This window comes from Portunus trituberculatus, chromosome 48, assembly GCF_017591435.1.
Source record: "Portunus trituberculatus isolate SZX2019 chromosome 48, ASM1759143v1, whole genome shotgun sequence".
Classification (NCBI taxonomy): domain Eukaryota; kingdom Metazoa; phylum Arthropoda; class Malacostraca; order Decapoda; family Portunidae; genus Portunus; species Portunus trituberculatus.
In genome coordinates, this window is record NC_059302.1 from 17,921,580 (window position 1) to 17,980,694 (window position 59,115).

General features: G+C 38.7%; 1 protein-coding gene across 2 annotated transcripts; it reads right to left on the minus strand.

Moving 5' to 3' along the window:
- Nucleotides 1-3,239: 3,239 nt before the first annotated feature.
- Nucleotides 3,240-52,047, minus strand: LOC123498682 (tudor domain-containing protein 3-like). 2 transcript variants are annotated; one of them, XM_045246022.1, is made up of 12 exons: nt 51,899-52,047; nt 50,670-50,751; nt 50,492-50,557; nt 48,654-48,814; nt 48,214-48,355; nt 29,169-29,381; nt 28,212-28,349; nt 27,800-28,034; nt 24,293-24,446; nt 20,980-21,784; nt 10,008-10,059; nt 3,240-4,371 (listed from the first exon to the last, which is right to left on the minus strand). In XM_045246022.1, exons 1-12 carry the CDS (start codon nt 51,943-51,945, stop codon nt 4,307-4,309), a joined length of 2,160 nt encoding a protein of 719 aa, XP_045101957.1. In that variant the 5' UTR covers nt 51,946-52,047; the 3' UTR covers nt 3,240-4,306. The 2 variants fall into 2 exon arrangements, with proteins under 2 accessions (XP_045101957.1, XP_045101956.1); XM_045246021.1 differs by lacking the exon at nt 10,008-10,059.
- Nucleotides 52,048-59,115: the final 7,068 nt, after the last annotated feature.

Consider the following 59,115-nt stretch of genomic DNA (forward strand, 5'->3'; position numbering starts at 1 on the left):
CTATCTGCAAAATCATTTCAGGAGATGAGTGCCTTATTTGTACCTGTAATACATTAGACAGTAAAGTGTGTGTGTGTGTGTGTGTGTGTGTGTGTGTGTGTAATTCACTGTTTGATCTGCTGCAGTCTCTGATGAGACAGCCAGACGTTACCCTACGGAACGAGCTCAGAGCTCATTATTTCCGATCCTGGGATAGGCCTGAGACCAGGCACACACCACACACCGGGACAACAACAACTCGATTTACATCCCGTACCTACTCACTGCTAGGTGAACAGGGCTACGTGAAAGGAGACACACCCAAATATCTCCACCCGGCCGGGGAATCGAACCCTGGTCATCTGGCTTGTGAAGCCAGCGCTCTAACCACTGAGCTACTGGGCCGTGTGTGTGTGTGTGTGTGTGTGTGTGATTACAGCTGAACAGTCCAGTCTACTTCTCATAGCTGTACAGTAAGTCCTCGTTATACGGTACATATGTGTTCCTGAAAACATTACCACAAATAAAAATTACCCATTATAACATGTAATAATAGGGAATGCATTCCAGCACGTCAAGTCACCCCTACAGAAATGAAAATACATGAAAATAGTCAATAAAAAAGAAATGTAAAGTACTGCACAAAAGAAATAAGCAAAATGTTTCTATTTACCTTTCACTCGCTGTGTATTATATCAGATGATGTCCTCCTGAGGCTAAGGGACAGTAGGCATTTCAGCACTTACTCATCTTCCGCTAAGTGGGCAGACGAGGATAAGACGACGTCGTCTGCACTGTCGGAAGCATATATAGAAGGGCCAGCTGTAGCAAGGTCGGCACATTTCACTGGTTTGAAGAAAGAGGATATGGAGGAAGGGCCAGCTGTAGAACCGTCAGCAGCGGATATGGAAGGGCCGGCTGTAGCAGGGTCAGCAGGTGTGATCGAGATGGTATGTCTGACTGGCTTGAAGAATGAGTAGATGGAGGACTGTTTGGTTTTTCTTGTTTTTTCACCATAGATTTCTTGATAAATCTTGACACTTTTCTCTACGTCATGAGCCACTTTGCTACTCCTGGCAGAATTTGGGTCACGTTCCTTCAGGGTTTCCAGAGCTTTTTCAATACTACCGAGACATTCTCCAAGAGTTTTGATGTCCAGGCTACGCACAGGTTGTTCTTCCTCATCTCCCTCTTTTTCTGCCTCCTGTGATGCCTTGTCTAGCTCTATAAGTTCATCATTTGAGAGAGGTTCAGCATGGCTTTCCAAAAGATATTGAACATCATCATCAACTTCATCGAAGCCACCCCTATGGCACAGATTTACTATGTCATTTCTGATCGTACTGATGTCATCTTCAGCGAAGTGAAGCCGTGCTACAGTGGAACTATGCGTGCTTTGGGGTCCGAGGGGTTTCCAAGCGCACGGGTTCGAATCCTGTCCACGGTCCGAATGTAGGTTGGGCTTCCTCACTTGGGGCAATGGTTTCCTAGCGGGTGGGCTTTGAGATAGGAGGTACCCCATAAAGTATCTCCTTTAGCCCATAAATTCCCAAGAAAAGCCCACATGGTATAAAAAAAAAAAAAAAGTCACGAATTTTGGCCATACTTTATTCCACGCCAAGTTCATGGTAGATGTCTTCACTTCGTCCTAAGAAGACTTGATGTTATCTAAGGCGTGCTTGATGTTATACGACTACCACCATTCTCTGAGAGTGGGTTTGCCAGGCCCATCTGTGCCCTTTATCAGTGGCTGCATGGTTCACCGCTGGTAGTAGGCTTTAAATGTTTGCCATAATTACAGCAATACTCCACTAAACGAACAGGATAGGGGGTGTCAAAGCTGTTCGTAGAGCGAAAATTTGTTAAACGGACATAATTTTCCCATAGGAAATAATGGAAATAGGGGGGATGCGTTCTGGGCTGTTCCCCAACATACCACATGGGTTAAAAGAAAAATTATATATACGTACTAGTACCATTAATAACCAAGTATCCCCAAGTTTTTAGTGAAGAAAATGACAATACAATGGAAATTTAAGAATTCATGTAAAGTCCCTACCTAGTGTCTGGGTCTTCTAATATATGATATCTACTGTAAACAACACTGTAACACTGGGACACTGGACAATGGACACTGCGGCTCCAGCTGACACTATAGCAGCCACACTGACTTATCTACCCCAGCTGAACCGCAGATTGGAATAATACACTTGTTCAAACATTTGCAGTTCCACTTCAAATAAGGATTTGCACCCTTAAAAGCGCAAACATAGAGCACACCGTATTTCCGGTATAAATTCAACTAAGTTACAGTGAATGAGGGGTTTACAGCTTTGAGCCAATGTCAGATAAAAGTTTTGGCATGGAACACCACTATTTATCAAGTACGACACAATTTATTCACTAGTGGAATAATTCTCATTAACAATTTGCACACAATATCAAGTGGTGTAAAATGCTAAATGAATAATATATTGCACTTTATAATATAATATATGGTGATTTGGGCCACGGGTGGTACAAGAGTTTAGTGGCTACGCTAGAGACAGAGGCGGGGAGCCAGCCAATCACAGCAAAGCTGCCACGTTCGGTCCCTCACCCGGCAAATTCAAACCCAGAAAATTCGCTAAAACGGATGTGGTTGTACGTTATGCAGACTTTTTGGTCTAACTTTATATAGTACGTTAAACGGGAAATTCGTTAGATGAACGTTCATTAAGCGGAGTATTACTGTATTATGAATATATTTGTGCTTACAATAGACCCTTTAATATTCCATTTATTCATCTAATTAGTAATGCATGTAAGTAATATGTTATGCAGTTAAAACAAAGGGGGCAGGGGAAGAGATAATAGGCTCCAAGGGTGGACAAGTTAAAGTCAGTACTGTGAGTGGCGGGGAGGTGACATGGATGACGTCATCCCCCCTGCTCCCCCGCTCTGGGCCCTCTTGGATGACATGAGCGGGTACTGTATCTGTAAATTTTTCTTACTATATATCGAATCAAGGGTAGTAATTTTCAAATACCATAACTGTGACCTTACCGGATAAAGAAGTACCATATAACGAGGACTTACTGTATTGCTGTTTTCTTGGTACACTCCCTCAAATGATGCCATTTTATAGTCGTCCAGTAATGAACAATTGAATGCAATCTGTTCAGAATTTAGTTTCCATTTTTGTTTTGTTTATAAATCAGCTTTTACTTCCTAGAATAGTGATAGATGACCTGCAACAAACAATGGTAATAAGACAAACATTTACATGAAAAATTTATCTTTAATAACTCAAGCATCTTTAACATATCCTGCATTGAAAGATAATTCAGCCTCTAAAGGGGGTATGACATTAGCCTATGATACGTGGAACATGGGCCATGGTTCTTGGTGCGAAACCAGGAAAATTATCACACACAAGCTGCCCACGTTCTTGCTATGCTAGGCAAATGGTCCACCAACCAAGACCAAGCCTAATCAAAACAAACCAGAACAAAACCATGCCGCTTACATCTCAACCTGTGCTTCGTGCTGGAATTACACTTGCACTTCCTGTTATTGAAAAGGAAGGAAAGGTAACTGTACTAACTAGAGAAGAACCAAGAGGTGCACGACGGCAACTTCAGAGATGATTGCCATGAGCCCAAACTATTGACACGATATACATATAGTATTTCATCTTTCTATGTTGATGAAATATTATTTAATATTCCAAAAAGAAAAATTTAGGCATGTTCTTTTTAGTTAGAATGATAGGATTTTATTACATGTTTATTTTTCCATTGGGACAGCATATGGAGAACCAGTATGGATATGAAGCCACCCCAACTTTGCTCCGCTAATCTCGGAAGAGTTCCAGCTATCTGGAGCGGATGTTTCTTGTTCCGTGTATCATAGGCCAGTGTGATACCCCCTTAAACGAGTAAGTTTTAAATGACACACAAAACGTAATTGTATTCTTCAAAGGGCAACATATCAACTTGCTATAAAATTTACTAGAGAGAAAACTAGCACAGTCATAGCAAATGCAATAGCTTTTTCTCACATTTTTACAAACATCAGCAATTCACAATACTATAAAATGTGTATGGAAAAATTGCCTGGCATGTTATTAATTTTGCACATATACAATTTTCTCATTGTTACATTTCATTACTATAACTTATTTACAATACATGTAATTATTATTGCAACATCATTTATCAAAAGTACAAGAACTGCATTTTTTTTCTTTTTTGTACCAACTATTTTAGTTAAAATCAAAGACCTTCCAGCTACTATCTCAGAAGTTATTAGCAATGTCCTTTGCTTATCCTGCCTCCACTGACAGTTAGTAGTAGCTACCTCGGCCTCTTCTACCTCCACCTCGTCCACCACGATGGAATTCCAAAGTTCCTGTTGAAGAATAAAGAAAGTTTACATTTGTATTATCTTTTCCAAGGAAAATAATGGAAACCAGTTACATTTATATTAGAAAAAATCCAAACAAACTTGCACACTTACTACTGAATTAAATACAACATACAATTGATAGCATTGCATCCTTGATCAAGAATCTTGCATGTAAAAAGTTAGTGTCAGTCTTTTCTATATGTATTATTAGTAATTTGAGAATTATGTGGTCCATTTTCATAAAATTATCTTTCTCCCATTTTATTTCTGTCCCATCTCCTTTCCTTTCCTGAGAAATGGACCTCTTCATAACAAGTTCTTCTCTCTTTATGACACTGTAAAGTGCACAAAGCTATTTCAATAAAAAGCTTACCCAGCATGAAAATTGAATTTTAGTTGAATCTGTATGATCTTATAAGTAACTGTTCACTCTGCAAAACAATAATGGAGATAAGATAAACTGAAATGTTTGCAGATTGCTCCTGAATATGTCTATCCACAACTTTAATGGATTTGACTTTACCTAGATGATTCCTTGCTGCCTTCATTTCTCTTATTCCTCATGAAAGTGTTTATTTGGGTTTCCCTAAACTATTTTAAAGCCTATAACAATCTCTTTTTCCTTGAGGTGTCAGTACAAGCAGTGCATGTTTACTTCATAAGGTTATATGTATTTTTGTTTTTCTATTTTTTTATGTTATAGCCTATAGCACTTGTAGGTATACTGTTGACCCATGCTAACTCAGACTAATAGGGGAAAAGGTTGATCCAAGAAACACAAATGTCGTAGAAAAAAAAAAAAAAATAAATAAAAAAAGTACATAAATAAACAATAATAATAAAAATAAATAAATAAAGGAAAGGCAGTTCAACTCTGACTCTATGGGGGCGGTGCAGGACTTATTTTGGGATTACTGTCTCTCCGAAACCTTCGGACCCTAAATTACCATGTGGTGTAGTTTATTTTTTGATGATTAAATACCCTTCCCATCAGGAAGCCATTTTTAAATGGTGTATGTCCATCTCGGTCCATTATCAACTTGGACCATTCACTATTACTGACTTGGCTCACCTGGTATACAAACTTGGACTGTTTTTTTAATACCAACTCTGACCATCAGCTTGATTCAGCTATTACCACTCACATCACAAGAAACTACTTTCATCAGTCATTCAATGCCTCTCCATGTTTCAAGTTTTTGTAGAACTGTATGATTTAGGTACTTTGTTTTCGTTCAATGTATACATTGTTTAAATTCTCATATTATTCAAACCATCAGCTCGATTTTATTTTTACCACTCATTACTTTATTCTCTCATTCAATGCTTCTCTTCAAGATTTATGAAAACCTTGAAAACCAAATGAAACATAACATGATCAAGACTTCCATACAGTCATTCAGGGTTTTGTCCCTTGTGTTTATAGTGAACACTTTTAGAAGCTTTCCAGTGACATGTCTGATCCATGCTTAGTGTGTGAGACTTCAGTGAAGTCCCAGTAGGTAAGTAGACCTACTGAACAGCAAATTTCCCCTCAGAGAGATACTCAATAATAGTGTTGATCCTTTTTTGGGTGATTTTTTTTTAGCAATGAATATTTTACTCATTTCATAGATTATGGCTATGCACATTTTAAGCATTAGAGCAATTTTAATGTCTTATTTTGATTCTCTTTTTCTCATTACATAAAGTAATAAATATACATTATGTAACTTGTTTAAATGTTTTATATAGATTTTTAAAAACTTATTACAATCAAACAATCAATCATGTGGAGCATACGCCAGGGAGTGCGTCACCTCGCCTATCCTATGGTGCCATTCCAGGCGATTACATCTCGCAAGTCTCCATGTAGGCTCCCTTCCCGTGCCAAGTAACTCTCAGCAAGAGGCATTGACTTGCCACAGCCATGAGTTCTGTGGACGTCCCCTTGGCCTCCTCCATGCTGGTTATCCCTTACAGAGACAACCCGATATGCAGGATCGGCTTCCGGGTAGCGTGCCACATGCCCATATAATCACAGCTGGCATTGACGGACCATGCTGGTAATCAGCTTTGAATCAGTCTCATGGAGCAATCGCTGATTTGACACAAAGTCATACCAGCAGTATCCCATTATCTTGTAAAGGCATCTAGTACCAAAGACATCAATTTGCCTCTTCAGATTGGTGTTCAGTGTCCATGTCTCACAACCATAGAGTAAGACAAGGATCACCAGCAACTTGAAGATCCAAATCTTTGTCCATCTGCACAGCTACTGACAATGCCAAATACTCCTGTTGAGTGAGTCCATAATGCCGTGGGCCAAGCCAATCCACCGTACAACTTCCTGGCTCGACCCACTGTTGTTATGCACTACACTACCAAGGTATGTGAAACTTTCTGAGATCTCAATGTCTTCATCACACGCATGGGCATACTGTACTGTTTCATCCAGTAAGCTTCCAAACACCTGCACCTTGGTCTTAGGCCAGGAAACCTGGAGTCCCAGGGGCTTCGCCTCCTCGTGCAGTGCCTCTAGAGCCATTACCAGAACCTCCAATGACTCAGCAATAATTACTGCATCATCGGCAAAAACAAGATCTGTAATCTCAGTATTGTTGACAGATGCTCCACAATGACTTTGGTCTACAACTCTGCCTAATACCCAGTCCATGCAAATATTGAAAAGGGATGGAGCAAGCAGACATCCCTGCCTCACTCCTGTATTCACAGGGAAGAAGCTGGACATGCCCCCTCCACACTTCACAACACTCACAGTCCCAGATTAGAGGCCAGTTAATTGACCAATAATCCTTGCAGGAATCCCACAGAGACACATAAGATCCCAGAGTGCCTCTCAATGTACTGAATCAAACACCCTGAAATCGACATAGGCTGCAAGCATCCCTTGCACATAAGATCCCAGAGTGCCTCTCAATGTACTGAATCAAACACCTTGAAATCGACATAGGCTGCAAGCATCCCTTGCTGGAATTCACGTTGGCACTCCACCAGTACACGAAGCACTAGGATCCAGTCAGTTATTCACTTACCAGGTGTGAACCTGGACTATTCAGGTCTCTGGTGTTTGAGTAAGTGACTGCGGATATGCATCAACAGCAAATGGGTAAGCACCTTGCCTGGTACGCTGAGCAGTGTTATACCGTGGTAATTGTTGCAGTCCTGATGGTCCCCTTTCCCCTTCCAGATAAGGATGACCAACCCCTTTTTTCAATCAGGGAGGGAATGTTACCTGAATGCCATACAGCAGTCAAGACAGCATGTAACCCACAGATCATGGTCTCACCCCCTGCATTGAGCAGCTCTGCTTTTCCACCCCTCAACTTTGCCACAGCCTCTTTGACATCATCAATGAAGGGTGCAGTTTCGTCAATGGGTGGATCAGCATCCAGCATATGCAACCCTGCAGTTTGGAGCTGTCCCCATGGAGGATCCACAATGAACAGCTGCTCAAAGTACTCAGCCCAATGAGCCACCTGCCCATCTGCGTCCGATACGAGGCGACCATCTGCTGTTCGGATAGTGCTCGCCTAAGATGTAGACTTGGAGTGGAGTTTCTTTAGGGCTTGTTAGGCAGGTCGGAGGTCATTAGCATTTAACCCTTATGTTCCAGTGATCGTATATGAATGATTGCATCAGTGCGTCCGTAGCGATGGCGATCGTTCCCGTAATCAAGAATTTTCGCGCCTCATGTTTGAGCTCCACGCACGATTTCTCGAGTCAGATGGCGAGTGGAAGTATGTGGCTTCTTTTTCCACCCGTAGTGTTGCCACTAGCTCTGTATATTTAGGGGTAACTAAGCTATTCTCCCATTCTGAGGGCGACACTTGGCAACCCCAGCGACCTGCCGTGTCGAAAGCACCCTGATAAGAGCGAAGGGATGTCTCAGTTCATAACTCACTATGGAACAAGACAGATAATTTTTATTTAGCAGTGCTTCTGAGCCTGACTACAGTGACAGTGATTATGAGGAAGAAACTGAAGAAAGCGAAGACAGCAGTAGTGAAGACTCGGAAAATGATTCAGAGGATCCACCTGTTTTCTCAGAACAGAGAGAAGACAGAGATAGTGGTGATGGAGAACAGACTCCAAACATCGTATTGAGAACCCAGAGTGGCTCACGGAGACGCAGGCGTGCCTCTTGTGTTCTGGGAAGACGATCAAGTGTGTGTGTGTGTGTGTGTGTGTGTGTGTGTGTGTGTGAGAGAGAGAGAGAGAGAGAGAGAGAGAGAGAGAGAGAGAGAGAGAGAGAGAGAGAGAGAGAGAGAGAGATGATACCTACATGTTATTTGCTTGAAACTTGATATGAAAAGGGTGAAAGAATACTCTCTCTCTCTCTCTCTAATCCAAGATGAGAGAGAGAGAGAGAGAGAGAGAGAGAGTCTACAAGAGAGAGAGAGAGAGAGAGAGAGAGAGAGAGAGAGAGAGAGAGAGAGAGAGAGAGAGAGAGAGAGAGAGAGAGAGAGAGAGTGTGTGTTTGCGGTGTCATCACTCACCGAGCTGTTTCTGCTTGACGGATCACACAGTGGGCGGAGGAATCCTTGATAAGGCAATAACTAAACTTTCAGAGGTCACATTGAGCTAGAAAGTACATCTTTGTATTCAGAATAACAAAGAGAAAATAATTATTAGTATTCAGTTTTCTGACAATTTCTAGGTTTACCATTTTTACCCGTCATAAGATATTGGAAAATAGTTTAATCACCAGAACATAAGGGTTAAATGACACTCTACATCATATTAGATTATATTACATGAAGTACTAAATATACGTTTTTTTCTTGTAAATTATGTTTTCTTTCAGTAAACAGAAAAGAATAATGATAACTGCTGATACACACAGTGGTCTGAGATGGTACATACATTGGTCCAAGTTGGTACACACAATGGTTCAAATTGGTATAGGTGGTCCAAGTTGACAATGAGCTGAGTTGGCAGTGGGTTGAGTTGCCCTGCGACTTTTTTAAATGTTTTGTGTGGTTGTGTCATAGCAAGACTCACCCTAAAAAATTATGTTTCACTTAATGCTTGTGTCTATGCCAAAAAATTTATATGAATATTTTTCTCTCTTAATAAATTTCAACCTTTGGTGTGTGTCTCATTCAGTGACTCAGTGTTATTTATAGTGGTATCCATATTAAGGCCCATATCACCACCCAAGTGCATCTTTGGTGTAAGGCAATTACACCTCCACCTAGAACCTGGGTACCATGGTGACATTTAGATAACTTTAAACCACTCGACAAATCACATAGTTTCAAGATGGCATGTGGTGGGATTCGAACTTATGCATGGACGTCTGCCCGATCCTATGCTCACCACCTTATCCATTATGCCACTGTCTCCCCAAGTGGTATACTATGTCAATTTTCACTATTAAATTCATTTATTTCTACTTTCTTAAATGATCTTTAAACTAGCATTAATAATTTTATTGCTCATTCCTGTATCCTTAAAAAGTAAATTAAGTTTGTTCTGAAAACAAAGTAAAATTGTGTGACAGCATGTGAGAGGAATAACAAGACAAAAGAATGATGTGCATGGAAATGCAGATAAAGATAATCATGATCTGTTTAGGATTTTTGCTTTCAACAAAAGTAACTAAATTCACTATTACTAATAAATGGTGTACTTACCAACAAAATTGGAATAATCATTGCCTCCCTCATTTCTTCCATAATTTGTACCCTGAAAGAAAGTTTATGGTTTACAGTATATTTAGTACATATACAAGTCAGGAGGTGTGCAGCCTATTCTTGAGCTGCCCATGTCTGATTGCCCTATGATGACACAATTTGCATCTTTATGGAAATAATGTTATTGTGTAAGTCATTCAAAACATTACTTAGTCAAGTGTGTCTGTGTGTGTGTGTGTGTGTGTGTGTGTGTGTGTGTGTGTGTGTGTGTGTATATATATATATATATATATATATATATATATATATATATATATATATATATATATATATATATATATATATATATATATATATATATATATACACACACACACACACACACTTGACTAAGTAATGTTTTGAATGACTTACACAATAATATATATATATATATATATATATATATATATATATATATATATATATATATATATATATATATATATATATATACACACACACACACACCTAACCCTCCATTATCGCGCGAAATTGGTGCCTAAAAAACCGCGTGAAAGCGGAAAACGCAATAACGGAAGTAAAGAATAAATAGGAAATAAATAAATTGGTACCTCAACCCAAAATTTTTCCTAAAAAACCAGCTCTAAACAGCAGAATACACGTACGAGACTAAGGGGTGGTGGTGGTGGTGGTGGTGGTGAGCAGAGTGACCAAAACCAATCAGCTCTCTTATTCAAATCACGTGACGTGAATACACAGTGATGATTGGCTGCTGGCTCCTCCTCCTCCTCATGATCATCATCTTTCTCCCTCCACCTCTTCCTCCTCCTCCCCCCCCATTCTAAACATTCGTCAGTGTGTGGTTGGGATATGGGTATACTACTACTACTACTGCAGATGCAAGATAACGACTTTCCAGATGCACTAAAACTGAATTTTGCAGATTTTCATAAGTGAGCGATAACGCCTAAACGTGATAACGGAAGGGCGCGATAACGGAGGGTTAGGTGTGTGTGTGTATATGTATGTATATAAATATATATATATATATATATATATATATATATATATATATATATATATATATATATATATATATATATATATATACAGGGATCCGTGATTCAACCGTTCGCAGTTCAAATTATTGCTAATTCGAACTTGGTTAATTAATACCCAATCCTCAAGGTTCAACTGACTGACTCACCAATTTGACATTCATGTCTTGCGCACCACCCACCCGGTTAAATCCGCTGCCATCCCACCAGGCGGAAGTGTAAACCGACGCTACCCTGTGCGTTGCTTAATCTGTGTCACTCTCGCCCCAGCTAGCATCCAGGCAGGCAATGCTCCGCTGTTCCACCTCCTGCCTCCATGCCGCTTCGACCATTCCACGCAAAGCCACCTCCAGCCCCAGCCCTAAGAAGCACAATTTCCTCCTTTTCAAAGATAAACTTGAGTTTATAAGAAAGTGTGAGGCAGGTATAGCTCACAGTGTCGTTGCAGTGCAAAGTTTAACACTTTCCTGAACATAGCGTTAAAGGTGTAGGTGTGCACCTCAAAGTCGAATCCACAAGCCGCATGTTATTTAAAACATAATTGTTTTGCCCTTTAGAAGTAATAAAATGGCATCAAAACGAGGTAAAACTGATCCAATATGGAATTACATGGAACTGTCTGCAATTGATGTGGCTGTCTGCTTGACATGCAAAGATACTTTCAAGTACACTGGAAGCACGACTTCCAATTTAATCGAACATCTCCGAACCAAACACCTAATTAAGTACGCTGAGCTGAGAGAGGAGAGTGACAGTGGAGTAGCTGCTAAGTCCTTAAAGCCATCAACCTCCACAGTACAGCCCACTTTGATTGACACAATCAACAAGGCAACACCGTACAAAAATTACTCAAATAAGAAGAGAGAGTTGGACAAGCTGGTAGTCAGAATGATTGTTGAAGATCTACAGCCACTCTTGGTCGTGGAAGACAAGGGTTTCAGGCACCTCGTTCATGCCCTCAACCCACGATATGATCTACCTAGTCGTAGAGAGATTACCAGGACTCTCCTGCCTTCCATGTATAAAGGAGAAGTTGAGATCATTAAAAAAGAGCTGGAGAAACATTTCAATCATGAAAATTTCCCTATGCTTCAGATGTTGTCAATCAAGAAATAAAATTTTTAATTCCCTATAAAGTATTTTAATTGTCATTTCTATAGTTTCATAATAATCCTACAGTTAATGTCAATAAGATAAGTATGAGAAACGTATTACGGCATTAAGTGATTTGTCTACAAAGTACAAACATCTATCAGTATATTATGATTTATCAAAAAAAAAAAAAAAAAAAAAAAAAAAAAAAAAAAAAAATATTGGTCTGTGAATTATTGAAGCATCCCTATGACTTTTAGCTAAGGTAAAAAGAGGAAATAATTAATGCAATGAAAAAAAAAAATAATAGCTAGAAGTACATGACACGAGACATGAATTTTACTAGATTCGACAGATAGCCAGTGAGGCTGAGATTCTATTGACAGCCACATGAATCCCGCACAGTAATCGTCTTGTCGGCAGTGGCCGCCTCACGGATGTAATAATCGTCTGGCTGCCTCACGGGTTTAGTAATCGTCTAGCTTCTACCACAGATCCTGTACGCCAATAATCGTCTCGCCCCTCACATGAATCCGCGCGCGGGACCCGCCAGTAATTGGGTCCGGATCTGAATCCCATGGATCCGCCAAGCTATGTAATCGGATCCGCAAGTACTGTAAATGTCGAATCTTGCCCAGCACTACTGTACAGCACCCTAATGTGTTTAATAAAAAAAAGTTACATATAAATGAAGCCTTTAATAGTACTGATTTAGTTTAAGTTAGTGTTTTTAGAGGTTATAGTAATGTTTTGGGGGGTCTAAGCTGGAGGTTGGTCGCTATCCCCCCTAATTCTTAAGTATCCTATGAGTAAAATTGCTTCACGATTCGAATAAACGTTGATTCGACCGATGAAAAACTGCCCTAACCCTGTCGAATTGCAAGGATCCCCTGTATATTTATATATATATATATATATATATATATATATATATATATATATATATATATATATATATATATATATATATATATATATATATACAATTTTTTTTTTATGTAAGGGGGAGAACTGTCAAGGGCAAAAAAAAACTATATTAGAAAAAAAAAGACCCACTGGAATTGCAGTCTGCAAAAAAGATTAGAAGGAATTAGTTAAAAGAGTGGGATAAATGTCTTGACACCTCTCTCTCTTAAAAGAAGTTAAGTTGTAAGAAGATGGAAATATAAAAGCAGGTAGGGAGTTCCAGAGTTTACCAGTGAAAGGTATGAATGATTGAGAGTACTGGTTAACTCTCGTATTAGAAGGTTGGACAGAATAAAGATGAGAGGAAGAAGAAAGCCTTGTGCAGCGAGGCTGCAAGAGGAGGGGAGGCATGCGGTTAGCAAGATCAGTAGAACAGTTAGCATGAAAATAACGATAAAAGATCGAAAAAGAGATGCAACATTTCAACAGCGAGAAAGAGGCTGAAGACAGTCAGTCAGAGGAGAGGAGTTGATGAGATGAAAAGCTTTTGATTCCACCCTATCTAATAAAGCTGTATGAGTGGAACCCCCCTAAAAGAGTACTCCATACAAGGACGGATAAGGCCCTTGTACAGAGTTAGCAGTTGGAGGCGAGAAAACTGGCAGAGAGCAGAACGCCTAACTTCATAGAAGCTGTTTTAGCAAGAGGTGAAATGTGAAGTTTCCAGTTAAGATTATGAGTAAAGGACAGACCAATAATATTAAGTGTGGAAGAGGGAGACAAAGTTGAGTGTCATTGATGAAGAGGAAATAGTTGTCTAGAAGGTTGTGCCAAGTTGATAGATGGAGGAATTGAGTTTTTGAGGCATTGAAAACTACTAAGTTTTCTCTGCCTCAATCAGAAATCTTAGAGAGATCAGAGGTCAGGGATTCTGTGGTGTCCCTGTGTGATCTGTTGACTTCCTGAAGGTTTGGTTGGTCATCTCTGAAAGGACATGGAAAGATGTAAGGTGGTATCATCAGCGTAGGAGTGGATAGGGCAAGAACCCTGAGGAACACCACTGTGTGCCAGACACTATCAAAAGCTTTTGATATGTCTAATGCGACAGCAAACGTTTCACCAAAATATCTAAAAGAGGATGACCAAGACTCAGTAAGGAATGCCAGAAGATCAGCAGTAGAGCAACCTTAATGGATGCCATACTGGCGTTCAGATAGAAGAATGTGAAGTGACAGATGTTTAAAAATCTTTCTATTGAGGATAGATTAAAAAACTTTAGACAAGCAATATATTAAAGCTATAGGACGGTAGTTTAAGGGATTAGAACGGTCACCCTTTTTAGGAACAGGCTGAATGAAGGCAAACTTCCAGCAAGGAAAGGTAGAAGTTGATAGACAAAGCTAAAAGAGTTTGGCCAGGCAAGGTGCAGGCACGGAAGCACAGTGTTTGAGAACAATAGGGAAGGACCCCATCAGGTCCATAAACCTTCTGAGAGTCTAGGCCAGCAAGGGCATGGAAAACATAATTACGACGAATTTTGATTGAAGACATGAAATAGTCAGAGGTAAGAGGAGAGGGAGGGACAAGCCCAGAATCATATAAGGTGGAGTTTTTGGCAAAGATTTGAGGAAGAGTTCAGCTTTAGAAACAGATGTGATGGCAGTGGTGCCATCAGGATGAAACAAAGGAGGGAAAAATGAAGAAGTAAAGTTATTGGAGATGTTTTTTGGCCAGACGCCAGAAGTCACATGGGGAGTTAGAATTTGAAAGATTTTGACATTTTCTATTTATGAAGAAGTGTTTGGCAAGCTGAAGAACAGACTTGGTATGATTCTGGGCAGATATATAAAGTGCATGAGATTCAGGAGATGGAAGACTCAAGTATCTTTTGTGGGCAATCTCTATATCATATATAGCAAAAGAATAGGCTGTGTCAAACCAAGATTTAGAAGGTTTAGGTTGAGAAAAAGAATGAGGAATATACGCTTCCATTCCAGACACTATTATCTCCATTATACATTCAGCACAAAGAGATAGGTCTCTGACATGGAATCATTCAAAGGAAAATCAGCATAATACCTCCTCAGGTCCCTCCCATCTGGCAGAGGTAAATCGCCAGAGGCACCTCCGCTTTGAAAGACCCTGAGGAGTGATTGGAGAAATAGGACAAGATACAGAAATGAGATTGTGATCGGAGGAGACCAACGGAGAAGATAGGGTAACAGCATAAGCAGAAGAATTAGAGGTAAGGAAGAGATCAAGAATGTTGGGCGTATCTCCAAGACAGTCAGGAATACAAGTAGGGTGTTGCACCAGTTGCTCTAAATCATGGAGGATAACAAAGTTGAAGGCTAGTCCACTAGGATGGTCAGTGAAGGGAGAGGAAAGCCAAAACTGGTGGTGAACATTGAAATCTCCAAGGATGGAGATCTGTGTGAAAGGATAGAGAGACAGAATGTGCTCTACTTTGGAAGTTAAACGATCAAAGAATTTACTATAGTCAGAGGAGTTAGGGAAGAGATAGATAGCACAGATGAATTTAGTTAGAGAGTGACTATTGAGTGTAAGCCAGATGGTGGAAAACTCGTAAGATTCAAGAGCGGGGGCATGAGAGCAATTTAAGTCGTTGCGCACATAGACGCAACGTCCAGCTTTGGAGCAAAAATGAGAATAGAGAAAGTAAGAAGGAACATAGAAGGGGCTACTGTCAGCTGCCTCAGACAGCTGTGTTTCGGTGAGGAAACAAAAATGAGGTTTAGTAGAGGATAGGTGGTGTTCTATAGATTGAAAATTAGAAGTTAGTGAAGAAAAAATTGAGGGAGGTGTCAAGACATTTTGCGTCATCAACGAAAGCAGTCCAACTTTTGGCCATTTCTGGTTCCCTCCCCAGAAGGAGACTCCAAGGCTGGATTTGGAGTTGCCATTTTTTTAATTTTGAATTCTAAGAGAAGGGTGTGTGTGTGGTAGGTGCATGTAGTTTTATGTGAAGTGGGATAATTGTCTTTATAGGGCAGGTTGTGACTGCCCCCTTGAGTTGTGAGACACAAAGGGAAATGTTCAGTGAGATCATAACTAGCTTTAATGGAGAGTTCACAGCACTCCCTGAACTAACTTTATTAGACCTCACTAGAAGTAAATTATCATTCCAGTAGGTGTCTACTACCTCCTCCTGTAGATATATACACTCGACCCTCGAAACAACGGACCTCCCATCAATGGATTTCGGAAACTATGGACAAATTCTGGAGTCCGGTTTAACCTACGGACGAATATTAAAATGCGCGCGATTGTCCGTTCCTGGCAAATTATTGTCCAATAAACTTCGTTTTCTGTATTGTTTATTAATATTTATTACACTGACCATGCTCATGTCATCTATTTCAGGTTATTTGTTGTACTTAATGCTTTGTAATACTGCTTGAATGATTTCTTAATGATTACACAATATTTTACATACATTTTATACAATTTTTTTAAGTACTTTTGCAAAGAACGGACTTTTGCAATCTACAGACAGGGTCGTGCACGCATTTGTCCGTTGTTTCGAGGGTCGAGTGTATATATATATATATATATATATATATATATATATATATATATATATATATATATATATATATATATATGCTCATGTCATCTATTTCAGGTTATTTGTTGTACTTAATGCTTTGTAATACTGCTTGAATGATTTCTTAATGATTACACAATATTTTACATACATTTTATACAATTTTTTTAAGTACTTTTGCAAAGAACGGACTTTTGCAATCTACAGACAGGGTCGTGCACGCATTTGTCCGTTGTTTCGAGGGTCGAGTGTATGTATATATATATATATATATATATATATATATATATATATATATATATATATATATATATATATATATATATATATGCAACCCCTGCTTAACGAATGGGTTATGTTACTAAAAAAAAGTTTGTTGTGCGAATTTTCATTAAGTGAACTAATTATAACAAATTTGACCCCTGACTTGAACTTCCATTGAGAGTAAACAAAGCAAGAGTACATCATAGTACAGTAAAAGGTTTAATGAAAGTAAAAATTATAAAGTTAAACATTTAAGCAGTTTAACTTAAGACTAAGTCATTATAATGTACACTAATGTAAGTATGTAAGTACAGGCAACTCCTGCTTAACGAAGGGATTACGTTCCTAAAAAACCCTTTGTTAAGTGAAACTTCATTAAGCGAACCGATTATAACAAGTTTAACCCCTGACTTGAACTTCCATTGAGAGTAAACAAAGCGAGACCGCATCATAGTACAGTAAGTCCTCATTACATGGTAGTTCTTTATCCGGTAAATTCACAGTTACGATATTTGGAAATTACTACCCTCAATTCGATATACGATAAGAAAAATTCACAGATACGGTATTCACTCAGGTCATCTGAGAGGGCCCAGCGCGGGACAGCAGGGGTGATGACGTTATCCACGCCACACCTTCCCACCACTCACAGTACGGACTTTAACTTGACCACCCTTGGAGCCTGTTATCTCTTCCCCTTACCCCTTTTTTTTCTTTTAACTGCATTACATATTACTTGCATGCATTACTAATTAGATGAATAAATGGAATATTAAAGGGTCTTTTGTAAGCACAAATATATTCATAATAATTATAGTAAACACTACTAATTATAGCCTACTACTAGTGGCGAACCATGCAGCAACTGATAAAGGGCACAGATGGGCCTGGCAAGCCCACTATCAGTGAATGGTGGAAGTCGTATAACATCAAACACGCCTTAGATAACATCAAGTCATCTTGGGACGAAGTGAAGATGTCTACCATGAACTTGGCGTGGAATAAAGTAAGGCCAGAATGTGCGCATTACTACCTAGGCTTTGCTGAAGACAACAACTAGCGATCAGAAATGACATAGTAAATCTGTGCGTTGCAAGAAGACCAGGAAGTCTCTTACTCTCGAAGTAAAGTTGGATATTATTTAGAGAGGTGAGAAAACTAATAACATTGCTCGCCACCATCTTGACTCCATCTACTGTCTCTACTATTTTCAAGTCAGCAGACTTTATTAAGAAGGCTGGTGAGACCGTATCTTCCTTGCAAGCTAAAAGAACCACCTGAATTCGTGACCCGACAATGGATAAAATGGAAAGCCTTGTGGAAATCTGATACATAAGTTTTGTATGTGATACAATGATGCGCCGTTTGTTTACATTTCATAAGTTGCCGGTTAGTGTTAAGATCATCAACATTATAAAGTTGTGTACATACATACATTAGTGTACATTATAATGACTTAAATTAAACTGCCTAAATGTTTTTCATGATTTTTACTTTCATTAAACCTTTCGTTGTACTATGATGCACTCTCGCTTTGTTTACTGTCAATGGAAGTCCAAGTCAAAGTTAAACTTGTTATAATTGGTTCGCTTAATGAAGTTTCGCTTAACAAAGTTTTTTTTAGCAACGTAACCCCTTCGTTAAGCGGGGTTTGCCTGTATATACATATACAGTAATACTCCGCTTAACGAATGCTCATCTAATGAATTTCCAGTTTAACGTACTATATAAAGTTAGACCAAAAAGTCCGCATAACGTACAACCACATCCGTTTTAGCGAATTTTCTGGGTTTTAATTTGCTGGGTGAGGAACCGAACGCGGCAGCTTCGCTGTGATTGGCTGGCTCCCCACCTCTGTCTCTAGTTCTCCTGGGGCCGGATCCAAGAAGCTGGTTATTGTCTATGTTGGTACAGACAATCTCCATAGCAACCTCCTGCTCACATACCAAACTTTGTAAAATAGCATCCACAAAGATTCGTTGCTGTTGGTGAGTGGAGGTTGGTAGCCCACCTAAAAGTGCTCATTGGCTGCCAGGAGCTGGATCCAAGAAACTCTAACGTCAGAGCAACCTCCTACCGTGAAATGGCATCCATGAACGCTTTTAGGACAGTAACAAGGTTGCTGGGAACACCACCTCTCGAGGTGGTGTTACTGTCTTATATATGGATTTATGTTCACAAAACAACATTTCTATTAGCTTGCCCCCAAGAAAGGATTGTTTTGTAATGCATAAAGTTAAATCTTACATGGAATACCAAAAAATAAAGCAGAGATGAGATCACTGAGATGAAGCGGAGACTCGTGGCAACTCTGCCGCTTCTTCTTCTTGTGACCCTTTTAGCTTGCGTGTTGCTTTCACCACAATATTAAATTTATGTTTCTAATCCTCTATTGCCTGCTATAATGGATATCATATACAATCATGCCATGAGGATAATGTCGACTCTATGGCAGTGAGTGATAGTGAATTACTAATGAAATAACGCGGTATTTCATTAATAATTCACTATCACTCAGTTACCACCAAAATATCCTGCAATGTCACCTAGTGTTGCTAAGAAGACCAGGAAGTATCTTACTCTTGAAGTGAAACTGGATATTATTCACAGACACGAGAGGCGAGAAAACTAATAGCATTGCTCGCCACCATCTTGACTCCATCTACTGTCTATTTCCAAGTCAGCAGACTCTATTAAGAAGGCTGGTGAGACTGTATCTTCCTTGCAAGCTAAAAGAACCACCTGAACTCGTGACTCTACAATGGATAAAATAGAAAGCCTTGTGGAAATGTAGTACATAAGTTTTGACAATGGATAAAATAGAAAGCCTTGTGGAAATGTAGTACATAAGTTTTGTATGTGATACAATGATGCGCCCTTTGTTTACATTCCACAGGTTGCCGGTTAGTATCTTTCCCGTTTCACTCTCCCTCCCTTTATAGATTTAAGATCATCAGCATTATAAAGTTATGTACATACATACATTAGTGTACATTATAATGACTTAAACTGCCTAAATGTTTACCTTCATAATTTTTACTTTCATTAAACCTTTCACTGTACTATGATGGACTCTCGCTTTGTTTACTCTCAATGGAAGTTCAAGTTATGGGTTAAACTTGTTATAATCGGTTCGCTTAACCAAATTTTGCTTAACGAAGGGCTTTTTAGGAACGTAACCCCTTCGTTAAGCGAGTTTTTTTTTTTCTATGTAGGGAAGAGGGCCAGCCAAGGGCAAAAAAGAGAAACTTAGAAAAAAGCCCACTTGAGTGCTGGCTCTTCAAAGAGTACAAAAAGTGCCAAAACCATCAGCCAGAATTAGGGGAACAAATGCCTCGATACCTCGTTGCCTGTGTGTGTGTGTGTGTGTGTGTGTGTGTGTGTGTGTATATATATATATATATATATATATATATATATATATATATATATATATATATATATATATATATATATATATATATATATATATATATATATATATATATATATATATATATATATATATATATATATATATATATATATATATATATATATATATATATATATATATATATATATATATATATATATATATATATATATATATATATATATATATATATATATATATATATATATATATATATATATATATATATATATATATATATATATATATATATATATATATATATATATATATATATATATATATATATATATATATATATCCTCCACAGGAGGAGATAGTAGACACCTACTGGAACAATAATCTATTCCTAGTGAGGTCTAATAACACTAGTTCAGGGAGTGCTATGAAGTCTCCATTAAATATATATATATATATATATATATATATATATATATATATATATATATATATATATATATATATATATATATTCCTCTTTAAACTATACAACATGATTCAACAATTCCAGACAAGAGAGTGCTATACTACTCATGATGCCCATAAATGAATATGCCAAGATGGCAAAATGTGTCTTTCTGGAACTCAGGTATTTAAATATTACATTAAAGTAGTTAAGGTCAAATATAAAATACTAAATTTACAATGAATTTTTGTTATGCTCACCTTGTCATAACCTTGTTGATAATGTCCAGATAATGTCATACTCATCTGAAAATCTTGGATCATCTCCAGTTCTTTGGCTGAGTATTCTGTTGATCTTCCACCTCTACCACTGTTCCAATTGCCTCCTCTTCCTCCACCATAGCTATTGTCATTACAATAATTTCCTTGTCTACTACTATAATGGTCATGTCTGCCACCATAGTAAGCACTGTTGTCCAACCTACTCCTGTTATCACTGTAACTACTCCCATTACCTCGGTAACTGCTACTCCTACTGTCATTTGCCCCACTGTAGTTAGCATCTCTGTAAGTGCTGTAGTTCACACTATTACCTCGGGGGTTATTAGTATTGTTCCCTCGTCCACCTCTACAGTCTTCACTGTAATTGCCACTAAATCCACTCTCTCCAGTTCCATAGCTTGCACCACTTGTATAATTATTACCCCTCCCACTTCCTCTGTAGTTTCCTCCACTACGTCCTCTACGTCCACCTCTTTCTTGTGTATAATAGTCTCTACTCCCTCTGGCACCACCATCCTTGTAGTCTGAGTCCCTTACATAGTACCCATCCCCTCTTTGTCTACCATCCTCTCTCCCATAGCTTTGTCCTTTCTCCTGATTATAGTTTGAGTAATATCCTCGTGCTGAACCTGACCCGGTTCGTGCAGGAGGCTTTCTTGAGTTGTCTTGCTTTTCTTTTTCCTCCATCATCTCTTTACTCTCAAGGTAGCTTCTGGTACTTGGAGGAGCTCTTTCCTCTCCTGGTGCAGGCCAGTTTCCAGTAGTCATGTCAGGTGGTGTAACACTAGGAAAGGATATCACACTCAAACATTAACACTGAGAAGGAAAAAGTAAAAAATATATATATAACTAGATAAAAATTAAATAAAGAGCAACCTATTGTATGTAACTGGTTTTATGTGGACTACATGGGAAGTACCCTCTAAATAAAAAGGATTCTAAATAACATGTAAAAATAACCAAAAAAAGATCTTCATAGTTTATATTCTTTGCTTATAAAAATAAACTTTATACTTCACAAAAAGGCATGCTTTTACTGATTTTGTCTCCTCCTTCAACATGTGCAATCAACACTTTACTCTACTACTGCAAGCCTTGGTTCTTTGATAACAGTACTACACTACACTAAACTGACATATATAATTAGTAAATATTCTATATCATTCCAAGGATTACAATAAGCAAATATAGTCTTCTGCAAGAAAACTCATTACATCCTTAGTTCGGTAATATACAACGGTAACTTTCTTCAACAAATTCATTGGTTCCAGGACATTCTTTATTGCTCATGTTTGTTATGGTATCTACTGAAATACACATACAGTGTGTTCCATGAGAACATACTTCAAGATTTGGTCACTCAAGTAATTCTAAGATGAAAATACCCTACACATACATGCTTTGTTTTGCAAAAAATCAGCGTCGTAGTTGCATGTAGAACATGCTCTCCCTTTGCGGGACTCTGTTTTCCCACGTCCCTCCTCCTCAACTTGCTATGTACTCAATTGGTGTTGGGTGGCATTAAATTATTATTCTGTATACAATATATGTAGTCAAAGCCTTACAAAAAGCAGTCAACAAATGACAAATTAAATTTCTGTATGAGTCAATTAAAAAATGTACAGGTAACACAGCAATACAGTGGTTCTTAAGCACTACTTTTTAAAACATACTTGGGAACTCACTGCAACTGTTACCTGTAAGGTTTTGATTGCCACCCAGCACCACTTGATTGCATAGCTTGCTGGGAATGAGGGAAGAACCTCCTACCGCGAAATGGCATCCATGAATGCTTAGAGGGACGGTAACAAGATTGCTCTGAGGTAGCTGGGAACACCACCTCTCGAGGTGGTGTTACTGTCTTATATATGCATTTATGTTCACAAAACAATATTTCTATTAGCTTTTTACAAACCTTACTCCCAAGAAAGGATTGTTTTGTAATGCATAAAGTGAAATCTTACATGGAATCCCAAAAAATAAAACAGAGATGAGATCAGCCACAGACGAGGCGGAGACTCGTGGCGACTCGGCCGGTTCTTCTTCTTCTTGTGACACTTTTAACTTGCGTGTTGCTTTCACCACGATATTAAATTTGTTTCCACTCCTCTATTGCCTGCTATAATGGATATCATATCTTAGTATTCATATACGCTCATGCCATGACGATAACCTCGACTCCATGGCAGTGAGTGATAGTGAATTACTAATGAAATACCGCGTATTTTCATTAGTAATTCACTATCACTCAGTGCCACAGAGTTGAGGTTATCCTCATGGCATGAGTGTATATGAATACTAAGATATAATATCCATTATAGGAGGCAATAGAGGAGTGGAAACATAAATCTAATATCGTGGTGAAAGCAATATGCAAGCTAAAAGGGTCACAAGAAGAAGCGGTCGAGTCACCGCGAGTCTCCGCCTCGTCTGTGGCCAATCTCATCTCTGCTTTATTTTTTGGTATTCCATGTAAGATTTCATTTTATGCATTACAAAACAATCCTTTCTTGGGAGTAAGGTTTGTAAAAAGCTAATAGAAATGTTGTTTTGTGTACATAAATGCATATAAATAAGACAGTAATACCACCTCAAGAGGTGGTGTTCCCAGCAACCTCAGAGCAACCTGATAGCAACCTCGTCACCGTCCCTCCAAGAGTTCATGGATGCCATTTCACGGCAGGAGGTTGCTCTGATGCTGTTAAAAAATCTTGGACCCAGCTCCTGGTGTTGGTATTGATTACCTCTGTCTCACTATCTCCCGCTCCGCAGTACGAAGAGGTTGACCTGTATTTCTGTTCCACTTAAGTGTTTTCGCCGCTTAACACGTTACCTGCGTTAGTGCAATACACTAGACTCTGCCTCACCATGGCGAACTTTGATCTGCTCCTGCACAAATTACAGTGGAGCTATCAGTGAGAGAATTTGTACGTAGTTCCTCTAACTTCCAATGACTCATATGACATCATAAAAGTAGTGGTACGCCGGTGGACCAATACAATGCAAAACGTATATACGTATAATTTATTTTTAACCCATGTGGTATGTTGGGGACCAGCCCAGAATGCATCCCCCCTATTTCTATTGTTTCCTATGGAAAAATTACATCCGCTTAAAGAATTTTTGCTCTACGAACAGCTTTGACGTCCCCTATCCTGTTCGTTAAGCGGAGTATTGCTGTACTTTACTCATGGAACACCCTGTATATATTTTAGGAGTGATTCATTTCAGACTTATAACCACTTAATTTATCAACCAAAAAGAATTTAACTCATTACTTGAGATCATTTACCTGCCATTGACAGCTCCCCGGTTGCTGTAACTTCCTCGGTTCCCACGACCCCTTTGGTATCCCATTCCTCGGCCTCTACGGTCACTTCCTCTCCCCCCTTGGCTGTAAGCAGGACCTCTCACATCAGCAACTGGCTCCACAAAATTTACTGTCTCTGTAAAGAAAAATATTATATATATATATATATATATATATATATATATATATATATATATATATATATATATATATATATATATATATATATATATATATATATATATATATATATATATATATATATATATATATATATATAAAGATGAAAATTAGGGTATTTCATATGCATTACACTGCATAAATACTTAAATCAGTTTGCAAATTTACCAGAATGTTGCACAAGTGGATATCATATACAAGCTCTATGTATGTATGGATTGATTTTTTCTTGCCTCTTTGCTAATGAAGAACTATACCGTACTGTGTTATGATCAATGTAATAAGAAAAGTGAGGGAAGAGGAACTATATCAGTAAACTGAGCAGTGGACATTTGGCAAGGCCAGTCCCATAACTTGTGTGAATGGATCTGAGTGATAAGGAAGGCCAAAGGGAGGGAAGGTGGGTGTGGTAGAATAATAGAATTCATACATTTTCCCACCATCTTTGTTGCTGATGGAAATCACCAGTTACAGTTTTAATGGTGTTATTTACCACAGTCACCTACTGGTCACCGTGGTGAATAACACCATTAAAACTGTTGCTGGTGATTTCCATCAGCAACAAAGATGGTGGAAAAATGTATGAATTATATTATTCTACCACACCCTCCTTCCCTGTAATGGCATGTGTGTGCATGAGTGTAAAGATACAAGAGAAGTGTTAGAATTGTGCTGGCCTAAACCATCAGAAGGCTTATAGACCTTATGGGATCCCTCCTATTTTTCTTAAAAACTGTGCCTCCATGCTTGCACCTTGCCTGGCCAAACTCTTCCAACTCTGTCTATTGACTTTTTATCTTTGCTTCTTGCTGGAAGTCTGCCTACATTCAGTGTGTTCATAAAAAGGTTGACTGTTCTAATCCTTCAAATTACTGCCTTATAGCTTTAATCTCTTGCTTGTCTAAAGTTTTTGAATCTATCCTCAATAGGAAGACTTTTAAACATGTCATTTCACAATCTTCTCTCTGACCGCCAGTATGGCTTCTTATAGACCTTATGGGGTCCCTCCTATTGTTCTTAGTGGGGTACTGGATAAGGTGGTTAGCGTGGGATCGAGCAGACGTCCATGCATAGGTTCAAATCCCACCATGTACAGCCTTAAACACTTTGTCATTTGTCGAGTGGTTTAAAGTTACCTACATGTCACCATGATACCCAGGTTCTAGGTGGTTACACCCAAGATGAGCTTGGGTGGTAATATGGGCCCTAATATGGGTACCACTATAAATAAAATTGCCGTGCCACTAATGGATGGAAGCTGAACACCGCTTCCTACACACTCATCAAGTGAGCCTACAGGCGCTATAGGCCTTAACGGGGAGAGGGAGAAAAAAAAAAAAAAAAAAAAAAAAAAAAAAAAAAAAAAAAATGCTTGCACCTTGCCTGGCCAAACTCTTCCAACTCTGTCTGTCAACTTCTACCTTTGCTTCTTGCTGGAAGTCTGTCTATATTCAGTCTGTTCCCAAAAAAGGGTGACTATTCTAATCCTTCAAACCACTGCCTTATGTTTTAATCTCTTGCTTGTGTAAAGTTTTTGAATCTATCTTCAATAGGAAGACTTTCAAACATCTGTCACTTCACAATCTTTTCTCTGACTGCCAGTATGGATTCTGTCAAGGTCGTTCTACAGGTGATCTGGCTTTCCTTATTGAGTTTTCATCATCCTCTTTTAGAGGTTTAGGTGAAACTTTTGCAGTTGCCTTAGACATATCAAAAGCTTTTGATAAAGTCTGGCATAAAGTTTTAATCTCCACACTACCCTCATACAGTTTCTATCCTTCTCTCTGCTATTTTATCTCTAGTTTCCTCTCTGACCATTCTATTGCTGCTGTGGTAGCTGGCCACTGTTCTTCTCTTAAATCCATTAACAATAGTGTTTCTCACAGTTCTGTCCTGTCAGCTACCCTCTTCCTATTATTCATTAATGATCTTTTAAGTCAAACTTCTTGCCCTATCCATTCGTATGCTGATGATACCAGCCTACACTTTTCCGTGTCTTTTCAGAGACAATCCTATGCTGATGATATAGGGAAGCAGTGGCATAGTGGATAAAGTGGTGAGTGTGGGATCAGGCAGACTTCCACGCGTAGATTCGAATCCCATCACACCTCTTTGAATCTATGCCATTAGTCGAGTGGTTTAAAGTTACCTACATGTCACCATGATACCCAGGTTCTAAGTGGTTACACCAAAGATGTGCTTGGGTGGTGATATGGGCCCTAATATGGGTACCGCTATAAATAAAATTGCCTGCACCACTAATGGGCAGAAGCTGAACAGCACTTCCCACATATATTCTTTCAAGTATGCCTACAGGTGTTATAGGCCATAACATAAAAAATGAATAAATAAATAAAATAAAATAAAATAAAATAAAAATACTTTCACGTCTTTTCACAGACGATCAATCATTTAGGAAGTTAACAGATCCAACATGGATGCCACAGAACATCTGACTTCTGATCTCTCTAAGATTTCTGATTGGGGCAAAATAAACATTTAGTATTATTTAATGCCTCAAAAATTCAATTCCTTCATCTACTAATTCAATACAAACTTCCAGACAACTATCTTCTCTTTTTCAATGTCACTCAACTATCCCCTTTTCTTCAATGACATTCAACTCTCCCCATCTTCTACGCTGAATATCCTCGGTCTGTCATTTACTTATAATTTAAACTGAAAACTTTAAATTTCATCTCTTGCTAAAAAAAAAAAAGCTTCTATGAAGTTAGGTGTTCTGAGGTGTCTCCACCAGTTTTTCTCAACCCCTAACTGTTAACTATGTGCTATATGTGGAGTACTTGTCACATGTATGGCTGTCTGCACTCACAGTTTTATTAAATAGGGTGGAATCAAAAGCTTTTCATATTATTAATTCCTCTTCTCTAACTGACTGTCTTTAGCCTCTTTCCCACTGCCAGAATGTTGCATCTCTTACTATCTTCTATCATTATTTTCATGCTAACTGCTATTCTGATCTTGCTAACTGCATGCCTCCCCTTCTTCTTCGGCCTCACTACATAAGGTTTTCTTCTTCCTCCAACCCCTACTCTGTCCAACTTCCTAATGCAATAGTTAACCTGTACTCTCAATCATTCATACCATTCTCTTGTAAACTCTGGAACTCCCTACCTGCATCAGTTTCCAAACATTTATCCCTTTTTTTGCTAACTCTCTCAGATCATCAAGGGGAATGATAATAGAGTGAGCCTTTTTCTATGTTGCTCTTGGCCAGCTTTCCCCCCTCTTCCATAAAAAAGTTTATCAATATTCAAGTAATCTATACTTTGCTAGCAAAGAACTTACCCTTCTTCTCAATCATTTTGGTGTCAAAGAAATCAAAGAGTGAGGCTGGGCCTGATGGTCTAGGCATGTTGGGTGGAAGTTCAACATCATCATCACTGTCATCTGGCCCTCCTCCACCTCTTCCTTTTCCCTTGCCTCGCCCTCTGCCACCTCGCCCACGACGTCCACCCACACTTCTCTCTTCAGACTCTTCCCAATAATTGTTACGTTCAGGAGAAGATTGACCAGTGGCAGCCTAGATTTCAGAAAATAATTGTACATTTTAAGTAACTGTCTACACAAGTTCTCTCTCTTCTGAAACCACACTACTAATTACTCCCTATGTCAAGCATCATTGTGAAGATTACCATATATAAAGATATACAAAACTAGGTAACCAATATAAACGTGTCATACAGCACATGGTACTCACAGCTCGTAGTTCCTTGATGGCCTTAACAGGGTCATTCTTGCTGTTCCTCAGAGCCCACTCAGCAACATCAAGAGGAAATCCTGCATTCACAACTTTCTGTACATTGGCATCTAGCATTTGTTTACCACCTCCAAAAACCTGTAATAATGATTTTATGATATTGGTGACAGGCTTATTTGTTTCAACAAGAATATAAATTTTAATACTATTCAAGTATTAATGTATGAAAAATTTTCATATCCTCATACATATATAATAATGTGATGTGTATATTACATGCTGAAATATTAAAAAGTAACTTTCTGCTATCCATTATCTTAGCATTTATACCAATTTCATGCAAAGAGAATTCCTCAAGCAGTATGACCATCATAGGCTGAAAACAGAGACATATTCCTAAAAACCATGATATCTATCTATTACATTATGAAGAGCTTTACAACGGACACTGAGATTGAGATATTCTTCAATAAAAAAAAAATAAATAAATAAATATATATATATATATATATATATATATATATATATATATATATATATATATATATATATATATATATATATATATATATATATATATATATATATATATATATATATATATATATATATATATATATATATATATATATATATATATATATATATATATATATATATATATATATATATATATATATATATATATATATATATATATATATATATATATATATATATATATATATATATATATATATATATATATATATATATATATATATATATATATATATATATATATATATATATATATATATATATATATATATATATATAATAATAATAATTTTCAGTAATAGTGCATAAGTATATATATAATCTATAAAAATCCTGGTAGTTCAATTTGTTTGAAACCTCCATCAGCTACACAGCTAAATAGAAACAATACCTACCTTATAATGAATTATTCATTACCTTTATATTTCCTTCCTTTGATAACTCTTTCACTACTTGTTTCCTCTGGTTTTCAAATTCTCCATCAGTCTTCTCCTTTCCCTCAGGATCCTTTAAAGACTTGAATTTCTGCATCTCTGTGGGATTTTTAACAATGTGTTTTCCAAATGGAACCCAAGGAGGTGGTCCTGACCCATCTGCAGCACAAACCCCACGGCTGTACTTGGAGACACTCTGTTTACCAAACAAGAAACTTGTTATTCTAGAGCCTCTTAAAGTTTATTTTTAGAAATAATACAGCAGAAGACAAGCAAATCAGAGCAGTGGTGTAATTTGCATCTTTTGTCTATTTTCAGAAAATCTAAACTATCTCCAATTATTTTTCATATCATGCATTTTTTCACATACAGGCAACCCCGCTTATTGAAGGTTCACACAACAAAATTTCGCTACAACGAAGGTTTCATTTTACTACCGTCTGCTCATTTAACGAACACCAAACTCGCTTTAACGAAGTTTTATCCAGGTAATTTTTTTCAAGTTTGAAAGCACCGCTGTATCACGCAAGCCGACAGGCTTTTGAATACACCAGCGCCTCTCGTGGACAACATGCACACCACTCACTCCCCTAGTTCAAAACAATAACAGCGTCAGCAGCAGCTTGTCTTCTCTCGCTCAACTTACCACCAAAACGCCTTGCAATGTCGCCTAGCTTTGCTAAGAGGACCAGGAAGTCTCTTGCTCTCAAAGTGAAGCTGGATATTATTCACAGACACGAGAGGCGAGGAAACTAATAGCATTGCCCCTAACCATCTTGACTCCATCTACTGTCTCTGTTATTTTCAAATCAACAGACTCTATTAAGAAGGCTGGTGAGACTGTATCTTCCTTGCAAGCTTAAAGAACCACCTGAACTCATGACTACAATGGATAAAATGGAAAGCCTTGTGGAAATGTGGTACATAAGTTTTGTATGTGATGCAATGATGAGCCCTTTGTTTACATTCCACAGGTTGCCAGTCAGTGTCTTTCCCGTTTCACTCTCCCTCCCTTCATAAATTTAAGATCATCAACATTATAAAGTTATGTACATACACAATGACTTAAATTAAACGGCCTAAATGTTTACCTTCATAATTTTTACTTTCATGAAATCTTTCACTGTACTATGATGCACTCTTGCTTTGTTTACTCTCAATGGAAGTTCAAGTCAGGGATTAAACTTGTTATGATTGGTTCATAAGTTTCGCAATGAAGGGTTTTAGAACCCTTCGTAAGCGGGCCTGTGTATATATATATATATTATATCTATATATATATATATATATATATATATATATATATATATATATATATATATATATATATATACAACAACCCGTTTAACAAGGGTTACGTTCCTAAAGAACACTTCGTTAAGCAAAATTTCGTTAAGTGAACCAATTATAACAAGTTTAACCCCTGACTTGAACTTCCACTGAGAGTAAGCAAAGCGAGAGTGCATCATAGTACAGTGAAAGGTTTAATAAAAGTAAAAATTATGAAGTTTAACATTAAGCCAGTTAAATTTAATTTAAGTCATTATAATGTACACTAATGTATGTATGTACGTAGCATTATAATGTTGATGATCTTAAATTTATGAAGGAGGGAGAGGAAACGGAAAGACACTAACCGCAACCTGTGGAATGTAAACAAAGGGCGCATCATTGTACCGCATACAAAACTTATGTACCACATTTCCACAAGGCTTTCTATTTCATCCATTGTAGAGTCATGAGTTCAGGTGGTTCTTTTAGCTTGCAAGGAACATACAGTCTCACCAGCCTTCTTAATACTCTGCTGACTTGAAAATAGTAGAGACAGTAGATGGAGTCAAAATGATGGCCAGCAATGATATAGTTTTCTCGCCTCTCTCGTGTCTGTGAATAATATCCAGCTTCACTTCGAGAATAAGAGACTTTCTGGTCTTCTTAGGAATGCTAGGCCACATTGCAGGGCATTTTGGTGGTAAATTGAGCGAGTGAAGACGAGCTGCTGCTGACGCTGTTATGGGAGTGAGTGGTGCGTGTTGTCCACGAGAGGCTTGATCTTGATCTTGATCTTGATTCTACAGGTGTCCCAGGATTTCTCCTGAGGCAGGCCTTAGTATTTGCGGCTGCTAGTGTATTCAAAAGCTTGTCGGCTGCGTGATCTGGCGGGGCTTTCAAACTGGAAAAATTACCAGGATAAAACTTTAAAGCGAGTTTGGTATTCGTTAAATGAGCAGATGGTAGTAAAATGAAACCTTTGTAGCGAAATTTCGTTGTGTGAACCTTCGTTAAACGGGGTTGCCTGTGTATATATATATATATATATATATATATATATATATATATATATATATATATATATATATATATATATATATATATATATATATATATATATATATATATATATATATATATATATATATATATATATATATATATACAGTGGAGACTCAATACTCGAACTTAATGCATTCCAAATGGCTGTTTGAGTATTAAAAACTTCTACTATTGATATCTATAGATCAGGTAATTTGTTCTGATCTTTACAAAAACCTTAAGTTTGTAAAAATTTCAATGTATTTTTCTTTTATTTGTACATACTGTAAATGAAGGCTGGTGATGGATAACTTAAAGAGGAGGGACGAAGGGTGGGGAGAAGAAGGGAGGTCGCCAGAGGATGAGTCATCATCCATGAAAATGTCTTTGTAACTTTTCTCTTGGTGTTATTCCTGTGAATCCATTAGTGAAGGGCTGTGGCTCACTAACACTTGCACTAAATTCCTTATTTTCATCACTAATAAGCCTTTTGGTGCCATCCTAAGTTTCTACATGAAAAACAGCTGACAGAACACAGAAGAATGTTGTTTTTCTGAAGATGCGGCAGGACTACAGCAGCTTACCGGCATCTGGTATACCAGTACAGGTGTCCCTCGGTTAACGATCGACTACTTAACGATATTTCGCTCATACGATCCCTCCAAATTAATCCCTATTTTTTGGTTAACGATCGCCAAAATTCGGTTAACGATCGGATTGACCAATCGCAATCGCGATCGCAATCGCGATCGCAGCGCCTCCATCCACCCGCGGCCCGTGCAGTAAACACACCACAGTCTTTCCCGCTGTTTTGATTGTGCAACAACAACTCTATCACGCTCGCTCTAAACTTCTTTTTGTGCTTATTTGTGATCAAGTGAACTTAGTGATGGCTTCCAAGCGACCCAACGATTGTTCTCCACCGGGAGATAAGGCTAAAAATCGAGAAAGAGCATTGGCCTTGATATTAAGTTGAACATTGTGACTCGTCATGAGGGTGGTGAAGGGGTAAACTCTATTGCTCGTGCCCTTGGTTTATCTCAATCAACTGTATCAACAGTTCTCCAGAAAAAGTACAAGTGAAGCAGCAGGCCAACCAAGTCACAAACCTGCACAAACACACAACAACTCGTAACAGGGAACCGATTATGGAAAAATTGGAACGTTTGCTGAGGCTATGGATTGAAGACCACACACACCGCCGCATGCCTCTTTCTACCCAACTCGTTACTACTAAGGCACTGAGCCTGTGGGAGGACCTGAAACCAGAATTCAACATAGGCGAGACAGTGTCCTTCAAGGCCAGTAAGGGGTGGTTTGAACGTTTCAAACATCGTGGGAGTCTACACAACCTCAAGGTTAGTGGGGAGGCAGCGAGTTCGGATCAACCGCTGCAAACGCCTTCAAGCCTTTGCTTAAAGAGCGCATCGAGGAAGGAGGTTATTCAGCCAAGCAGGTTCTAAACTTTGACGAGACAGGCCTGTATTGGAAGAAGATGTCATCGAGAACGTTTATAGCAAAGGAGGAGAAGTCGGCACCAGGATTCAAGGCATCTAAAGACAGGTTAACATTATTGGTGGGGGGGAATGCCGCTGGTGATCTTAAGCTTAAACCATGCCTTATTTACCATTCCCAAAACCCAAGAGCTCTGTCTGGCTATATTAAGGAATATTTGCCCGTAGTATGGAAGGCAAACAAAAGGGTGGATGACGACTGTTATCATGCAAAGTTACGTGACAGGATACCTCTCCAAATTCCTAAAAGAATATGCTGCCCAAAACAACATTGCTAACAGATTTCTCTTGCTGTGTGACAACGCCCCAGCCACCCAGAGAGCATGAATGACTGGGCAGATAATATTGAGGTCATGTTTATGCCCCAAACACAACTGCCCTCATCCAGCCGATGGACCAAGGAGTCATCGCTACTTTCAAGGCCTATTACCAGCGGCGCACCATGAAACAGCTGTTGGCCTGCATTGACACCCTGACAAGCCGACCATGAAACAATTTTGGAAGGATTATAACATTAAAAAGGGGATCGACAACATCGACGAGTCATGGAAGGAGGTGTCCAAGTCGGCAATGAATGGATGTTGGCGTAATTTGTGGCCTGAGTGCGTGGAACGTAAACAGGAAGTCCCTGTCGATGTTACAGCAGTAAGGAAAGACATCGTTCATATCTCCCATAAGGCAGGCTTCAATGAGGTGGACGAGAATGACGTACAAGAACTGCTGGACAGTCATTCTGAGCCTCTCTCCAACGACGACCTCATGGAGTTGGAGAAACAAAATACTTTGGAGGAAATGGAGGAGGACAAGGAGCCTGAAAGAACCCTCTCCGTCAAGATTTTCGAGGAGATTTTAATCATATTAACCAGGCCATACATCTTCTCCAGGAGAATGACCCCAACCCAAACCGAAGTAATGGCGTGACTAATGCTATAGAAAATGACATGAAAGTGTATAAAGAACTATTTGAGGCAAAGAAAAGGATGGCAAAACAGACAGTCATCTCATCTTTCTTCAAACCACTCACCGCCCAAGCAACCCCATCCACATCCCAAGCAACCCCATCTACCGATCAAGCAACTCCATCCACCTCCCAAGCTACCCCATCCACCTCAAAAGCAATCCCATCTACTTCCATAGGAGTCATCTCGTCGTACTTCAAAGTTCGTCCTGCTACCTCGAAAAAAACTCCACCCACTTCCAAAACAACTCCATCCACCTCCAAAACAACTCCACCCACATCCAATCTATCCTTCACATCCACCGTAACCTTGAGTGACGATGAGGAGAGCCTGGATGACCCACCCCCACTGGAAAACGTATTCTCTCAAGAATTTGAAGGGTTTGAAGCAGCTGACCGAGTTTGGGTCGGTGTGGGCATGATGAGATTTAATCCTCCAAGGCCCTGTGTCCCTCGGGGCACAAAACAACACACTACGCATATCACATCCACTCCTCAAGGTAAGTACTACCAATTCTAAAGGTGTAAATAACAACTAACAACATAGAAAGTGTCGTTTATTTACGCATCGCGAAATACATGTATGTAGTTGATAATTTCAAATCCCTCAGTTAGCGATCGTTTCGGTTAGCGATCTGTTTTTGGGAAACGTAACCCTATCGTTAACCAAGGGATACCTGTATTACGATAATACTGGTATTGCCAGTAATATGGTAATAGAAGAGTACAGTGGCAGCTGCAAGAAGGGAGATGACAGAGCTTTGTATAAGACCAAATGTGCGGCTGTTTGATTACCAGATATTTTCACCACTAATAAGCCTTTGATGTTAATGTAAGTTTAAAAATGAAAAACTACAGAAAGAATGCTGCAGAATGTTATTCTGATGACCATGGCAGCACACGTCACAACTAGCGGAGTAGGAAGGGGGACACCAGAGACCCTTTGTTTACAACCACTTGTGTGGACATTTGATTATCATGTATTTTTTTTAGTACTAAATCAAACTTTAGCATTCAAGTATTGAAAAGTTTGAGTATTTAGACGTTCGAGTATTGAGTCTACACTATATATATATATATATATATATATATATATATATATATATATATATATATATATATATATATATATATGCACCTAACCCTCCGTTATCGCGCTTACGGGTTATCGCGCACTTATGAAAATCTGCAAAATTCAGTTTTAGCGCATCTGGAAAGTCGTTATCGCACACCAGTAGTAGTAGTAGTAGTAGTAGTAGAAATAGTAGTAATACCCATATCCCAACCACACATCAACTAATGTTTAGATGGGGCAGGAGGAGGAAGAGGTGGAGGGGGAGAAAGATTATGATCATGAGGAGGAGGAGGAGCCAGCAGCCAATCATCGCTGTGTATTCACATCACATGATTTGAATAAGGAGCTGATTGGTTCTGGTCACTTTGCTCACCACCACCACCACCACCACCATTACCACCACCACCACCACCAACACCAGGGCCACCACCAATACCACCACCGCCACTGCCACCACTACCCCTCAGTCTCACACATGGTATTTTGTTGTTTAGAGCTGTTTGTTTAGGAATTTTTTTGGGTTGAGGCACCAATTTATTTATTTCCTATTTATTCTTCACTTCTATTATCGCGTTTTCCGCTTTCGCGCGTTTTTTAGGCACCAATTTCGCGTGATAGCGTAGTGTTAGTGTGTGTGTGTGTATATATATATATACAGTAATACTCCACTTAACGAACAGGATAAGGGGTATCAAAGCTGTTCGTGGAGCGAAAATTCGTTAAGCGAACGTAATTTTCCCATAGAAAATAATAGGAATAGGGAGGGATGCGTTCTGGGCTGGTCCCCAACATACCACATGGGTTAAAAAAAAAAAAAAAAATTATATATACGTTTGGCAGCATATTGGGCCACCGGTGTACCACTACTTTTATGATGTCATATGAGTCATTGGAAGTTAGAGGAGCTACGTACAAATTCTCTCACATTCTCGCATTTATGTTCACAAAACAACATTTCTATTAGCTTTTTACAAACCTTGCCCCCAAGAAAGGATTGTTTTGTAATGCATAAAGTGAAATCTTACATGGAATACCAAAAAATAAAGCAGAGATGAAATGAGCCACAGGCAGGCGGAGACTCTGCGACTCGGCCGCTTCTTCTTCTTCTTGTGACCCTTTTAGCCTGCATGTTGTCTTTCACCATGATATTTATTTCCACTCCTCTATTGCCTGCTATAATGGATATCATATCTTAGTGTTCATATATGCTCATGCCATGAGGATAAGCTTGACTCCGTGGCACTGAGTGATAGTGAATTATTAATGAAATACCGCGGTATTTCATTAGTAATTCACTATCACTCAGTGCCACGGAGTCAAGGTTATCCTTGTGCCATGAGCGTATATGAATACTAAGATATGATATCCATTATAGCAGGCAAGAGAAGAGTGAAAACATAAACATCATGATGAAAGTAACATGCAAGCAAAAGGGTCACAAGAAGAAGAAGCGGCCGAGTGGCTGCGAGTCTCCCACTTTGTCTGTGACTCATCTCATTTCTGCTTTATTTTTTGGTATTCCATGTAGGATTTCACATTATGCATTACAAAACAATCCTTTCTTGGGGGCAAGGTTTGTAAAAATCTAATAGAAATGTTGTTTTGTGAACATAAATGCATATAAAAGACAGTAACACCACCTGGCGAGGTGGTGTACCCAGCAACCTCAGAGCAATCTGATAGCAACCTTGTCACTGTCCCTCCAAGCGTTCATGGATGCCATTTTGCTGCAAGAGGTTGATCTGACGTTGTTAAAGAATCTTGGATCCAGCTCCAGGAGTGCTAGAGAGAGGCGGGGAGCCAGCCAATCACAGTGAAACTACCACGTTCTGTCCCTCACCCGGCAAATTCAAACCCAGAAAATTCGCTAAAACGGATGTGGTTGTATGTTATGCAGACTTTTTGGTCTAATTTTATATAGTACGTTAAACCGGAAATTCGTTAAACGAATGTTCGTTAAGCGGAGTATTACTGTATATATATCACTTAACCCTCGGCTATTGCGCCCAATTGGGGCCGAAATAGCCGCGCCACAGCCGAAAACCCGATAGCCGAATTGATCTTGGCGGGAAGGCGGTTTTGGCCAATGAGCGCTCAGATATTCCATGACGTCATGGCGGGGCGCGCGATAGCAGGCATCTGAGGTCGCGATAATGAAATTTTAACAGCTTTTCATGGGTGTGCGATAGCAATAAAACGCGATAGTCAAGTCACGATAGCCAGTGTTGACTGTATATATATATATATATATATATATATATATATATATATATATATATATATATATATATATATATATATATATATATATATATATATATATATATATATATATATATATATATATATATATATATATATATAGTACAGGAGAGGAAGACCCACAAAGAGTTATCTTCATTATATCCACTTCACATAGCGTTTTGGGAAAGTACATATCCCATCTTCAGGTGTACAACAAAACACTGTAAAACAACACGTAAAACTTTAAAATATGACCAGACGCAGTGGTCCTGCTACTAGTTCCTCCAACAGGTAAGTGGAAAGGAGACTGGCTTACCTGTTGGAGGAACTAGTAGCAGGACCAGCCTGGTCATATTTTAAAGTTTTATGTGTGGTTTTACAGTGTTTTGTTGTACACCTGAAGATGGGATATGTACTTTCCCGAAACGTTGTCTGAAGTGGATATAATGAAGATAACCGTCATTTTATGGGTCTTCTCTCTTCTGTACCATGTGCGCTATAGGCGCCCTGTTTTTCAAGTCATACTATATATATATATATATATATATATATATATATATATATATATATATATATATATATATTACAGGAGAGGGAAGACCCACAAAAGGACGGTTATCTTCATTATATCCACTTCATGCAACGTTTTGGGAAAGTACATATCTCATCTTCAGGTGTACAACAAAACGCTGTAAAACAACACATAAAACTTTAAAATATGACCAGACGCAGTGGTCTTGCTACTAGTTCCTCCAACAGGTAAGTGGGAAGGGAGACTGGCTTACCTGTTGGAGGAACTAGTAGCAGGACCACTACGTCTGGTCATATTTTAAAGTTTTACGTGTGGTTTTACAGTGTTTTGTTGTACACCTGAAGATGGGATATGTACTTTCCCGAAACGTTGTGTGAAGTGGATATAATGAAGATAACCGTCATTTTATGGGTCTTCTCTCTCCTGTACCATGTGCGCTATAGATGCCCTGTTTTTCAAGTCATACTATATATATATATATATATATATATATATATATATATATATATATATATATATATATATATATATATACATTGGTACCTTGAGATATGAGCTGCCTGAGATACGAGTTTTTAGAGACATGAGCTGCCTGAGATACAAGTTTTTAGAGACATGAGCTGTGATTTGGCTTTTTTTTTTTTTGAGATAGAAGCAAAATTTTGAGATACGAGTCATGCTTGGGGATGTTGCCGCTATAGTCGGCTGCTTGGCACATCAGTCCAGCCTCAGCTGAGGTAGTATCTACGTGTTTCCCTATGGATCTCATGCACTGTGATTGTTCTTTCATCATTTTCACACTATTTACTGACATTTTTCTTGTCTTAAGGAAAATGCAGTTTAAATCTATGTTTAATGTTTACATGTGAATAGTGCCTGCATCCTTTCCTCCCTCCCTCCTACTCCTCTACCATTTACCACCATTAGCTGAAAATGTCTGTCTCCAAGATAAGAACACTAAATAAACTTTTGCTTTATTTTACATATTTTCCTGCATTAATAAAGTATGCATGTGTACGTAACTGAAAAGGCAAACAAATTTCTCCTATATCCACCTACCACCTCCACCGACAATTATCACAGATGGGGAGAAACAATGTACACAAACCTCTATGGCTACAGCAGCACAGCCCCTCTCTCTCTCTCTCCTACTTAAAACTTCATTTATTTAATGAATAATGTTTACCGGATCATCAACAAGCTCTTCTGTGATTATTAGAGCATCCAGTCTTCTGAGAGAGGACGGCTCGTCTCCGGCTGCGGACGAGAAGAAGGAAAATACCTATGGTGTTACAGGGCCCGGGTACCTCTGAGTTAGTGTCCTGTTGATGTCCTACTGTCGCATAGTGTTGAAAGTGAGGGATATGGAGTGTGGTCCCTGAGAGGAGAGTGTGGGCAGTGATTGTTTTGGCCGTAATCAGCTGACGATAACAAAAATGGCGTCTAGACAAGCCAAAAGGACTGGAAAAATTAAATATGGATGCAAGAATTCAGGCACTGGAAAGTAAGTTCCTAAATATTTTGTCCATAGAAGAAAAACTGGATAGAGTTATAGCCGAGAATGATTCGTTCAAAAAAGAGATCTATTTGTTAACGATAGCGAAAAAAGAGCTATTGAAGGAAAAAGTAGAGATGGAGAAAGAAAACCAACAACTAAGGAAACAACGTGAAGAGATGAAGGCTAAACTCCTGGAAATGGAGATGAAAATATCCGAAGGGGACTTGAGGAAGGAGGAATGCCTTAATCTAATTGATACCAGGATGAAAGAAGTGAACCATGAACATCAGGAGGTACAAAGGTCCTTTAGGGAGATAGTGAAAAAGCAGGAAGAGGAAAATAAAGGGATTACGCAGAGGAAATGGTAAAGGCACTAAAGGAAAATGAGTATGTGGTGAGAGATATTGCTGAAAAGAAAAATGTGTGATCATAATAGGATTGAGGGAAGAAACTAACAGGAACTGGCAGGACAGGAGGGATAAGGAAAATGACAGGATTAAGTCTTTACTGAACAAGATCTCTGTGGAAGAAGAGGACCTATATGCTGAGGTAGAAGAAAGTGTGAGATTGGGAGCTTTTGAGGAAGGCAAGAATAGACCATTAAAATTGAAATTAAAGTCTCAGGTGGCAGCTGAGGCCTTGTTGAGGAGGGCTTGGAAACTTAAGGACTCTGAGGAAACCAAAACAATTTACATAAGAAGAAATATGTCACAGGATGAGCGAATGAAAATGAAAGAGCTTGTAACTGAAGTGAAGGAGAGGAATGACGAAAGAACAGAGGAGGAAAAGACCAAGTTTTTTTGGAGGATGAGAAATGGGAGGCTAAAGAAGTGGTGGATAAAACAGACAGAATAGACATTACATGGAAGAATGAGACTAGGAATGGAATACAAGTGACTTACACAAATATAGATGAATTTCTGTCTAAGAGGCTAGAATGTATGGATTATCTAAGAAATAACGAACCGGACATAATGTGTGTAGTGGAAACAAAGCTAAGGCCCGAAATAAAGCTAGACTGGTTTGTTGTAAAACACTACAAAGTATGGAGAAATGATAGAAAAATAAAGGAGGTGGTGGTATAATGGTTCTTACAAAGGTAGATCTGATAGTGAAGGAGGTGAACTATAGTAAGAAAAATGAGGAAGTGATAAGTATGCTTATAACAGATGGCAAGAGGGACATTAATATTATAACAGTATACATACCACCCAGAACCAGTGCTTGGGAATATGAACAGTACCAAATGGTGATGAGAAATACTCTAGACAGAATGAAGCAAGAACTCATCAGAAAGGATAGAGTGATGATAGTTGGAGACTTTAATTGCAAAGAAATAGTGTGGGAAGACTACGAAGTGGTGAACGGTGGTGAGTGGGCAGAGGAATTGTTAAAGGTAGCAACAAATAACTTGATGACACAGTGGGTGAGATCACCAACAAGGTGCAGGGGACAAGATGTTGCAGCAAGGTTGGATTTGGTATTTACCAGGGCATCTCTCTAAAGAGGAAATTGAACATGAATGTCCCTTGGGAGAAGCGATCATGATGTCCTAAGCTTTGAGCTGGATACGGAATTAAGCACGAATAAGATTGTGGAACGCAGGAGGAAAAATTAAATTATATTAGGGCAAATTATAACCATATAAGGGAGTTCTTTAATGAAATTGACTGGTCCGTGGTATACCAGGAAAGGGATATGCAATTGAAATATGATAAATTTATGGATTTGTATAACTCTGCTGTGAAAAGTTTGTGCCATATCACAGAAAGAGGACTTTAAATAATAAACAGTGGTTTAATAGAAATTGTGAAGAAGCAAAAAGAACAAAGAAAAGGCATGGAAGAAACTTAAGAAAAACAGTGATGTATTATCAAGAGAAGTTTACAAAACAGCAAGGAATAGATATGTTGAAGTAAGGAGAACAGCACAGAAGGAATATGAACAGAGGGTGGTGGAAAACTGTGATAGTGACCCAAAATGTTTTACAAATTCATAAATGGAAAACTAAATATAAGGAGGCAATAGAAAAGGTAAAAATGGGAAGAAGTATATGAGGATGCTGGAGATATAGCTGAAATTTTGAACGACAACTTTTGCAAAGTGTTTACAAAGGAGGAGCATTTTATGGGAGGAAGGCCTACGGAAATAAAGCAAATGCAGGACATCATGGTTACTAAGGAAGATGTAAGGAAAATTATAAGCAATCTGGATATTAATAAATCAATGGGGCCTGATGGCATATCTGGGAGGTTGCTAAATGAATGTAAGGATCAATTGTTGAACCCCATATTTGATATTGTGGAAACCTCCATACGAACAGGATTAGTCCCGAAAGAGTGGAAAAGAGCTGACATTGTGCCTATATATAAGAATGGTAGTAGAATGGAACCGCTAAATTATAGACCAGTATCGTTGACTAGTATATTGTGCAAGGTATGTGAAGAAGTAATTAAAGCTAAGTGGAGTGAGTATCTAGAAAGTGAAAACATTCTGAGTGAAAGACAGTTTGGTTTCAGAAAAGGAAGATCGTGCATATCCAATTTATTATGTTTTTATTCAAGAGTGACTGACATACTACAACATAGAGAGGGATGGGTGGATGCTATCTACCTGGACTTGAGAAAGGCCTTTGATAAAGTACCACACAATAGACTGATGTGGAAACTAAAGAAGATTGGAGGAGTAAATGATAAACTAGCAAAATGGATGGAAAATTACTTAATGGGAAGAGAAATGAGAACAGTGGTGAGAGGAAGGAAGTCCGAGTGGAAGAAGGTAACCAGTGGAGTTCCACAAGGGTCAGTGCTGGGTCCCATCATGTTTTTGATTTATGTTAATGATATGCCAGTAGGAATTGACAGTTACATGAACATGTTTGTGGACGATACTAAAATTATGAGGAGAGTAAAGAATGTGGAAGATTGTAACAAGTTACAGGAAGATCTTGATAAAATATATGAGTGGAGTAAGGAGTGGCAGATGGAATTTAATATAGACAAGACCCATGTTATGAAAATGGGAAGAAGTAGATACAGACCAAACAGGGATTACAGGCTGGGTGATGAGAAAATTAAAGAGACCAATGAGGAGAAAGACTTAGGAGTAACCGTGCAAAACACCTTGTCACCGGAGAAACACATTAACAAGATTTTTTGGAAAACATATAACATGCTTCAAAATATTGGCCTTGCATTCCACTACCTAGATGAAGGAATGATGAAGAAGATATTATGTACCTTAATAAGACCCCAGTTAGAATATGCAGCATGTGTCTGGTCACCGCATATGAAGAAAAATGTGAAGAAGGTGGAAAGGGTACAGAGGCTGGCAACAAGGATGGTACCAGGACTCAGGAGTTAGACTATGAGGAAAGACTGAGGAAGCTGGGGCTGACCACATTAGAAGAGAGAAGAACAAGAGGAGACATGATAACTATGTATAAATTGGTGAACAAGATTGACATACTGGACAGAGAGTTGATAAAGGTGACCACAAGTAATCATCTCCGAGGACATGGAAAAAGCTAATAAAGACATCTGTCTAAATGACGTGAGAAAATACAGTTTCCCGCATCGTAGCATTGATAAGTGGAATAAACTGAGCAGTGATGTCGTTGATGCGGTGTGTGTCAATCAGATGAAAGAGAGATATGACAGGAATGGACAAGGAGACAGGTCACAGAGAGCTTAGCTTGGGCCCTGTAATACACAAATAGGTAAATACAAATAGGTAAATACATTTGTACACTCCAGCTGAATGACAGTCCCAAGTGAGGGTTGGGAATGCGGTAGGGTAACAAACCGTGGAACGCACCTTCCAAGATAAATATACTTTACAAGAGTAGTTCATCTATATATATTATCATTTTTTGTTTTATTATGTTTCCTTGCAATAATTATTATTTATAAATAAATTTTTCTTACCTGGAGACAGGAAAAAAGAAAGAAAAAAAAAAAAATAAAAACAATCTTCTCTCAGGATCAGTTTCTCATCATCCACTTAGTCCATTTCGTTGATCAATTTATAAACTTATATCAGATCCTCTCTTCCTTCTCTGTTCCAGGGTTGGTAGATCCATAGCCTTTAGTCTCTCCTCATATGTCATCCCTTCAAATTCTGGAACCATTCTTGTAGCCATTTTTTGTACTCTCTCCAACTTCCTTATGTGTTTCTTTTTATGGGGAGTCCACACTACTCCTGCATATTCTAATCTGGATCTTATTATAGTACTTATCAATTTCTTTATCATTTCTTTGTCCATGTAGTGAAATGCTAATCCAATATTCCTTAGCAAATTATGTCTCTGAAAATTCTATCAATATGGCTTACCGGTTGATTGTTTTCTTCTATCGTCACTCCTCAGTCCTTTTCCTTCTTTACTTTCTCCAGTTCTACTCCACTTCCCATCTTATAGATTCCCATGGATCGTCTTTCACTCTTTCCTATTTCCATGACATGGCTTTTGTCCACATTGAATTCCATTTCCCACTTTTTACTCCATTCCCAGATCTTATTTAGGTCTTCCTGCAGTATTTCACAATCCTCTTTTTGCTTTATAACTCTGCACAGTTTCGTATCGTCCGCAAACAGATTTATGTAGCTGTTCATTCCTTCTGGCATGTCATTTATATATATGAGGAAAAGTATTGGCGCTAATGCTGATCCCTACGGCACTCTGCTTTCTACTGCTCTCCACTTGGACTTCATATCTTTAACTACCATCCTTATTTCTCTCCCCCTCAAATAATTTTTCATCCATCTCAACGTGCTTCCTTTTAAGCCACGCTTCTCCTCTTAACTTCCACTTTATCAAACGCCTTTTTTTAAATCCAAATAAATACAGTCAACCCATCCCTCTCTCTCTCTTGAACTCTATCAACTATTCTAGAGTAGAAACTCAGTAAATTAGTTACACATGACCATCTTTTTCTAAAACCAAATTGGCTATTTGATACTAATTTGTTGTCTTCAAGGAACTCAATCCATTGTTTCTTTATTATTCTTTCACACATCTTGCATCTTACACTAGTTAGTGATACCGGTCTGTAATTTAAAGATTCTTCCTTCCTTCCGCTCTTATTTATGGGAATCACCTCAGCTCTTTTCCATTCTACTGGTACTGTTCCATTTTCTATTGAGCATTTTATGATGTTGTATATAGGACTTGCTAGTTCTTCTCTACTTTTTTTTAATATTCTGCCAGAGACTTCATCCGGTCCCATTGCCTTCTCCTCATCTAATTCCGTCATCAACTCTTTTATTTCAAGCTTGGTTATTTTAATCTCTTTCATATAGACAGTCTCTCTATTACCCTGTGGTCTTTAACCTTTCTATTGTTTCTTTTTGCCTTATTTTTCCATTTATGAATCTGTAGAACAATTTTGGTTGTTCCTTACATTTTTCAACAATGTCCTTTAAATAGTTCCTTTCTTCTTCCTTTCTCACCTTAGCATATTCATTTCTTGCTGTTTTGAAGTGTGTATTTACCTATTTGTATTTACCTATTTGTGATTACAGGGCCTGAGTCGTAGCTCTCTATGTCCTTTCTCTTTGTCCACACTTGTCCAATTTTTCCTTCATTTGACTGACACTCGCCGCACACACCACATCCACGCTCAGTTTGTTCCATGCATCAATGCTCCGATACGGGAAGCTATACTTCTTGATGTCGCTCGTGCAGGAGTCCTTCAATATTTTCTTTGGGTGTCCTCTTAGGTAACTACTGGATGCCATCGTGATAAGGTTCTCCTATCCAATATGTCCACTCCATGTACTATTTTGAACATTGTTATCATATCCCCTCTGACTCTTCTTTCTTCCAACACGCTTAATTCCAGCCTATTTAACCTCTCTTCATACGGTACCTCCTTAAAGTCTGGTATCATTCTTGTTGCTAACCTCTGCACTCTTTCCAGTTTCTTGACATGTTTCTTCATGTACGAGTATGGTGATCAAATTACTGATGCATATTCCAACTGTGGCCTAATCAGGGTGGTCAATATCTTCTTTATCATGTTCCCGTCCAAGTAATTAAATGCCCATCCTATACTTTGGAGCATGCTGTACGTTTTTCCAAATATTCTATTAATGTGCTTTTCTGCAGACAGATTACTCTGTACAGTCACTCCCAAGTCTTTTTCTTCACTGACTTCAATTACAGTCTTCTCCCCCAGCTGGTAGTCATTAAATTGTCTATATTTACTTCTAACCATTCTCATTACACAGCTTTTGTTGGTTTTGAATTCCATTTGCCATGTCCTGCTCCATTCATATATTTTGTCCAAGTCCTTCTGCAGTATATTACAGTTATGCATATTCCTCACTCTCCTCATAATCTTTGCATCATCTGCAAACATATTCATATAACTTCTCACTCCCTCTGGCATGTCATTTATATAGATCAGGAACATGATGGGACCAAGCACCGAACCTTGGGGAACTCCACTGGTTACCTTCCTCCACTCTGACTTCACTCCCTTCACTACCGTCCTCATTTCTCTTCCTGTCAAATAATTTCTCATCCACTCCGTCAGATTTCCCCTGATTCCTCCGATACTACTTAATTTCCACATCAATCTGTTATGTGGTACTTTATCAAATGCTTTTTTTAAGTCTAGGTATACACAATCAACCCATCCATCCCTCTCTTGTAAAATATCGACCACTCTTGAGTAGAAACAAAGCAAATTTGATACACACGATTTCCCTTTTTCTAAAGCCAAACTGTTTCTCACTTAGTATTTTTTTGTTTTCCAGGAACTCACACCACTTGCATTTGATCACTTCTTCACATATCTTACACATAATGCTGGTCAAAGAAACAGGTATATAATTCAATGTTTCTATGCGACATCCACTTTTGTAGATTGGTACTACATTTGCCCTTTTCCATTCTACTAGCACCTGTCCCGTGTTGATAGATGTTCTTGTTAAATCTAAAATTGGATCTAGCAACTGCTCTTGACATTCTTTTAACACTCTTCCAGACACACCATCTGGTCCCATTGCCTTGTTAACATCTAACTGACTCAAAACTTTTGCAATGTCACTCTTTGTTACTATAATTTCTTGCATCCATCTTGTCACAGGTAACATCCGTCAATTGAATTGTGTTTCTTCTGTGAATACTTTGCAGAAATTTTCATTAAATTTTTCAACAATTACACTTGTATCTTCATATATATAATCTCCAACCTTTAATTTATAAACTGTTTCTTTTTTCTGTAATTTACCATTAATGAATTTATAAAACATTTTGGGATCACTTTCACAATGCTCCACTATTCTCTGTTCAAATTCTTGTTGTGCCCTTCTTCTCACTTGAACATATTTATTTCTTGCATTCCTATATGCTTCTCTCTCCACTTCCTCATTATTTCTCTTGTATTTTTCCCATGCCTTTTCCTTCTCCCTTTTTGCCTTGTCACAGGTTTTGTTAAACCATTGATCTCCCTTTAAGATTTTCTTAGTATATATTGGCACAAAGTTCTCTGCGGCCTCACTATATATTTCCATAAATTTTTCATATTTTAACTGCATGTTTGTTTCCTGGTACATTTCGGACCAATCCACATTTCCAAAGTAATTTCTCAACTCCTTATATCTTCCTTTAGCATAATTTAGGCATTCCTCCTTGTATCCAACTTCATTATCTTTGCTGTACCCCACCTTTACCTCAAATTTCAATAATTCATGATCACTCTTCCCCAAAAGACACTCATGCTCAATCTCATTTTCTAGATTTACTCCCTTTGTGAATATCAAGTCCAGTCTCGATGGGGCATCACCCCTCCTTCCCCTTGTTGGATGCCTCACCCACTGTGTCATCAAATTTCCTACTGCATAATTTAATAGCTGCTCACCCCATTCTCCACCATTCCCCACTTCAAATTCCTCCCAATTGACATCTTTACAGTTGAAATCTCCAACTATAACCATTTTTGCTTTCTTTGCAGCTTCATTTCTCATTCTTTCCAATGTGCTTTCCACCACACTATTATACTGATCATTTGACCATGCACTTGTTTTTGGTGGTACATACACAGTTACAATATTGATATCTTGCCTTCCATCAGTCACCACCACACTCACCATTTCCTCCTTGTCTCCTCCAAGGCACACATTTTGCACTATTAAGTCTTTTCTTGTTAACATAATTATTCAATTATTCCACCTCCACTTTTATTCACTCTATTTTTTCTCTACATTCTATAATTTCCCCCTCCAAACCAATCTATTTGTATATTCGGTCTCAATTTAGTCTCCACTATACACATAATATCTGGTTTATCCCTTATCAGATGGTCCATACACTCTAATCTTTTTTGATAGGAAGCCGTCTATGTTAGTATATGATACTCTTATGTCTTTATTCCTTATTTGCTCCTTTGCCTGGTCTTTTACTCCCTCTCTTTTGTCCACCACTTCCACACTTTGTCGTCTCTTATTTTCCAAAAAACTTCTTTTCTTCTGTTCTTGCCTCATTCCTCTCTCTCACCTCTGTCACCATTTCTCTCATCTTAGCTCTTTCCTCCTGCAACATATTTCTTCTTACATAAATCATGTTTGTCTCTTGAGAATTTTTCAGCTTCCATGCATGTGTGTGTGTGTGTGTGTGTGTGTGTGTGTGTGTGTGTGTGTGTGTGTGTGTGTGTATATATATATATATATATATATATATATATATATATATATATATATATATATATATATATATATATATATATATATATATATATTACATAACCAGTTGTCTCAATCAGGACATAGAAAAGATGCTGGTGCATGATAAACAAGGCCTTTGTAAACCAGTAAGATTATACAAAATGATAATAATACATAAGGCTTATACACTAATTAAGATTTGCTATGCAAGAAGCCTTAATACATACAGCAGAGAGCTTCCACTTGTCATAAAGTTCTTGAACAGTGCCACCAATCACACTGATGTTGTTAGGGGTGAGCAGCAAGAAACCACCATTCACTGAAACCTTTCCATTTAGACGAACTTTGGTTCCAGGTGCTGTTTTTAAACTGTGGGAAGATTTTTCTGCTAATAAATATGCAATAAAATAGGTGTGGTTCAAAAGTACCACTACAGAGCCAAAACATGTATAAAACGATAACTTACAATGAATTGCAATATTCAAAAAGCTTTGGTCAATAGGTTTTTATTTTGAGTTCATCATAATTATCATATGACATCCTTAAGAGAAATTTTTTTTATCTGAAATGAAACTAAGACAAGAGACAAAGTCTATGAAATCTTCATTGCAATATGTAAGTGACAGAAAATTCATGTCAATGCTTATTATGATCATGAGCATCTAACCTGAGGGTCTTGATATTCTGCACCTCAAGTCCCTGCACTATATTACATCCATCAGTAAGGGAAACTCTCAGCATCCTAGGAGCACCACCAGACTCCTCAAATGCCTTGGGTGCAGAAACATTTCTCATCTTGGCAACTTGAAGTACCAAGGGGACTGGCAACTGAAAAAAGAAAACTCAGTGAGGATTATTTGAGCTTCAAGAAATTCTGAACACTTTGCTACACTACATGAAAAAAGTGCAAAACACTTTGATGGTTTGAGGGATATTCACTGGTATATGAATTTAGGAAAATTTTTGCTCTTTGCCTAAGGTGAAAAATGAGACAGGAAAGTGCTAGATTTGTTGACAATTTTGAGTCACTCAGCAATGAAATTTTATGCTACATGATTTCCCTTGTCCTACACAAGTGTGACTGAATCAATGTAAAATCAACTTATTGCATGTAGGGTGCAGGTTGCAGCACTTTGTGGTGCCACCTGTAATAATATGAGGTTGTTAAATTGAAACTATAGTAAAACTAAATTGTACTGACCCACAGGGTGAGGCCAATAATCTGTGCGACGCTGCCATATCTCTCATTACTTCAAGAAAAACAGAATAGCAGTTCTCTATTAAATTTAATGCATCACTTCACTGAAAAAAAGGTGGGGGGGCGGGACAAGAGACATGGAGATTTCTGCAGGTGATTATGCCGTAAGCAAATTAAATGCAATAAAGGTGCTGTTCTTAGAAGTGAAAATGAGACTGATAATTTACAGAATACTTAATATTATGTTCTCTTGAGATACCCAGTCTAATGTAATGAGTGATAAAAAGAAATATATATGAGACAGTATTTTACATCAGTTATTGTCCCAAGTTCACTTATTTATTGAAGACCATTCATTAGTTGAAGAGACTTTGTTTTCCTTAGTCTGTCTAAACAACACACAGTAAGATGGGGATGCATCAGTGTGTCCTTCCGTCGTGGAGACCAGATGAGACGTGAGTAGATTTCCATGTGCATGGTGACCTGACTCCTCTTCTCCCAGGGAAAATCCTGCCTCGGCTCGAGTGGCAATGTTGCCTGACCTGATATGCCACATAGTCATATATATACATGAAATACCTTAATTTGATTTGGAATATATATAATAGTTATTTGTATCACCTGATATTTAACTAAATAGTCAGAATATTCTTAGAATGCTGTTTATTGATAATTCTATGATTAGAGAACTGTGAGTAGTATATGGTGAATGTTTTGGTTGGAGGTCTGGCAGGATAGTGAACAACACCCTACGGATCAGTACTATTTAGTTTAACTATAGCTACACTGGTTATGGACTGCCTCCAGTGCATACTGCTGCAAGGAGGGCAGGCATTTTGTCCAGGAAGCCTCAGTTCCTGGCTGGCTCTTATCATGTCTGAATGGCAGGCTTTAGTTATTCCTATATTCTTTATACCTAACTGTCTATGTACTGCATTACAAAGTGTGGTGCACCCTGATGTATAAGTTTTGGGTCATGGAGCTGCGCCGTCTCTACTTTGGTTTGTGATTCAGGGGTTGAGGCCTTTTAGTTGTCTTGTCGAATTGAGAGTCACCACCTACATAGCAGGACACCATACCACCACACCCTTACCAATCAATCAATTCCACGAAAGTGCACAGTGCCGTGTGATACACTGTAATTGTGCTTTTACTTCACCAATCATGATGTAAAAGTAGTGCAATATGTTTTACCATCCCTCAAAATGAAATATACCATCCAGTCTTCTCATTTATTGTTTCATAAAGAATTATCATTATATTGTTCAAAATAGAACATAGAGGATGCAATATAGATAAAAACTTACAGAATTTTTTTTCCCCTTCATCAAATCTTCACTGAGAGAACCAGCACCAACATCTTTTAGATCACTCTGAAATTTAAAGAATATTATCTTGAGTGCATACCTTCAACAATATAACATACCTATACACCACTGCACCAATCTCACATTTTATACACAAACAGTTACTGATGATACTCACATTAAGTATTTCATTTGTAGCTTGTTGAATATTAAAGTTGCTGCCTTCCAATAAGTTTTCAATGCCCTCTTGATCTAAACTCCTGAAAAAAAAAAAAAAAAAAAAAAATACACATCAAACATTTTTTTTCATATCATTGACCATAGCTACATTATTTCTTTTTCATTTCTTTTCTTTAACAATGTTGGTTTCTTGAGCATTACAAAAGAGGAAAAAGCCAATACTGGAGACAAATTTTATGGGAAACTGCAAAAGGTTTCATGATATAAATCAACACGAACTACACAAATCAATAAAATTAAGTACATAATGACTACAAGCAAATACTGATCAAAAGTTAAAAATACCACAAGAATTCTATAAAAGTTCAGGGGAAAGATGAGACAAGATCATACTACTTTTATGCTCTTAATATACCATTCCCTGAATGTACCAGTCCCTATTCAGAAAACACTATGTATCAGTCCCACTCCATACTTATCTAGTTCTGATACACCACTCCTTGCCTAAACGTAAGGTTCATTGATATTTTAGCATACCAATGAATTACAGGCCTAACTATATGCTTACTGATAATATGGAACCTGCTTACAAAAACTGTGTATCCTTGGTCCTAAGTGATGTGATAGGCTTACAAGTAAAACTTTCGTGTAACTCTTTCTTAGTTAATAATCTTTCAGGAATTAAATGACAGAATAGTATTCATATCCAAACTGTGCAATAACAAAGAATAATGGAAACTTGCTGCATGATACCTGTATTTATCTTAACTCAGTAACTACAGCATTCTGGGAATTCAAATTATAATGTTGGTGCCTTTAGACTAGGCAAGTGGTACACGTTTGATCTGGTGTATTCAAACAAACAGTACCTACATCAATCTATGAAAAAATCTGTGACTATCATTAGTGAATTGATGAGGAAGAAAGCCATCGAAAGGCACTAGTAAAAACTAAAACGCCCTGGAGCAAACCACCTCCCCCACTCAAAAAGATAAAATAAAACATGAGTAGCAAAGACAAAATATAGATGGCGAAGGCAAGAAACTACTCAATCTCTTCATTAGTAAGACCTTTGACTCTAACTTCTTTCCCTAATCAATCCTTCATTTTCTTCATACTTTCTCTTAAATCTATGAAGCCCTAATAACACCTCAGAATTGGAAGGAACAGATGTCATGCTCAATTTTCACTTCACAACACAATGCCCAGCAGCACCAGTTCTCTTACCATCCATCAGCTTTGAGCACTGATATCAACTCCTTGGCGGACACCATGTTTTGTCAATGATTTTGGTTATATTCTCGCTAAATTTCGGGAATAGCAAAACACAAACTGGCCTCATTGGCAAGTAAACAAACTTAAAGTTCAGTCTTATACCAGGGACTGTTTTCTCTCACCCCCCCCTCCCCCCCGCCCCTCTCTCTCTCTCTCTCTCTTCTAAGAAGCACGTCTTGAAATATGTAAATTTTCAATTTGCAAACTTGATAAGTTTGCATGAAAATAATTTCATTGCTAGCGGCAGGTCTATATATAATTTCCTTTTGTAAGTCTTCAATTTTATTTTCGTAGGCAAGGAGGCATGACGTCATAAAAGTGAAGCCAGTGCGCTATTGGTCTACTGCTGCTCCTACCCCCAAAACATTGTCGACCGCCCATTGAAAATACATGGGAACGCCCGAGTAACGCTTCTTATTTTCCGTCTTATGTCTATGTTTCGAAGCTGCCCACCACATAAGTAATCATAAATGACTTGTAATAGTAGTGGCATTATACTGGCATACCGCGTGGCACAAAGATGAGACAGTAAATCATACATACTGTTACGCCGCCCACACCGTCCTCACGGCCTCCACAGCCGCTACAGGAACTCACTTACCACAGCGGCAGCCTAGGAGAACACAGAACGGGTCGGCAGCAGATACAGGGATACTTCTAGGCGAAGATTCGTGGCTAGCGAGGGGAAGCGAGGTACACACACCCAGACTCGGCAGGTTCACTCAGAGAGGCAGGGTAACAAGAAACACTTGGCACAACCCCTTTAGTTTACTGGCACAGAAAGTATAATACAGTGCAAGGTGGCACACAGAGTACTTACATTACACAGTTATACACAAGTGCAGTGAAATAACAGTGGCGGGCAGTGGTGAGTGGGGGGGGACTCGCCTCGCAGGCAGGACAACGTCTCGTCGCGTATTCTGGTCTCAGCAGGACCGTTACTAGCTATAGGCAGACAAGGCGATTGCCTAGGGCCCCCAAACCACCAGGGGGTCCCCTGGGTAGCTTGGAAAATTTAAATTTCCCGTCACCTAGGGGCTCCGACGAAAAATTGAAATCTAGGGTCCCCCCAAACATCATCTTGCCTAGGGCCCCCACAAAGCTAGAAACGGCCCTGGGTCTCAGCAACGTCTTGTCCTCAGGAAGAACTGGAGCTGGCGCAGGAAAGAGACTACTCACAACGTCCTGTCCTCACAGGAAGAACTGGTGGGAGAAGAGAGAGCGGATAGCAGACGAGCGTCGAGAGCAAGGATGAAGAAGAGCCACAGAACGGTGAACGTTGAACGTTGAAGGGGGGTATAGAAAAGATAGGTGAAACTATGAAGAGTAAAAGTTGGTGGGAAGGGAAGTGTTGAGGGCAATAGTGGGAAAGGAAATAAAGTGGGAGTGTAAAGATGACGGGCAAACCGTCTTGCTAAGTAATTTTTTTTTTTTTTTTGCTCACCCTTGCGGCTTACTCTAGTCAATAATTCATAATCAATAATTAATAATCTGTGGCTCTTTATCAAACTGATAAGGGTCCTTATATATATATATATATATATATATATATATATATATATATATATATATATATATATATATATATATAGATAGATAGATAGATAGATAGATAGATAGATAGATATTAGTTTCCTGCTTTGCCTCTCCCTGCTGCCGGTTGTCTGCAGACATTGCCGGTGTACACCACCCCTTGCCGGGGAGGGAAAGTGGTAACGGGAGCCACCATGCTCTACACCACCGCTAGAATCCACACCTCCTCCCCAGCAACTCAGGGCGCAGAGCAGAGGGCGCATGAAAACTGTCATAGTGTGCTGTGTTTTGTTTGTGTATGTTTTTGTATTTGGAAGAGTTAGATTAATTGGTGGGAGTTTTTATGGAAATACTGGTGGATGTAATGTTTCCCCTCAACCTCCCTCCACTGCCGGTTGTCTGCAGACATTGCCGGTGTACACCACCCCTTGCCGGTGAGGGAAAGTGGTAACGGGAGCCACCATGCTCTACAGTCTACACGACCGTTAGAATCCACACCTCCTCCCCAGCAACTCAGGGGGCAGAGCAAAGGAGAGAGAAAACCATCCTTGTATTTTGTCTGTTAGTTGTTATATTGTGTTCTAGTCCATGTGTGGTTGGTGTATGTATGTTTTATGTCATATGTCTCCAAGGTATGTATTCCTGGTCAGTCTGCTATTTTGTGAACATGGGGGTTAGGTTAATTTTGTTAAGATACGTTATAGGTTTCCGAAACCAATTGTGTTAATTTTCGTGTTCGTAATCATCGATTGCTGTAATGTATGTTGTATCCTTAAGGACGTTCTCTATTTTTTTGTTTAATTGTGTTTCCTCTTTTATGGAATGTGATGTTTAAAGGGTCAAGGTTTGATAATGAGTGTAGTTCCTGTGTTGTTTTTGTGTATGGGTATTTCTCTTGGTGTGCAAACCTTAATGCTCTGTTTTGTATTCGTTGTAGTGAAAGCATTTGTTGTTTTGAGAGTGCGTTAAGTGTGTATGTTGGATATGTAAGGATAGGAAGGACACATGCTTTGACTAAATGCAATTTTATGTTGGTGTTTAGCGTTTCAAAGCGTTTTATTACTTTGAGTGCATGGGAAGCTTTTTTTGATTATATGTGTGACATGTTTGCTGTATCCACGTGGGCAGAGTTTTAATCCTAATACATTTGCTTCATTTGAGTAGGGTATTAAGTTTCCTCCGATGTAAACCGGGGTTGTCTTTAATAACGCTATGGGGAGGATAGTGAATTTTGATGTGTTGGTTTTATTTTCCATTTGTTCTCAAAGTCATTTATGTTTTAATTTCCTTCTCTATCTTTTTGTTAGCATATTTCTTGATTTTCCTGCCTGGGTTATAATTTGTGTGATGTCGTCTGCGTATTGTATGTTTATCCCATCTGTAATTGGTGGGGTATGTCGTATGTATATATTGTGTAAAGTGTGGGTGATAGGCTGCTCCTGTGGTACACCACTGAGGAGTTGAAAGCTTGGGCCTTCGAAACTATTTAGTGAAATAGAGGCTGATCTATTGTCGAGAAAGTTACAAAGTAGTTTAGCTATTATTCTAGGAAGTTGTATCTGCTGTAACTTGTATTTGAGACCATTTATCCATACCTTGTCAAATGCCTTGGAGACATCTCTTAAAACTATACAGCACTGTTTTTGTCTGAGAGGGATTTTGAAATGGTTTCTGTGATTGTTGCTAGGGCTGTGTCTGTTGATCTGTGTTTGCGGAAACCATGTTGTGTGTCTGGTAGTATATTGTTGTGTTCTAAAAAAGTTCTGACTCTCTCGTTAATTATTTTTTCATAGATTTTGCCAGGTACTTCAAGTAGTGATATGGGGCGGAAGTTATTGGGGTCTGTTGTTGGTTTATTTGGTTTGGGAATAAATTTTATTTTAGAGTGTTTGAATATGTTTGGAAAATATCCCATGGATAGCGATATGTTGAGAAGTTTTGTGAATATTTCTAAGACTTCATCTGGTAGATTCTGAAGAATGGTCTTATTAATTTTAGAGTACGTATCCTGGTGTGTTATTTTTTAATTGTTTTAAAATATTTTTAATTTTGTGTATTGTGATTTTGGATGTTAAGTAATTACTGTTATTTAGGTTATCTGGGTTTCCTTGCTGGCAGGGAAGTATTTCTACTATGTTGTTATTAATGTAAGTGTTAACTATCTGATCGTTCTCTTGATCGAACAATATATTTTCTGTAGGGTTTATTCTGAAGATATTGCTCCAGATATCTCTAAAAAAAATTTCTTTGTCTTTTCTTCATATATCTTTTGGTTATTTTGTATTATATACTGTGTTTGATTTGATGTCATATTTTACCTGTACTTGTTTCTATTGTAATTTGCAATATGTCAGTGTCATAATCGTCTTTTATTTTGTGTTTCAGGTTATGTTTAACAAGAATAGCTGAACCATCATGCAGTTCATCGCTGGAGTCAGTGAGGTAAGTAGTGTAGTTGAAATTTTTTATATTTTCGTGTTTTTTGATCCCGTGACTATTAAGGAGTATTACATCTGGGTTTATATCCTTGTATACGTTACTGAGGGAGGTTTTCTTGTTGTTCCAGTGTTGTACGTTGTGTTGTAAAATAGTAAGTGTGTGTGGTGTGTGAGTGTCTGCCATGTTGTGTGAGATGTTGGATTAGGGGGTTTAGTTTCTATTAGTATTACTTGTAGGAGTGTCTGTGGTAGGTTTTGTCGATTTACTTCGTGGTGGTGTTCTCTCTTCAGATAGCCCATTACGAATTTTGTTAAAGAGAGTGTCCTCAATTATGCGCCAGCAGTTAGACAGGTCTATCTCGTTGTTTATTAGGCAGTTATAAATTTTTTGTTCAGTATGTGCTGTGGTTGTGAATCTCCATTTAAATTTACCAGTGTCAATAGCTGTTTTTAGGTAGTTCAGGCTGAATGATTCTTTTGGCCATCCTTCGCTCTTTTTTGTGATTATTTGCATCCCTAATTGTGCACCAGGGAGCTTTTCTAGTGTGGGCATGACCTCAGTCTGAGTGTTAGTAGGAGTTGGTGTAGTTATGTTCGTCTCATGGTTTCGTGTGATAGTTTGGGAAGTGAGTGTGTTAGTGTTCGTTGTAGGTTCAAAGTGTTCTGAGGTTGTAGTGTCTAGGTTGTGCTGAGGCATTAAGTTGAGTATAGCATTTGAGGGTGGGTCTTCCGGTAGAATTAGGCTAGGAAGATTGTTTGCTTTATATAGTTTGTTTAATTCTGTATTAAAGCTGCCTGGGTGGATCGAGTTCAGGTAGTGGGCGTGCATTAAGCAAGTTTGAATTTTAATGTTTGTTTCTCTATCGATCTGGCAAGTGGCAATAGGTTGATGCATCGTTTGTTTAGTAGCTTGGCTGTATGTGTGTGATTTTGTTTGGTTTTTTGCTTTACGTTTTTCGGAGATAGCTTTTTTCCTTAGAGGACATTTATTGGCTAGGGAATGGTGTTCCCCTGAACAATTTATGCACTTTTTTGGTAGTGGAATTGCATTGTTTCCAGTTGTGTTCTGTGCTGGAGCATTCGGAGCATATTTTGAAATCATTTCCTTTAGGGCATTTGTTAGTTGGGTGGTCCTCGATAAGATAACATTTCAAACAGGTCATTAAAGGGATGTGTTCGTCCATACTGATTGATATTGAAGTGCGGGATACTCATGTGAAAGGCGAGTAGTCCCTTGTCTGTGGCTTTCTTTGCTGCTGTGGAACTGTTCAGGGTTATTTTGATTATTTTTGTTTTAGGGATCTTAAATATGTTTTCAATCCCTTCATTGAGAAAGTCATTTTCGTTGAGTAATTCTGCCTCTATTTCCTTTTCAGTATTATTGTATATGTGCTCGTCAGTGTTACGAAGCACTATGGTTCGTTTGGCTCGTATTTCCGGGGGTAGAAGAGGTTGGAAGTTATCAGCTTTGAGTAGTTCTAAGGTAGTGGAAGAAAAGATTTTATCAGCATCATCGTCCGTCCTGGTGAGTACTAAGAAAGCGTCTGGTGTCGTGATAATCCGAGTAGCGTAAATGAGTTGGTCAGATAGTGTTCTTACGAGTTTTTGTTTGTTAGTCCCCGAAGGGGAAGGAGTCTTTATTTTGACTCTAGGCATACTGCATTAACGGTTATGGCAGCAACACGGTAAAAGAATATAAATCCTACAAGGGGGCCTAAGCCCGACACACGACGCAGCTAAGATAGAAAAACAGAAGGAGCCTACCTATGCGAGGCAGTTTGAACACCCGGTTTCTAAAAACCGTCGCAATGTCCCTGCCCGCGCCTAACCCTAACTGAGTTTTGGCCCACCTAAGGCCGAAAAGGAAATAAAGTAGAAGGCAAAAAGGCACTGCACAAGGGCGAGCTCTCTACCAAGTGGGAGAGCCCCGGCACACAAGTGCAGGCTTCGAGCGTAAACAGGGCTCGGGAGCAAACGGCGAACCAAGGAAGGAAACGAGGAAGGAGAGGTCCCTAGCAGTAGAACCCAGAGGGAGGGCTGGCACACTACCAAAGTATCCCTAGGCCGCGCTAGCCAACCTAGAGACATCTGTGGCTGGCTAGCTCGGAAAGCGGGCGTCTGCAACCTCACCTTCCCTCACAACTCGGCAGTGCAGCTCCAGCCTCTTGTCCTCGACATCTGAACTCGTCAAGGGGCTCTCCACCTGTTCAGCAACTTCCTCAAGGATCAGTGGTACCGTTTCCCAACGTACCTGCATCAAGCTGCATCCTACTGAGGTCCACACACGCTGCACTCTGAACCAGGAAATCCAGCCCCAGCAGACAGGGTTCCTCCATGTCGGCCACAAATACTGGTAGCATCTCCTCAACGACACTCACCATGATCGTAAACATTATGGGGCCTCGTAGCGTTGTACAGTGGCCAGTTACGCCACACAGCTGCTGGTCTGACACAGGGAGATCTTGAGCTGTCACCACTTCTTCCCTGATGATGGTCTTTGCCCCACCAGTGTCCACCACCATGGGACACGATGGCCGTTCATCTTGCTCTCAACTTCAGTGCGTCCCTCGCACTGTTGTCTCACTGTCACCAATTCTTCCTTGAACTCTTCCAACAGGTCCTGCCACAGCCTCTTGTCATGTTCCTAGATGAACTGTCTTGCTTCCCTGACTACTTCTCGTGTCTTTTCTCGCATCAGGTCCATTCACACTACCACTGCATTCATTTCCTATGCCAACCCAGCAACCAAGTTTTCCAGCCTTTTCCAATCTGGCTCACTGCCTCTCGCGTCTGAATCTGCCATAGTGCACTCATGCTTGGCAATCTCGCTAGACAAATTTTATCCCAGAACTCCTGATACCAACTGTTTCACCGCCCCCACGTCCTCACCACCTCCACAGCCGCGAAAGGAACTCACTTACCACAGCAGCAGCCCAGGAGAGCACAGGAGGGACAGCAACAGACACAGGGATACTTCTAGGCGAAGATTCGTGGCTAACAAGGGGAAGCAAGGCACAAACACACCTCAGACTCAGGCAGACTCACTTAGAGAGGCAGAGTAACAGGAAACACTTGGCACTATTCCTTTAGTTTACTGGCACAGAGAGCAATACAGTACAAGGTGGCACACAGAGTACTTAAATCACACAGTTATATACAAGTGCAGTGAAATGACAGTGGCGGGCAGTGGTGAGTGGA

What these genes read in the sequence shown, in the direction of transcription:
- LOC123498682 (XM_045246021.1), bottom strand. Translation starts at nt 51,945, where the DNA reads ATGGTGTCCGCCAAGGAGTTGATATCAGTGCTCAAAGCTGATGGATG. An exon ending in CTACAAATGAAATACTTAAT is followed by an intron (nt 50,558 to 50,669) that starts GTGAGTATCATC and finishes TTTAAATTTCAG; the next exon opens with AGTGATCTAAAAGATGTTGG. An exon ending in CCATCAAGGAACTACGAGCT is followed by an intron (nt 28,035 to 28,211) that starts GTGAGTACCATG and finishes TCTGAAATCTAG; the next exon opens with GCTGCCACTGGTCAATCTTC.